Consider the following 71085-nt stretch of genomic DNA (forward strand, 5'->3'; position numbering starts at 1 on the left):
ATTGCACTCATCACGCGCACTTTCAGCCGTCCCTCGATTTTTGTGCGCCCACATGTCTCATGCTGGCTGGGCTGCTCCGCTGGCTCCTCGAATTCCACGACCCCTGAAATTCCCCTTTTGCCCTTCCCTATTTAAATACCCTTCCCTCTCCCCCTTCCTCGCTTCACTTTTCCTCTTCTTTGTTTTTCCACTGCCCTTCACCCTCTCTCCCTCGCCCTCCGGTCTGCAAGCTCACCGCTGGTTTCCTGGCGAAACTCTCCCTCTTTCGGACATCAACTACGGTGTATCTACTCTCCTTGAATCCCTTGGTACGTTTTCTAGGCCTATAATACTCTTGTTCAATTAGATATTGCGTTTTTTTTTTCATAGTTTGCACCTGCCCCTCCATTTTTTCCGATGTCGGGTTCTAACTCCGACGACTCTTCCCCTTCCCGTTCATCTCAGATGGCCTCCCCGCCTCCTCCTACCCCCGCTGCGGCCCCTTCCACCTCCGGGCGCCCAGCCTCTTTGCTTCCTCCCCCCTCACAATGCCGCCGCCCTGACCTAGGTTCGATTAGGGCTGCGTACGGCATTCCGGCCAACATAACCCTAGAACATGTGCCATCCACCACCCATTACCCTCATCTGGTTCCCCGCCGACCCGGGCACCTTGTGATCACGGTGGGGCAAATTATAGCCGGGCTGCGGCTGCCCCTCACTCTCTTGGATGTCGAGGTGTGCAATCATTTCAACATTCCCCCTTGCCAAGGAATAGGAAATTTCTGGAGAATTATGTATGCCGCGAACGCTTACAATAGAACCGGCGAGCCTAAAATAACCAGCCGCGATATATTCTCCCATTACTTTCTTAAGAAAAGCACTAAAGACGTCAGAGTGGGCTACCAATCCTTTTACGTGCGTCCTCAGAAGTTGCCCCTCTTGCTTTGTATTACCTCTTCTGACAAAGTATGGCACCACTACCCCTTATACGTATCGGAACAATTTCTGTCCGCGGACCTTCCTTCAGATTTAACTCTTAACCACCTCGCCTTCATCCCCCGTGGTGAGTATCTTTGCACTTCTCTTCTCTCTCATTGCATTATTGACGTTGTGCCCTAATGCTCTGATTTTCTCTGTTGAACAGGTTGGCGGCCAGATTCCAAATCCCAGACTTACTTCGGCGTGTCTTGTCCCATTTTTCAAAGACTCGCGATCTCGGACCTTTCAAGCCGACCACTTAGGCATCCATCCCACCACCGCTACCCCTCTGCTACAAATCCCCAGTCTGCACACTTTCCGTGGTTTCTCTTATCCCTTCTACCGCCCCCCTCCTCCCAAAGAACGGAAACCTAGAGCATCTCCCCCTATCCGAAAAAGATCTCGCGTCTCCTCCTCCCACCGCCGCCGTCCTCGCACCTCCACTCAACGCTCCCGATCTTGTGACTCTCCTGCCGACTCAGCGCCAGAAGCCATCCCATCTTACCGATCCATTTCCCATTGGGACGACCAGTACACCTCTCCCAACTCTCCTGCCGACGACATGGATGTCCACAAGCAGAAACTTTTCGACAGTGACTCCGAGGAGGATGAGGTGACCGAAGTCTCCCCGTCAGAGGTGGTGGCACCCACCGAAATGCCCCCTTCCAAGAGGCAGTGGACCTCAACTTCCAAAGGGTCCGTCCCTATCGCTCCGCGGTCATCAGTGCCCGACACACCTTCCATCCCGAACCCCCCTCTTCCATCCCCGGTCTCTTCCCCTAGCCTTCGTCGGCCTGGTAAAGAACCGATTCCACCGATCTCCCATTGTTTTGGACATGGCTCTGCCAAGACTTCGCCTGATCTTCTTCAATGTGCGGAACCGCTGAGTATCCACGGCTGACTCCGCTCGAGATAACGCTGCTGTAGCTTCTTCCTTATTCTACAACTCCCACCTGCCCAGGGACATTGCATATGCCGACGGGGGTTCGTTTGACACCCACCGCACCTCCTTTTACACCAATTGGGAACGGGTGCGGTTTTTTTTTTTTAAATCTCTATGTTTACGTCTTGGTGAGCTCCGGACATTTCTTTCATGATCAGCGGCCTTCTCGATTACCAAGAACAAACTTTCGCCTTGGAGAAAGAGGTCAGCGACCGCTTCGGTGCGAAGGCCAATGCCTACCAAAGTTTGAAGGCGCCGCCCGCTAATCTGGCCAAACTCAAGGCTCAGGATGAACTACACTCCACAGAGTCATCTTATCAGTCCTACATGGATTCGGTGAATGATCGTCTCAGCAGTCAGCGGGAACAGCTCCTTGAACACCATCAATTACACCTATCTGACCTGTCACAACAGCACCAAGTCGCCGTCACTTTACTCGCCAAGAACATGAGGCCGCTATCGCCACTCTGCTCCAGCAACACCAAGATGATATGACTATTCTCCGCGAACGCTTCCAAACCCTGGCTGAGAAAAGGATAACCAAGAAGATTCAAAAGGAACTTGCCCGACTCGCCCAGGAAGGGTGGCTTCTGCCTGACAAGCCTTCCACCCCTGCCGCCGAGTCCTCTCTAGTGCACGAAGAAAACTCTCCGGCAGCCGAGGCCACCGAAGAGACTCGCGTTGGAAGCTCGGAGCCAGCTGCTGTGGCCCTCCTCACCGAACCCTCTGAAGATGCGTCGGACATCCGCCCTGCCGCTGACTCCTCCCTCGAAAAGCCATAGGAGCACTTTGTCTTTTGTAATAAGTCCTGTTGTTCACTCTGAGCCAGTTACGGCCATACATTAGTTCGATCATTCCTTTTTGTGTTTATGTTTACTTTTATGCTTGCACGCTGCTCTATTTCTGATGCTAATAAAACTGTATCTGGAATTTTAACATTCCCTCGTGAACCTGTATCGCTTGCACACTGCTCTGTTTCCTATGAAATTTGATTTTGCTCAACCCGTTTGCCATCTTTATCTCGTCTGATTTGTCTATGTGACCAACCAATCCTGTGTCCCCTGCCCTTGGTTAATGAGGGCTCATGCTACCAGAAATGCTAGTTCCGTAGGACGCATATCCCTCTGTGAGGTACTCCGCCCCCCAGTCTTTCTCTTTATGTTTGGCCTCCTCTCCCATTGGTCGTTAGTCTCTGTAATCCGCGAAGGGCTCCTCCCACTCCGCAGATATTTTAACCACGTGGAGTCGTATGGGGCAGCTCCTCCTGCCCTTGACTCCCTCTAACTACCTATCAGCGAAGGCTCTTTCCCCCCGCTGTCTCTCTCCCCACGGGGTTCTAATGCCCCATGTGTGGTTTGCTCCCCGCGGAGGGCTCATCCCACTCTGCGGTCTCGGTATCCTCGGCATGTCTCCTGGGGGCGCTCCTCTTGCCCCCATCTCCTCCGCTCTCTCTCCCCCTTCCTGGGTTCTATGCCCCAGGTGCGTCTCGTGCCTCCTCGCCCCGCTCCGCGGAATTCACAGCTTTCGGGAGGCGCAGTGTTCATGTTTGGTTTATTTTAAGTCTCCTATTTTTTTACAAATGGCGAGTTCCTCTCAAAAGTGCTGGTGTATTATATATTTACATATAACCACAAATTCATGCATTACATTTTCCTTACGCTCAAGCGTGGAATTTTTTTAACATCCTCACATTCCACGGTTTCTCTAACAGCTTGCCTTCCTGTGTCCGCAATCTGTATGTGCCCGCCCCTCCAACATCCACCACCGTATAGGGTCCTTCCCAGTTTGGGCCCAACTTCCCATCTTTCTCCTCCCTTGTACTAGGCGTCACTCGGCGGAGCACCAGGTCGCCCAGCCGGAACTGTCTTAGCTTGACCCTACAGTTGTACTGTCTTTGCAATCTCCGGTGATACTCCTCGGTTTAATGCTGCGGTGTCTCTTCTCTCTTACGCTAAATTCAGGTCCGGCTGCCAATATTCTCGGTTTGATCCCTCTTCCATGGACTTCGGTCCGGCGTTGTAGGCCGCAACCATCTCAGGGGATCGCGGCCTCTACCCCAGTGAGCCAAGGAAAAGGGAGTCTCTCGAGTGGAGTATCGAGGGGTGGTTCGGTAGGCCCATAGCACATGATTCAAAATTTCATCGCCCACACCCCTTTCTTGTCCTCCAATTTTCTCTTAAGGTTGTTCATGATGATCTTGTTGGATGCCTCTGCTGTCCGTTGCCCGGGATTGTGGGGGGGGCGAGAACCCTGTTTCACTTTATAGGCTTGCGGGAACTTGGCCACCCGGCTCCGTGGAATGAAAGTACCATTATCCGCGATGATAACATATGGCAATCCAAACCGGCATATGATATTCTCCCATAGAAACTTTATGATTTGTGCCTCCTTCACCTGTTGCAGGGATACGACTTCGATCCATTTAGTGAAATAATCCGTTGCCGCGAGCATGAATCTCCTTTTACCGCTGGCCATGGGCAGCGGCCCTACTATATCCATTGCCCACATGGCAAACGGCCACGGACTTGTGACGTTATGAAGGGGCTCCGCGGGGGCGAATATTAGCTGGGCAAATCTCTGGCATTTGCCACATTTCTTTGCAAATTCCACAGCATCTCTCTTCATATGGGGCCAGAAATATCCCTGCGTCAGTAGGTGATGGGCCGTCGTTCTCCCCGCTGAGTGACTCCCGCAATCCCCCTCATGTAATTCTGCCAACACTTCATGAGACAGCCGCGGACCCAAACATTTTAACAGCGGTCCATTGAAGTTTTTTCCGATATAGCTCTCCTTCCAGTAGAACGTATCTCCGAGAAGTTTGCTCTAGTCTCCTTCTTTCTTTTTTATCCGTCCTCCGTCCGCGAGAAAGCCCTTAATTGGACCCATCCAACTCCCTCCTCTTCCGCCACGACAAACCTCTACCACCTCCTCAGTGCTCGGCCTCTCCAGCCTTCCCACGCGTATAGTTCTTTCCTCTAACCCCGGGATGGCAGCTGCTACATATGCCAGGGCGTCAGCGTGCCTGTTCTCTCCCGGCCCAAATGAAGGAAGCGGAGCTTTGTGAACTTCGCGGCTCTTTTACGCACCACTTCCAAATATCTGGCCATCCGGGGACATCTAGCTGCGAACCCTCCATTCGCTTGGCACACCACTAAGTTTGAATCAGAATATACTATCAGCTCCTGAACTCCCAGATCTTCAGCCATTCTTAGTCCTGCAATCACGGCTTCGTACTCTGCCTCATTACTTGATGCCGCGAAGCCCAATTTCATGGTTTGTTCTATTTTGCTATTGTCGGGCGTAACCAAAACCACCCCTATGCCGCTGCAGGTGTCCGTTGCTGATCCGTCGGCGAATACCCTCCACCCATTCCTCTTATCCCAAGGGTCTAGGATATCAGGCTCCCCTTCTTGTTCTGGTTCCATGATCTGTTCCTCTCCCCAGGTGGGATCCTATGTAGGAAACTCTGCCAGAAACTCAGCCATCGCCTGCCCTTTTTCCGCGGTCCTTACCTGATATTGTATCTCATAGGAACTCAGCATCACCGCCCACTTCAACATCCTACCCGAATTTTCTGTCTTCGATTACTGTCTCGAGGCGGGCGATTACATTACCACCACCACATGTGCTTCAAAGTAGGGTTTCGGTTTGAGGGTGGAGAAAACCAGCCAAAGGCGCACCTCTCAATCTCAAATACGGGTACCTTCGTCTCGCCTCTAGCGATGTCTTACTTACTGAAAATACACGGCTTTTCTATTTTGTCCACCACCCACACTAGAGCGGAATCGACCGCATACTCCGTGGGCCCCAAGTACAAATCTGCTTTTTCCCCAACCTCGGGCCGCGATAGCAAGGGTGCTTTGCCCAAGTATTTCTTCAAGTTACGAATGCTTCCTCACACTCCAGCGGTCCATGAGAAGTCCGGTGTGCTCCTTAATAATCGATCTGGTGATGTCCGTGATTTATCGGATGACTTGGAAATGAATCTATTGGTCGCGGCTACCCTTCCCGCTAACTCGCGTACTTCTTTTTCACACTCTGCGGAGACGGCATCTCTACCAGGGATCTTATCTGCTCGGGATTAGCCTCGATTCCCCTATGGGTAACAATATAGCCCAAAAACTTCCCTGTAGTCACCCCGAAAGTACATTTCTCCGGATTCAGTTTCAAATTGTGCTCACGTAGTATCCCGAACGTTTCCCGTAACCCCTCTATATGCTCCTCCTCCGTCATGCTCTTCTCCACCATGTCGTCTATATAAATCTCGATTTCCCTCCGAATCTTGCTTGCGAACATTTTTTCCCCCAATCGCTGGAAGGTAGCCCCCGCATTTTTCAAACCAAGCGGCGGCATTCGTGTAGCGATGGAGGTACCGCCCTCCACCACAAATGATGTCCTCTCTTGGTTTGGCTCATACATCGCAACCTGATTATACCCCATCGAGGCGTCCATGAAAGAAAATATTTCGAATCCAGCCGTCCTGTCCACTAACTCGTCTACGCGTGGCATAGGATAGCTGTCCTTTGGGCACTCCAGGTTGACGTCAGTGAAGTCCACACACATACGCACTTTCCCGCTCTTTTTTGGTACCGCGACTATGTTCGACAACCAGTCCATGAACTCCACCTCTCGGATTATCCCTGCCCCCTTCAATCGGGCAACCTCTTCTCGAACCTCCTCCAGCGTGCCGCCCGAGACTCCTCGATTTTTTGTCTCACGGTTTGATCATCTCTCTCATATGCAAGCGGTGACATGCGAACTCTGGGTCCAACCCTGTAACATCCTCTATCGTCCATGCAAAGACGTCTCCGTTATCTGACAATAATTGTATCAACTTAGTCCTCCATTCCGCCGGCAAACTTGACCCTATCGACGTGACCTTCTCCTCCTCCCCTATCCCAATATTCACTTTCTCTATCTCGTCAAGCGTCTTGTGACCCGCCGACGCCTCTTCCCCCACCTCCCCCGAGGTGCATTTAACTGCTATGCCAGCCTCTTCCTAGGGTTGGAAGTTTCCCCTTCCGACCCACCGATCAAACGTTTCACGGTCCCTCTGAGACTATTCTTCGCTGTTACCTGATCCCCGTAGACCTCATACGTGCCGGTAGGCGTAGGGAACCGTATCACCTGGTAATACGTAGATGGGACCGCCTTCATCTCATGAATCCACCGCCTTCCCAAGATCGCATTATATTGTGAAGCCGCATCCACTACCATGAAGCGGGTGAAGACGGTCACCGGTTCCGCCGTCACGGGCAATAAAAGTTCCCCCATGGGCTCTGTCATACTCCCATTAAATCCATACAAGTTAGTGCGCGAAGGGCGCAGCTGTTTGGGATCCACTCCCATTTCTTCTAAGGCTCCTCGGAACAACAGGTCTACCGCGCTTCCGCAGTCGATCAACACCCTCTTCACCATGTAGTTTCCCATTGCCACTGTAATGACTAGTGCGTCCTCGTGTGGCGAATCCATTGCCCATAGGTCCGCATTGCTAAAGACAATTTTATCTTTCTCGACCGTTGTGACTTCTCTTTGCCGTGGCCTACTCGTTCTCTCATTAATTTGTTGGATGCTCGCTGTCCGCCGTATCTTGTCTCTATGTGCATTATGGCTCATCACTTCCCCACTGTAAATCACATTGATGGTTCCCAGTAGTCTTCCTTTGCTTTGCGGCACTTTCGCTCTTCGTTCGTCCGTCTCTCACAAATTCTCCCATCCTCCCCTTCTCCACCATCCTCTGTACCATTCAACCACTTGAGAGCGTAGCGGTCATCCGTCTCATGATTTCTTATCGATGATATGCGCGAGTGGCTTCCACGGTATCTCCGCCCGGCATACTCAGCGGTCCCTTCATCCCCGGCGATCCCTTTATTAAAGGCGAGAATCTCCTTTGGCGGTTTGTTCAAGCGGGGTTTGTTCAACCAGCGGTATGGCTTCCTCTCTTATACTCCCTCCGAATCCCTTCCGGCTTCTCTCCGTTCGTGCTCCATCTCCGCGGTATTGACCTCTTTCTTTCCCGTAAGCTGACGACCTCCACGTCGTTTCTGTTCCTTCTCCAAAGACAACTGACCTTCCTTGCCCTCTTAGAATCCTTTTTGCACGAGTCTTCATACCTTATATACTTTTCCACTCGTGGATACAGCTCCTGCAACTAACGTTGCTATCTCATTTTTTGCTACAGATTGGTGAACCCCAGTTCTCGGGCGCAATCCCCTTTCAAACGCTATCACTGCTGTCCTCTCATCCAGATTCTCCACCTTCAGTGTCTCCGCCTTGAACCGACATAGGAACTCTCTGATTGACTCCGCGGATCGTTGTCGTACATTGAACAGCGCCACGATATCCACCACCCTCTTTTTCTGATGTATGAAATGATCCACGAATGCCTGCTCCAACTCTTGAAAGTTCTTAATGCTCCCGGACGGCAATCTGTAGTACCAATCCGACGCCCCTCCTTTCAGACTAGCAGGGAACATCATGCACCGCAGACCATCAAACCGAGCCTCCTGCCATAACGGCATCTGCTGTCTAAAATGATGGATGTGGTTTCTTTGGGTCTCCTTTGCCGTCGTATCTCTCAAACCTCGTTTTGGCGAATCTCTTTGGGAACCTCCGATGCCCATATGTCATCTACGCTAGCGGGTTACGGTTCAACCCGACCACCACGGCTAGTTGCTCCCCAGCTCCTTCGTGCGCGCCGGTTGGCTTCCCTATCATTGTCTATCATTTCTTGGACTTGCTCTATTGTTAATCCCGCCCCGGGTTTTCCACTAAGTTTGGTCGGTCTCCTCCTCGTCTCAGATTCCTCACTCGGGTCTTCCCAATCTCCTCCTCGTCTTTCTCTCTCTCTCTCCGCATGACTCATCGTTTTCCCTTTTTTAGCCTTTCGATCTCTTTCACGCATCGGGGCGCCTCTTCCGCCGCTTCGCCCTTCTTTCGGTTCTTCCCCTCCTCTATCATAGCTTCTGGTGTCAGCTCCTGATCCCTAACTTTCTTTGGCCTTCCCGCTGCTCTCTTTGGTGCCATCTCTGAGTTGCTCTTCTCTGTCCCCACAGACGGCGCCAAATGTATGGACCTCTAAATTACTGTTCCCCAAATGCCGAACTAACCCCTTCTCTTTGCTCCCCTCTCCTCCCTCTATTCTCTCTTCTTCCCTTTCTGCTCCCCTTTCTCTCTTTTTCTTGGCCTTCCTCTTTTCTCCACATCTTCTCCTTTTTATATTCCCCTTCCCTTCTTCAGGACCATCCATCTGCCCTCTCATCCAACGACCCGAAGTCAACCGTACACTTGCCACCGTGGACTAGGGTTCTGCGGCTTTGATCCGCTGCTCCTCGTCGTCCTTGCGTAGGTTGCTTCCTATCCGCTGCACCGCGGACTTGGTCCAAGAGTTGCATCTCATGCTATTACAGTTATGTATTCAGCCTGAGCATCCGGAAGAAATTTGGATTAGACTTTCACTGTTTTTTTTTTTTGTAAAAACAAAATTGTACAATTCTCGGATTTTTATTAAATAAATCATCATTAAGATCTAGGAAAGAACAAAACAAATTTTGGTCACAATTTTTAAGCGCACTTGGTAATTCAATATTATGTTTCTTTCCAAGGGAGCAACTTCGCATCTCCATGACTACTATTGGTAGGCTTCTATTGGTTGAGCTTTTATCACCTGGTTGATTGGCCAAGAAATCTGTATGTTTCATGGCCGGATCCCAGTACATCCTACCAAAACAGGAGAGGATGTGCGCAACTGCGCAAAATTGCTGCACTTAGATACTCTACTTTTAATGAATGAATAAATGAAGAATACAGCTATGCCCCCTTAAAGCTCCAATATAGTTTTAAATCAAGATCTTATATCTGAGGTCATTTTTGTAATGTCATGTGTCAAAACAAAATAGCCGGCCTAAAACATCTAAAGAGTACACTCACAAATAAAAACTGATTCTGTCCATGCCAACAACAGTGAACTAGTAAACCAAGACTTTATCTAATCTCTTATATAGATACACTCACAAAACAATTCAAGTAAAACTAAGCACCAATTAAACAGCAAGAAAATCTACTGAGCAATGTCACTTCCTTCGAATCTCATGCCAAATGAGGGGAGTCCAGAATGGATGAACAAAGGCGACAATGCATGGCAACTCACAGCAGCAACACTAGTAGGCCTCCAAAGTATACCTGGTCTAGTCATTCTCTATGGAAGCATAGTTAAGAAAAAATGGGCTGTGAACTCCGCGTTTATGGCCCTATACGCCTTTGCCGCTGTTTTAGTTTGTTGGGTTGGATGGGGATACCGTATGTCGTTTGGAGAAAAATTAGTCTTCTTTTGGGGAAGACCCGCAGTTGCATTGGATCAAAAGTTCTTGCTTAATCAAGCATTTTTAGGAATGTTCCCAACTGCTACAATGGTGTTTTTCCAATTTGTGTTTGCTGGGATTACATTGATTTTAATTGCTGGGGCACTTTTAGGTAGAATGAATTTTCATGCATGGATGTTATTTGTGCCTCTATGGCTTACATTCTCATACACAATTGGTGCGTTTAGTGTTTGGTGCCCTGATGGATGGTTGGCTAAGCTTGGGGTTATTGATTACTCTGGGGGGTATGTGATTCATTTGTCATCTGGTGTTGCTGGGTTCACTGCAGCCTATTGGGTAAGTAGGAATCTAGAATGACCATTTTGTGTTACTCTTTTTCTGTTTTTGTCTTCTTTTTGGATGATCAAATGTAACCACTATTGAATTGTTTTTAATCTAATATCTAATATTGCATACACTAAAAGTTTGATTGGAACATAATTTGACTTTTTGGCATGGCCTAATTGCTAACATTCACAACTTCAGATCAGGTAACCAAGGCACTGCTCAGATCAGCTGATTTTGCGTTGTCCAAAAAAAGAAAAAAGACACACTAACACGAATTCTATGTGTCCAGTCTAAGTGGTGTTTCAATTCAAGCATCTAACTTTTGTATGGATGGGACATTTTGAAGGTTGGACCCAGGACAACTAAGGACAGGGAGAGCTTCCCTCCGAACAACATAATTTTGATGCTTGCAGGCGCAGGCCTTCTTTGGATGGGATGGACTGGTTTCAACGGTGGAGATCCTTACATCATAAGCATTGATGCATCTCTAGCCGTCCTTAACACGCATGTGTGCGCAGCTACGAGTTTATTAGTGTGGCTTTTCCTTGACATCCTTTTCTTTAGAAAGCCGTCCGTTATTGGAGCTATACAGGGCATGATCACAGGTTTGGTCTGCATTACTCCTGCAGCAGGTAAACAAACTGCGTACGCATCAATCTAAGGAGAACCTGCTCATACCAACTCAATCTTACTGAAAAAACTTTACTAGTCCGAAGTGCAAAGTTATTTTTGACCTGTGAAATTTCAAAATTGTTGACGCTCTATCACATATTCACATGGTAAAATGTGCAATTGGCAGTTGGTAGCTTCCGAAAACAAATCTTCTAATCATAGTCATACTTTTCAACAGGAGTTGTCCAAAGCTGGGCTGCCATCCTAATGGGAATACTATCAGGAAGCATTCCATGGTACACAATGATGGTCCTTCACAAGAAGATATGGTTTTTGAAGCAAGTCGACGACACAATGGCGGTCTTCCATTCCCACGCAATAGCAGGCACCTTAGGCGGGATCCTAACTGGTCTTTTCGCAGAGCCTAAGCTAAATCGTATTTTCTATGACGTACCTGATTGGGAAAAATACATAGGATTGGCCTACGGATTTCAAACAGGTCGGACTACTGCTGGATTTCGGCAAATGGGGGTTCAATTAGCAGGAATATTGTTCATAATTGTATTAAATGTTATTACCACCAGCTTGATATGTATGCTTATAGGACTCATTGTGCCACTGAGACTCAGTGAAGAGGACTTGGAGGTCGGAGATGATGCTATTCATGGTGAGCAAGCTTATGCATTATGGGGAGATGGACAAAAGTTTGAGAATTCAAAGCACAATTCGATTTACGACATTGAAGAATCTTCATCCACTCTGCCAAAAGCAGCACGTGAACTTCAAATGACATGAAACATTTGGCAAATGAATGAAGACTGAAGAGATTTGTAGGACTATAGTCTACAGGGGAGGATGAGGCGCGCTATTACGTGATACTTGTTGATTTCCATCTCTTCATTAGAGACATAGAGTCAAGAAGGAATTGTCTTCCTAGGTTCCTACTCATTTTTTTTAGATTCAATAGAAGTCCTGTTATTCGTCAAAAAAAATAGAAGGAAATATCTTCACCATTTATTATTAATTAATTGATTTGATATTCTTAACTATTCTCTGACCAAGGGTCCAAGGTGACACTGGTGCAACTCTTTATTGGTTTGCTTAGAAGCGTTATGCAGTCCTAAATGCGGATTCATGTGGTTATTCGTTGTACAACCTTTTGATGCACATTCATGTCAGTCATGTTCTTCATTTTAACAAAAAGGGAAGCATGCGGATTGCGTAAAGCAAAGTACAAGATTTCAACTTTCAAGGACAGAATATGTGAAAGGAAAAAAACGAAACTGCAGCTTCGTGCAACAAAAGGAGATACCACCAAGTGTGCAACAATGGTTACTTTAAATCTAAATATCTAATAGAAACAACCTGGTCTCATCAATGAAAAAATAATCAAAATATTTATTGATATCAAGGAAAAATAAAGAGAAAAACTGGAAAGCCACTTCGTTAATGTGAATGAAAAAACAACAACATCAATTGGTGGCACCACACAAAATGTAGAATAACACCGAAACCTAACAACTCCCAAGCAATTTGTACTTCGACAGACTGTTTGGTTATGCGTTATGACTTTACCTGAACATCAACGATTCCCTTGTTTCAGGTGTAGATCGCATTTCCAAACTGCGCTTGAACTGAAAGGAAATGTATTTGTCATTTTCAGTGAATATATGGGGTGAAATTTGGTTTCCACACTGCCTTTTAACACAAAAATTAGATGAAATTAACCATAGTATTGAAGAAATAACCCTTGTTAATCTACAAATTATCTTTTGTTCATTTCCTCTTTTTAAAGTCCACCAAGACATCATATCACTCAGGATAGTAGACCATTTGACCCAAACCAAGGCCCACCCATTCAGCACATATATATTTTTTCATTTCTTTTTATTAGAAAGAAAAACAGCTTTCAGAGAAAAATAAATAAAAGAAAAAACGTCCTTTAAGAGAGACAAAAACAAAACAAAACTTCTCTCTCTCTCTACTTGAACAAAAACAACAACTTCATTTCTCTTAGCTGGTTTTGAGATCTGTCCGTCTGTCTTGGTGTTCAAAAAATGAAACAAAAGTTTCAAGCTAAAAGAAAGAATATTTTTTTTATGTCCTTGAAATGATTCTATTCTTTCTTTTTCAAGCTTCAACGACTTCTTGTTAGTTAACTTTAGAGAGAGAGAGAGAGAGTTGTGGTGGGTTGGTTGACTGATTATTCACTGCATGGCGGCGGAAGTAGATTCTACAGTAGTAGTTGTAGTAGCAGCAGCTGGAGGAGTAGCTGATACAAGAGGGAAGCATCGGATTCTGGCTGAGTTAAAACGTTTAGAACAAGAATCCAAATTCTTGGAGGTAAAACTTTTTTGTTTTTTTTCATCTTTATTAACTTGGGTGTTTTTAGATTGTGTTATGATGACCCCATTGTCTGAAATGAATGTAAAAATTTCATCTTTATTCATTCATACTTGTGTTTCCACTATATAATTATCATTTGAAATGCGTGTTGAATAGTCAACTTTGAAGTTTGAAGGATTGAGCTTTAGATGTTTTTGTGACTTCGTTTAATGAACTGTTGTAATGTGCTGATTGGGTATCTTTCATAACAGCTAAGGGTAACTGATAGAAGAAGGGGGGGGAATGGGTAAGATTTGGTTGTCTTGTGACTAGATTGGAGGTTGAATAATATATTAATATCTATATACTCATTTTAAACTGCGGAATCTGTAGATTATATTCATGTTAGTACGTTACATGTTTGTTTTGTTAAATGCTAATCCTGAGCTTGTTTGGAATACCACTCAAGTGGTCTATTGAGGGTTGGGAAATTTCAAAGGCAGCCGTGGGGTTTGTCGTTCTGCTTTGTAATAGAACAGTGTAGAGAACCTAGTGCAGATTTAAGTAATTGGGTGGTTATTCTAAATTTGTATGCGTGGTTTTTAAATTTCAATTTTAAACTCAAAGCCTCCAAGGTGGAATTTCTGCGGAATGTACATAGGTGGTTCAGTTCTTCCGTAGTTAGGTACTGACTTGTGAGCAGTTTGTAGTTTACCCGGGTGAAGATCACATTCTACGGCATGCTTTAGTGGTTTAGCATCTGTATAAGTTGGAATTTTAACCAGTAAAACACTTTGTGCGTAGGTTACAACTTTAAATGGTTGAGAACTTGAGATTAGGGGTAGATTACACAGAACAAAAATTTAGTATGTTGAGTTTTGGTGGAAGAATGTTTGCTTTCAAAACATTTTGGAAGATAAAGTTGTGATATTTACCTCGTGATAGAATTAAGCAAATCTACAGTTCTTTCTCTCTTCAAATGAAACTTATATCTGATCAAACTCTTAGGGAGATCCACTGTTCTTCCATCCAATGTCAGAGTTCGTGATCAATGTGTGACCTACGATGTTGATTTAGATTATCAAGGGCCAAGAGGCTGACCAGTGGAGCAATATCTAATTTTGTGATAATCCAACTTTGTCATAACCGTCATATTTTGGTGCTGCCCAACATTGTGGTTTACACACCTACCTATTGCTATTGAACTGTCTTAAATAATTTAGCTGGCAAGATAAGTGACTTGCAGATATCATACTAGCATAGCAGGCTCAAATGGTCAATCCGCCTCCTTGTGTAGTACTTCCTACTATTTGCATTGTGTGTAGAAATCTTCGTTGGACTCATTCAATCTGTATGAATGCTTAGTGTGTTGCCATCTGGAGCTTGTAGCTATGATTTTTCTTGCCATTAACATGACGTGAGCATATATGCCGTATCTTCTGCTATATTGCAACTAATGTTTCAGTCAACCTCAACTTTTTTAATTTTTTATGTACTTAAATATGGTGTATCGAATCATCATAATCAATTAATTGGGCATTTAGTTTAATTTGTTAACAGCGCTGTTACATCACCATGAGTTACACACTTGCACTTTTAAGAGTTCACATACATCAGTTGTGGTCTGACATCCTTTTCATGATATTTGCATTCAGGAAGAGCTGGAAGAGCTAGAGAGAACAGAGAAAGTCTCAGCTGCATGCCAGCAGTAAGTATGATAGTTTGATAGTGTGGAAACAGGAGTACAACTGTTGCATTAATTTTAGGGTGATCATTAAAATCAAGATTGTCTTAAGATTGGTTTGTGCCTGACAGGTTGCTGCTTAATGTAGAAAGCAAACCGGATCCGCTCCTGCCAGTGTAATTACTATTACCGTTTCTTATATAAGAGTTGTTAGTTTCATGCTTCCTACTTATTGCTGTTTCGTTAATCTAAAATACTGTTCATATATTCCGGTCTGGCAGAACAACTGGCCCAACAAACCCATCTTGGGATCGGTGGTTCGAAGGTCCCCAAGATTCACAAGGTTGCAGATGCTGGATATTGTGATTTTCATTGTTATAAAGATTTAAAAGCAGTTTAGATTTATTGTTAGAGGCCTAAAGGAATGTTCCAGTAGACTTGTTTCAAAACAATTGATATTTGTGATAAATGTTGGATCAAATCTCCAGGTTGCACAAATAGGGAAAATTCTTTTCAAAGGATATTTAACTTGAATTGCCTTTATCAGAAAGATACCCTGAGTCATGTGGCACAAGGTTGTTGTCCAATCCAGACAAGTGGTAGTGAGTTATCCACATGTTCTGTCTATACTTGGGACTTGATGGGTTCCATTCCAAAGTGGGTTGTAGACTCTGCCCTGCAAGTTGCACAGAACGCTTGAATTCTGAGTAGTGGCTCTTGATGCTGTCAAGTTAGGAAGGTGATCTCAGCCTGTTCTTGGTTCTACTTGTTTGCATATGTAAGTAACTGAATGGCGAAGATCCTCCTGCCCACAACACACGGGTGGTGAGAAAATGGCAGGCAATGACAGTGATGTTATTTTATATCTGGTGTAAGACAACCGCGTCAATGAAGTTAAAAGAGCAGATAACAATATTTGCAATTATATGTTATAATGAGGGCATACTTTCTTTATTGAAAATCTGTGGAAGAAGGATAGAGCTCATAAAATGTTCACAGGGAGATAAGTTAGGGACGGTCCATGATTCATGGAAGGATAAATTAATTGGTGTGGAAAAGCCCACTAGACCTCTAATGATATGGATAAGTGCGCTTAAGGTATAATAATTTCTCTCTTTTTTTCATTTTCCTTTATGTAATGTTCTGGTATAGAAAGGATCTTGATGAATGTGGTAACGCGTCTCCGTACATGTTTATGGTTCAGACTTTAACTTCCAGGATTGAGTCTACGAACTCATGCTGGATGTTATTAGAAGTGTTCATGGTTTATGTAGTTAAATGAATAAATCCATATAGTTCTGGTCGATTTGTATCTCTCATTTCAGTCGTAAAATTCATCACAATCACCAAATACTGGTAAAAGCAACGTGTCAGAATCAGAATGCTTATTTGAAACTCCTTTCCTTTTCTTGTCGATTTCAGTGAGGTCAAGCCAGAGAGTGTTGTAGTGTGTAATGGCTCTTTGGATGCCATTACAAATCTCAGTCTGATAGCAAGAAAAGAGTTGAGGTAAATCATCATCATGAAAATTCGGGGGAATCGTTCTAGTTACCTATGGTAGAACTGCTTCTTCTGGGATAGTCCTAAATCTTTAGGAAGTTCAAAGTTTTTATGAATTCTTTTTCTAACCAAGACCTTTGTGTATGTGAAAGCTGAGACATGGTTGGGTGGAAAACAAATTTGCCGGCAAAACCTTATGAGTAGGAGAGTTACCCAGTGTTTAATTCGAGAGCATTGAAATCCATCTGAAATGGGGCGGGGAATATCTAGTTTTGGTGCAGAACTATACTAAATGGAACAGGAGTGCTGGGCAAACAAATATAAGAACACATATTAGCTAATTCCGGGATTGACTATCCTCCTCTTTGACATACACCACACTAGCTGAGAATTCAACATTTTTTAGAACATAAAAATGGAAGTTTCTTGTTGATGCGGTGGAAGTGAAAAGAGTACGATCTACATTTTAAACAGAGTGGATTGGCTTCTGACAAAAAACTTGTCCCAACCTAGCAGAATTTACCTTCTCCAGCAGACCAGCAGCTGTGCTCAGCACTGCAGCTGTCTTACTTTCTTAACCTCCACCTTATTAACGAACATTAACTTGTGCCTAAACTATTAGATTTCTTTCTACTTCAGCACTTTAATCCTATATACTCTTCATCGGATGGAAAAGATCTCTCTTCTAGACACTAGGTCATGAGGTAGCACGAGCCTGCTAATATTCACCATCCTGTCAATGCCTGAATAACTGTGGTGTTTACTGGGTGACGTTTTGCACCTTCATTTGTTTATGTAATGAACCAATAATCCTATATCGACCAAATTACAATGAGGTCATTGTATTGTTGCCACTTTGTTTCTCACATTTGAAGTGATGGATTTTGCGTGTACACTGCTTCTCAGTGATTTGTGATGTCAACATAAATCTGTGTGTGGTATGGTATGTTTTCACTCCTGTTTCCTGCTTTTCATTAATCCTTGTAGCATCCCAACTGTTAATTCCAACAAGGCTTCCTTCACACCCAATTTGTACACACAGAAATTACCGAAGAGGGTGAAACCTCCATCAAAATGTTGATGAAGTGAACCAAGGAAGCACACATTTTGGAAATGCTAAATAACCAAAATGAAAGAGATAATTCCTTATAACCATTATGCATTAGTATGAATAATATTTCATCATTTAACAGACCCGCATCTTTAGTCAACTTATAATATATGTAAGAAAAGAATCAAAGAAAGAACATGTATCATGTGTATCATAGGTTAAAGTTTATTCTGATGGGAATAAGATGTCCTCAAGTAATCAAGAACAAAACAGAAAGAAAGACTTGTCAGTTGGAAAATTTAGGCAGCACACATGCTTAAATTATAAGAAAAGAGTCCTACAGAGAGGCACACTGAGCAGAACCAAATTTAAAAAATAAGACTTATTATATTAACCTGTCATACATCATAAAACAATTTAGTCAGAGGTCGTAGAGCAATAGATGGTCTCGAGAACAAAAACTTGATTTATACATACGTGAAAGATGGACAAAGAACTAGTGGAATATCTAGAAGTTCCTAGAACAAAGTCTGCTTCATGATTTGCTGTACAGAATCAGCAAACTGTTAGAGGCAGCCTAATATAATACCAAGTACTCTAGCCCTACTAGGAAAATTGTTTGTCATTAAAGATGACTAATGAACTTGAGAAGATAAGAGTTGTCTCAGCTGGAACAGATGTTCTTCATTTGAAATGTGAAGAGAAAGACGTAAGTTTGTTAAGAGAGACTCCTGCTCCCAGCTTAGAGGACCAGAAGCATACAGTGCTTGCATGGTCAATCTATATGCATGTAGTTCTAGCTTATGCACATCAGCTTCTAACTCAACTTCATCATAGGATGGTGAGCATCTCCTCCCCGACTCGGATGCACACAATGACTCAGCTTCATTAAAGGAACTACCAGAATCGTCCCTCAGATTTCTGAAGTTCTGACTAATGTAGTATACAGGGCCATTACTGCTACAGCTAGCAACAGAGCTCTCATCACTCTCTTTGGTAGGGCAAACAGGAAGGAAATATGTATGCAAATTGTTTGTTTCCTTTGTCTCAACATCCATTTTAGATCTACTCATGCATTGCTTACCAAATTTCCATTTTGGCGAAGAAACAACACCTACCTGTTTAAGCAGTGTTGGACTTCCTATGGACCACATGTCATACTGTTCCGCTTCTATCAAACTTTTCCTTCTCTTAACACTTCCACCCATGACTGCATCTCTGGCTGATGATTTGAAGTTGCATTTATGCTCTCTTTTGGAAGTACTGACAGGGTAGTATGTAGTAATTTTTTCCCGCCCACTATTTTTTCTTGTGCCAGCATCTTCATGGTGTTCATGCTCTGGGAGCAGCTGTTCACCAACCTACATGTATAAGTACCACGCAGTCAGAACTAACAAACCATTACATCGCTATCATCCTCATAAGCAGTCATATTATTTACTTCTCAAAACACCATTGAAATCCAAAATGTTCAGGGTTAAGAGTGCAATAAAAGGCACTCAGGCCAGACTATGCAGTTCTAATGGAGACAATTCATTTACATTCAGACAGCAACAATGATATTGGAGTAGCAGAAGACAAGACTACTAAGTTTCATTGATAATTAGAACACCACTAGATAGGTACTATATCAAAAAGTAAATCATTTCAGTACATAATGATTATTATAAACTGTAGTTACCACGATGATAAGGTAAATTAATCCATACCTTCTCAGTCACAACCCACTTGTTGTTTTGCCAAGCATGCCGCACCCTTAAATTAGCTTTTTGGAATCCTTTAAGCTGGATGGACCCAGACAGTCTAATCACAAAATTGTTATTGTTCAGCACCTTCACGACCTTTCCAACCCTCCAACAGTGAAGATCAAAAGCTTCTGTGGTATCACCAACCACCCATTCCTCTCTTCCGTTCACTGGCTGCGGATAAGGCCTAACATCTTCCTTGCATACGTCTTCTACAATAGGATTTCCCTCGGAATTAAGAACTAGATCATATCTGACCGTGCATGTATACCTATCCGCTGAAACGATTATACCAGGAAACCAAGATTCAAACTGCTGTTCTCTTTTCAACACTTCCACCTCATTTCCTTTTTTGAACTTCATGGTTTCACTTACGCTTAATCCTGTTTGGAGCAAATAAATCGCAATTAAAACGACAACTATACGACCTACTTTGATCCAAACGTAGAATAAACTTAGAGATGAGTCAGTTTAATTTGAGAGCCTAGAAAATCTAAAAATACATACAGACATAATGCAGAATCCTACTAAACTTTTAGCCCATTCTGACAAATACCCACCATCCAATTCATTGCAATAGTAAAAAAAATCAACGAAAAAAATAAGACCAATACATAAAGCATTTTTATTTGGACTATAGATACCATTTAACAGTATTGGATTAACATAAAAAGGCTAAAAAAAAAAACTGTTAATATACAAATTTAGTGCAGAAAAAGAATAAAATAATGATGAAAGTTAATGAAACTGACCTGGGTTTAATCAGAGGAGTAAAGTGGGGGTTCAAAACAGATTGAAGGGTTGCTTTGCTTTGGTAAAGACCACAATCTTGCCTATGAATGGCGTGCTGTTGTTTTCCTGGAATAGCGTTTGAAAGCAACATAAAACCGGTTTTTAGTTTGGTAATATCAAAATATTACATATTAATTGGCCCACTCATGTCAAATTCCTCAAGTATGTAACAGTTCTTTGGTAATTCTATTTTGCCCATTCTAAACTGTTTGCCAACAAGTAGTATCAAATTGTCAATGCATAAAATGGCCTTTGTCAATGAAACTTATTTACTTTAATTCAAAAGAATTTTTATGTATTTAAATCAATATTGAAAATATTAAAACTTGTGCTAATTGATTCTCATAGGTTATATCTTCTTTTCCTTTCTCAAAGCTTCAATAATCTAAGGATTGACCTTTTGAACTAATTGGTATACACACTTAGTTTTGTATGTAAGATATTGGACAATGATACTTAAATGCTAGTTTCTATTACTTTAGATCAAAGTACAAAATATCGCGATATCTATCGAAATTTCAACAAAAATATATAAATATTGTGATATGTTTATAGATATATAAGACTGCAAATATCAGTGATATTTTGATGATATTTGTGATATTTAGAGATATTTAACAATATTTTGTATTGGTAACAATTTTATTTAATATTTATTATTATATTTCAAATAAATATAAATGATATATCAAGAAATATCTCGATATTTTAGATATATCTACACTATTTGCCTATAAAACAATGTAAAATATCTCAAAAAAAAAAATATATCCATGATACATATCAAGAAATTGAATATCGATAAATACTCATATTCTAATATTTTATACTATGCTTTAGAGGGCGTAACTGCTAGACATATTTTCGAGAATGTTTTGATTTGATATTTGTATATTGTGGACGAAAATTTCTTAAGGTATCGTTGCACTATTTATTTTCTAAGATGTTGAATTTTTTAGATACATTTGTATGTTTTTTTGTTAAACATCTATGTACTGTTGTCTCAACTTTGTTTCTTTTTGTTTATGCAAAATTGTGAATGTATATCATTTGGCAATATTTGTGGTTTTGTCTGGTCACATGTAGGCTGTAGACCCAGGCCTGAAAGGTTAAGGCCAATATCACTTATCAGTGCCAAACTGCCAAATGCTTGACTGTGCGGTTTAAATTGAAAGAAGGCCAAAAAAAGAGTTATAAAAAAACATGGTTTCGCCTGGGGACCGACTGCATGTGAGGGCCGACATTTTGTTCGTGTGACAAGTATTTGTCACTCGTGCCTTGATCGCTGAGGGGTTATAGGTCTGATTGGAGTGCTGATCACAACATCTAATGTTTCAATAAATTGAGGTATGACTGATGTTTGTCACTTGACAGATGATTCTAATAAGTAATATTTTAAGGCCTGGGCTACCACGAGAATATCTTCAGAGGACAAGGGTTTCAAAACCGTTGGATGTGTGATCCATCTGTCCGAAAATCAAAAATAAATCTTTTTTTTGTTTTTGTTTTTGATTTTCAAACCGTTGGATCACACATCCAACAATCTCAGATCTCGTCCCTAATCCTCAGGTAAACGAACTCATATTTTAAAGCTTTGAATTTAACCATCTAATCACATGAAATTCACTCGAGTAATGAATTTTGTAAATAGTACACAAATTCTACACTTGCAATAAAGCATTCTCAATCAGTCAGTTCTACAATCAGGAAAAGACTGAGGATGAAAGGCTCTCCTGCGGCCAAAAGCAGCTTCTCTTCTCCCCTCCAAGTTTTTGAATTTGAATTCTGAATAGATTTCAAATTAAAAAACCTTCATAGCTTTCTGTGCTAGATCTCATGTCTTATCTTTCTTTCTCTCGCTCTAGTGACTTCCTGTCTTAGAATAATCACTGTTTTATAGAAAACCTTTCTCTCCTCGTACCATATTAAAAGATAGCTTGCTATATAGTCAAGCCTGTCTCTTTTTGGTCTCCTCATATCTTTAAGGTAGTCTGAAACAAAGATTTTAGCTTGGATCGTGCGGAAAATAATAATAAAAAAAGATGACAAACAATAACTTAGTTATGCTGAGAGGAGAATCATCAGGTTCCTCTACTCAAACAAAGATTGAATGACTACAAGTAGAAATGCAAAATTTGTTTAGCTCCAAGGAAAAGAAAGTAGTGGACATCAGGTGCAAGAACTCAGAGAGAGTTACAAATGGGAAAAACATGCTACTGGGCAAATTGTATGGAGAAAGGAAAATGAGTATCCAAGAAATAGCTGATGAGCTGCACCAGAGTTGGCAAACCAAAAGTCAGACGAGGCTGGAACTGATAGCAAAAAGGGCTCTATAAGATACATTTTGATAACATAGAGGAATTTGAACATGTGAGAAAAAATGGACCATGGATGGTACATGGGTTCATTTTGTCTACCAAGAAATGGAAGAGTCAGATAAGTCTGGAGGAAGATCCATCTTTTGACATGGTTAAGTTATGGATCCAAATCTTTGGGTTACCAGAAAATAGGATTAATGAGGAGAACATTAAGAGTATTGGGTTAAGCTTGGGTAAGGTCAAAGCTATAGATCTGAATTGCTCATCTGAATTCAAAAAGCCGGTAGCAAGGGTTCAAGTTAGCATGGATATAAAAGAAAGATTGCTAAAAGGGATCGACCTACGCACTGAATCTGGGGAAATCTTTTCAGTCACTTTCAAGTATGAGAAACTTGATATTTTCTGTTACTTCTGTGGGAGAATAGGGCATTATATTTACTTCTGTCAGCAAAAGGAGAAATATTGTATAAATCTTCTTAAGTGTGAAGGATCCCCTCGAGACATCAAACACAACTTCTCTTTCTTGCTCAGAGCGAATATCTTCTTCAATGAGATGGCTAATCTAAATCCTACCTCTGCCACGTTCTCGGGTACACCACAAAAACCAAGGTATGACCAGATTCCGACGAGAAACAAGGGTGCACTTGGAGAAAGACTCTGGGGAGGATCTAGTAGCCATGCCACACCTCCACGAGCAAAACAGGTGGCAAGAAGTACAACTCAGATACCGTTGGATCTGGACAGGGGGTGGGCCACCTCACTCCAGCAAAAGATGTTGAGATGACCGTTGGATCATCTGATGTCTCAGACAGGTCATACAAGAACGTTGGAGGCCAGTTTTTAGTGGACCCAGGGTTACTAGAGAGTTTTGGGGTGGATTTGTTGGGCTTGAACAAAACAAGAGAAGGTACAAGCCCAATGAGATTGGCTAGGCCAGAAATAGAAGTTCATGGGCAGGGTTTGTTAGTCATATGGGAAGACAAGATGGGCTCTACAGATATGGACCTGGAGCAGGATAACAGGGTTGGTAAAACAACACAAGAACAAGATGGAGTTGGGTCTAAAGAGAAACAGCTGGAACCGATCCACACCAACCCCAATATTCTTTCATCGAGGAAAAGATGAGGCTGAATATCTTCACTTCTCTCTCTCTCTTCTTATATCATCACGCCTGGTAATAATGATAACATATCAATCTCTAAGCCCCCCCTTTACCTCAAACAACTCAATCTCGCCACTCTATGAACCTATCCCGATCTATAGATTTCATAGTTTATCTACACGAGGTAAGGGGTTTAAATCTTTGGCTTCTCGAGGTCGTAAAAGGAGATTGGTTTAATCTGGGTTTGGTTTAAGCAAAGCTTATAGTGTTGTTGGGGATATTTTGGATAGAAAGCGGAAAGAGTGTGAGCTGAAGACTTTAGATACAGATATGGATAACAATGATGAAGATGGTTGGGTGAGAAGGAGCTTAAGAGTGGTTGAACATAGATCCAAGAGGGCATGCAAAACAGCTAGCTGACGACTTGAGAGCCAGAGGGGAAGGACATCTGTTAATTCCAGAAGAGGCAGATGTTATTCCTATTTCTAGTGACTCAGCAGAATCGGTAGCTTCCTTGGGGTCTTCTGGTCCGGCTATGTCTAGTGATGTTTCTGCAAATGACTTAGCAGAAGTGGAGAACTCTTCCACTGACTCAGGTGAATCAGTGGTTTTGGACTTGATGGATCATGTCTTGCCTCTGGAAGAAGAAGATCCTTATGAGCAGGTGGTACCACTAGCTGTGAAAAACCCATATGAGCTAGCTTTGGTCCCAGTGGTGGAGCAGAATCAAACAGATCTTGTTGGATATGAAGCTGATTTTGAAGGGATGATGGGCCAACCTGAGCCTCTTGCTCTGGACTCTTCATCAGTGGTAAGTTGTCTTCACTTCCAAGACTTGCAAGGGACTATAGGTACGTCAGCTACAGGTAAACAAGGTAACCTTGATGAAGTTGAGGAGGTTGAGAATGATGTGTTGGAAGGTGTTTCTGGAAACAGTGGGGGTATGTTGGTTTTTCCCCCAGGGTTCGCGGTGGTTGTCCCCAAACAGCTACCTCTAAGCCCATGATACACGCCTGGAATTGCCGGGGAATAAATTCATCCACGGCAATTCAAAATCTAAATGACATGTTAGGTAAATACGATCCTGATATAATGTGTCTCTCAGAACTAAGGTTGGTAGTGATCGGATTAGTAGGGTTAGTATAATGGTTAAGTACAGTGGTTGCTTCAGTGTCCCAGCTGTGGGGCTTAGTGGTGGGCTTGCTGTTCTCTGGAAAGAGGGAGTGGACCTGGAAATCTTGGCAGCAACTCGAAACCAAGTGACAGGTAAGCTTAATAATTATCATTGCACTGATTCTTGGTACTTCTCTTTTGTGTATGATGAGCCTTTAGCATATAATAGACACAAAGTTTGGAAGGAGCTTAGGAATATGATGTAGCCCTCATGATCCCTGGGCCTTGGTGCATGTTTGGAGATTTTAATGCTATAACATCCCTAGATGAAAAAATTAGGGGGAAGAAGTATTTTTGATAAAAACATGCTAGAGTTTAATGAGCTGATTAATGATCTTGGTCTTATTGATCTGGGGTTTAAAGGCCCAAAATATACTTGGAGCAATAATAGAGCCCCACATGATCATATCATTGAAAGATTAGATAGAGCAATGGCAAATGATGCATGGCTCCTAACTTTTCCTCACATGCAAGTTAATAATGTTGTTAATGCGACCTCTGACCATCTATTGATTATGATTAATCTCAATAATAAGGATGATAATAGAACTGAGCATGAGAAACCTTTTAGATTCTATAATATGTGGTTTTCTGATAATACATGCATGCATGTTATAGATACTACTTGGAATTCTATTATGCATAATATGCCTGATGTGAATGTGATTCTTAAGCAAAAGGTTACTCAACAACATCTTACTATTTGGAATAAGAAAGTTTTTGGTAATATTTTCACTAACATAAAGAAAGTGCAAAAGGAGTTGGAGGATGTTTTGATAAAACCTTTCTCTTCAACCAACTATGAAAGACCTAAGGTGCTTAAATCTGAGCTGTTTGATTGGTTGGCTAAGGAGGAGAGTTTTTGGAAACAAAAATCCACTACTCACTGGTTGAAAGATGGAGGGAGAAATACTAGATTCTTCCACCTTTCCACCATTTATAGAAGAAGAAAAAACAAGATTGAGAAACTTAAAAAGAATGATGGGAGTTGGAGCATAGGCAGAGTTGAAGTGGAGGCAAACATTAATATATACTTTAGAAATCTCTTCAGCTCTTACCAACCTCAGGATAATGAGAGTATTCTCAACTTGTTTCATCCCTGTATTACTGAAAGGGAGAATAATATTCTTACTGTTGTTCCTACAAATGAGGATATTTGGAGAGTGGTCAGGAATATAGGCAGCCTGAAGGCCCCTGGGCCAGATGGTTTCCAAGACTGTTTCTATCAAACTACTTGGGATATATTGGGAATAAGTATCTCTGCCTTTGTGAAGGACTTCTTCATTAAGGGGGTGCTTAATCCTACCTTTAATGAAACTTTTATTGCTCTTATCCCCAAAGTAAGTAATCCTGAGGTTGTGGAAAATTTTAGGCCTATTAGCCTTTGCAATTTCTGTTATAAGGTGATTTCCAAAATTTTAGCCAATAGGCTTAAGTGTCACCTGAATAAAATTGTCTCTCCCTTCCAAGGGGCTTTTAGAAAAGGACGAAACATAGGAGATAATACTGGCTTGGCTTGTGAACTATTTCACCACATGAAGAATATGAAGTCTAAGAATCATGGGTGGGTGGCCTTAAAGATGGATATGGCCAAAGCCTATGATAGGGTCATTTTTAGACAATATTTTTGATAGATTGGGCTTTAATCAAAGATGGAGAAATCTTATTCAACAATGCTTATCTTATGTATCTTTTCAAGTCTTACTGAATGGTTGTCCTCTCAACAAGATTATCCCTAAAAGAGGCCTCAGACAAGGGGATCCTCTTTCCCCATATCTTTTTATCATCATGTCTGAGGCTCTGTCCAGGATAATTACAAAAGCTGAGATGGATGAGAAGTTCCATAGGATTAAGATCAGGAGAGCTTCTCCTCCTATCACCCATCTCCTCTATGCAGATGATTTGATTTTGTTCACCAGAGGCAACTTTGCGGATGGGGGTCACCTGAAAACCATCCTACAAGATTATTGTACTGCCTCTGGTCAGTTTATCAACTTTGATAAGTCTAGTATTTTCTTCAGTAGAAATGTGAAGTTTAGGAATAAAATCAAGCTTAAAAATTTTGGAAGATGAGATTGTTTGATCCAAAGGATAAGTATCTGGGTATCCCTATTATGTTATCTCAAAAAAAGGCAGAGGATTTTGATTATTTGGTAGATAAGATACATACTAAAATCAAAAGGGTGGAAGGCTAAGGTACTATCTCAAGCTGGTAGGGCTACTCTGATCCAGTCTGTAGTACAAGCCACCCCTTTGTATGCTATGGCCACTTATATGCTTCATGTGTCTACTTGTAATAAGATAGACAAAGCATGTAGAGACTTCTTCTGGCATGGCACTGAAGATTTAAAAACTGTCCACACCATTGGGCAGGATAACATTTGTAAACCCAAGTCTGAAGGAGGCTTGGGGTTCAGAAAGATGAGGGATATGAACTTGACAATGCTTGCCAAGCTTCCTTGGAAAGCAGCAATAGATATAAACTCTATATGGACAAAAACTTTAGCAAGTATTTATGAAAAAAATTTGATTGGTGACATTTGGAAACCTCCTGGGTATGCTTCCTACTTTTGGAAAGGCATACACATAACTTATAACCTCATTAGTGGGGGTTTGATTTGGGAGAATCATAGTGGAACCTCCACTTCAGTCCTGGATGATCCTTGGGTTTTATGTAATGGAAAGCCTAAAACTCTAAGGGAGTTAGGAGTGGAGGATTCCAATCTGAATGGCCTCCATATGGCAGATTTGTTTAAAGAAGATGGGACTGGTTGGGATGAGGCCAAGCTAGCATCCCACTTCCCTCTTTTTCTGGCCCAGAGGATCCAAGAGGTTTTGATAAGACCTTTGGACATTGGCAAAGATAGAATGGTGTGCAGTGAGGACAAGTCTGGGAGGTTCATTGTGAAATCTGCCTACAAACATATAACTAAGGATAAAGTTGTAGGACAGAGCTCCAGTTTTAGTTCCCACACTATAAAGCTCCTCTGGAAAGCCAAACTGCCAGCCAATGTCCAATTCTTCTTATGGAAAGTTTATCTGAATGTCTTACCTATGGGGGACAACCTGGCAACAAGGAAAATGAGTGATAACTTCTCCTGTCCATTGTGTTTCAAGACCTTAGAGTCGCCAGATGGTCATGGTTTGTTCTTTGGGGTTTTGGTGAGGATGGTTGGGTCTAGAGCTATGTGGTTCTCATCGGACTTGGGTATGAGAATGGAGAGTCAAGGTAGGAATAAGGTCGGCCAAATCTTTGGTTACTAAATTCATGACTTGGTGTCATAGCAAGAGATATCCCAAGCTGGGATAAAAGCATGCTACTTGTTATACAATTTATAGATAACAAGGAATGAAGCTAAGTTTGATAATAGAAGACCTAACAGAGAAAGAACAATCAGGAGAAGTACTGTGGAGGCTGACAAATGCTACACAGGTCTTGCAACAGGAAACCCTGAACATCTAAACTCTAATCCTCCTGTGTCTTACTATGAACAAGCTGGTTTTGATTCTATACTTCCTATTATCTCTAATGATTGTATTAATATCAGGTTTGATGCATCATTCCAGCCCACAACAGGATGGGCAGCAGCTGGCACCATAGCTTGGGACAATGAAGGAAATATAGTAGGAGCAGGAACCAGAAGATTTAAAGCCAGGTCAGTAGAAAAAGCTGAAATGGTGGCAGCTGAGGTGGCAATTTTGCTAGCAATAGCTTATGGGTGAACTGCAATTCTTTTGGAAGGAGACTGTGCAGAGTTTATCAAAGCTTTCAATAGCCTTATTTGTTTATGACTACACTTGTAAATTTAATTGGATCAGTAGGGTGTCCAATGGAGAGGCACATTTGTTGGCGAAATGGTCTAACCATAAGCAACAAGTGTGTAAGTTGCCAAGATACCTACTGACAAACCTGTAATGTTTTAGTGTTTCTCAATATATATATATATATAAGATATTATCGAAAAAAAAAACAGTTGTACAATCAGGAAACAAAACCTGACATGACATGTTGAATAAGAGGATTTGGGCTACCACGAGGATATCCCTATAGGGATGAGTGTTTCAAGACCGTACGGTCCGAAAATCAAAAACAAAAAGGAAGATAGAGAATATGGGTTTGTTTTTATTTTGGGACCGTTAGATGGGACAATGAAGGAAATATAGTAGGAGCAGGAACGTAAGATCCAACGGTCTCGGCCATGGCGTCCCCTATAGGGATATCAGAGTTTATCAAAGCTTTCAATAGCCTTATTTGTAGAAGAACTCGAATAAGAGACTGAAACTCATGGGCCTGTTACCGATGGCCTTAAACTACAACTCGGAATGAGTCAACCCAATAGAAATCCAACCCGCCAAAATGACAAGCGTAATACCCAAAATACCCCTATATATATTCAAAGTTTTCTGCTGGTTTTCTTCCTTGTCTCTCTCATTTTTTTTTTTTCTCTCTCCTACGATTATCTCTTCCACATTTCTCTCTTTCTCTTTTCTTCCAATGAAACCCTAACCCTAAAAGGTAAACTCTTAACTCTTCTATCTTCATCACTATATATGTATTCATTCAAAATTGAACCATCATATCATTTTTTTATTATAAATTCTTTCCAATTTTTATATTCTCGTGTCCACTTTTTCAATTTTTTTTTATTATTATTCATAAAATTATGCTTATATATAAGTTATGTTTGGATCACCATTGTTGTTTTATGAATAATTGGATGCATTTGGATATGGTTTGCAGGTGGTGGATTGTTTTTTGTAAAATTGTTATTGCAATGCCCATAGGAAACAAGGCCTTTTCCAGCAGATTTGAACAGCGTGGCGCGTAAATTTTTCTTGTGAGTGTTTGTACACCTTTCCTCACGTTTTGTATTATGTATTCGATATAGTCAAATGTGCTTTCGGTTTCAGGTGATTTTTGTTGTATATCATTGTCATACATTGTTAAATTTAAGGTCGTAGAACTTGTGAGGGCGAAACATTTTTTGAAGACACTTAGTATCACTACAGTAGTTAAATGTTTGTTACTTAATGTTGTTAGGGGGATTCTTGTTGATTTGAGCTTTTGATCTATTTGGTTTCAGAGGAAGTTCGAAGTTGAAATTGATGTTACGTTACGATAAGAAACAACTTCATCTATGAAGACTGGAGTACCCAAGTCACCACACCTGATGCAGTTATTCCAACTGGGGATGCTTCTTCTACAGCTGTTTTTTAGGAATTCTTTCAGATGGAATGGCAGATCCTGCTAGTTATGTGAATGCTGAGCGCGATATCGACCAAGTAAGCATTATTTCCAGTATAGTATCTTGTTCAATTTATTGAAAAATAATAAGTTGAATTACAACATCGAGGGCGTTTCTTTCTTTATTAGCGTTAGTAGATTCTTATTTTGGCTACAATTATATAGGATACAGATGTGTCTTGTCTAATGCATGGCTTAATCGGCCCTTCCCATTGTATGATAACACTAAATGAAAATTTGTGAGGCTAATATCGTAGATTTTTTTTACTTTATTTTCTGATATTCTTGCTTTCGCTATTTTTTATCCCTTTTTGTAAGTTTTAGAACAGGTTTAAGTTAGTATGGAAACCAGCATAGTCTGTGACCATAACTTGATATGCCTTCATATGATATCTCAACCCCTCCTAGTTCAAAACGTTTCACTGAAGTTTCATGTGTCAACCTTTTACATTTATTGGAAGCAAGTGCTAGAAGCGTGAGGAAATTATGCCCCCTATCTCTCAAACTCTTTGATACTGCTAAAAACATTTCATTGTTTTAAATCACCTGGTTCTTGGCCCTGGGAAGTGTTGTTTAAATCACCTCTCACAATGAATTGAACTCATCTTGTATCTTTGGTTCCGACAAAAGTATAAAAAATTCAAGATCTTGATGATTTGAGCTTATAGTTGATATTTTCAGGTTTTCTATAGTCTGTAAGTTACACAAATTTTCATCGAGATTTCTACAATATTTAAATTTGACATGTGGAAAAATCACCATGGGTTGTTTATTTTTCTTTTTTTCCAAAAAATATGTTGTTTTGCTTATTGATTTCCTGATTTATAGACATGTTTTCAAATGTATACCTTTGAGTTGAGTTCAATTTTTTTTCGGTATTTCTTAGTTGCAGTTGTTTTAGTGACAGTCTAGAGTATCACAGTTTCTTGTATGGTGGGTGACTTGATTTTTCTCAGATACTGTTAGATAGTCAGTAAAGTATAATTATTGGTGTTCACGTGCTTTGTTGCTTCGTGCAATTATCTTGTTGTGTAACCAATTTTTTTTGTTACTACGTTTAGCATTTTCTTAACTTGGACAACATTTTTTCTCTTTTGAAGGCCCTTATCGCTTTGAAGAAAGGAACTCAGTTACTCAAGTATAGTCGGAAAGGGAAGCCTAAGTTTCGCCCTATTATAATTTCAGTTGTGAGTTTTATTCTTGCATAGTAATATGCATGTGCAGCTAACTTTTTTGTTTTTTATTTTTTCTTATTCGTTCATACATTCAATTCACCTAAGTCATTTAATGTGGCAGTTCTAGTGTTGTCAAGCATGCTTAAACGTCCATGACCGTTACCCTCTGTGGTGATGTGATCTACCCAATGCTCATCATGAAACTGAATTTTCTTCCCTACAAAACTCAATGTTTCTTCTTTTCTTAATTTTTCTTTCCCTTTTAATGAAATTAAAGAAAGTCAATTGACCGAATGGAAAGAAGACTGAGCAGTGAAAATTTCACATAGATCAAGCTATGGACATAAATTGGTGCGCTTAAATACAACCTTTGTAGTTGCAAATAAAACCTAGATAGAAGACCCCTAGTCCCTATCACCCAATTGCCAGATCCCAGCAGAGACCCTAATCTGCAAGTTTTCCACCTTTTCTAAAGGACCTGCCTATTTTTTTTAGAATATAACTTTCAGAAAATGGAGTGAGGTAGGTGTTTGGTTTTTCTGGTCTAAGGCTCTTTAAGACCTTGTGTCCTCTCTCTCTCTCTCTCTTTCTCTCTATTGTTTTCATTCTTCTTCTTTTTTTTTTTTTTTTTTTTTGATTTAACATTTTTTGGATAATGAATTGATTGTCATTGTAGTAAGTAAAAACATGCGAACGAGCCCAATCTGCAACAAACTAAGACTCTTGATAAAGCAAAGAATAAAAATAACTCTTATCATGAAGGTTACATTAAGACATTTTAAAAGCACAAGATGTTATTAGTTAGGAGTTTGTTATACGAGAAAGTTAGGATTTTAACAATTACTTCTGCTAATGTGTATCGGTGTGCGTGGCACATGTTCCTGAACTAATGCTTTTATTTTCTCTTTCATTTTCTTGTACAAGTGGTTTGTGTTAAGAGTGTGCGGTTCACACTACTAGAATAGTGCTATTATTATAGCCATCGTTCCTGTAAAGAAGGTAGGAAGTAAAGTCAGGAAATCCATTTTGCTCTCCAACATCATTGCTGGCACAGATAAGGCATTATTGAGGTTATTAAAATTTAGGAATCGATACATCAAATTTCTTTAATTTGATTGCACGAGTACATTACGTGTTTCTAAGTTTGCGATTGTAGTATAGACAATAATGTCGCCTGTCAGAATATTTGCACATGAAACACTGTAGGTGAGAAAGAACTTGCTCCAGTTTTTGTTGATAATTTTCTTTCTTCCTTCATGATTGAGTCGTCTACCAAGTCTGTGGAGCATATTCTTTTAGTGTTTTTGGCCAGATTTATCCATTTGTGATGTATCTAATTATCTATACGTTGCAGGTCTTTCATTGCTTACCATCGGTCGGTCTTCACAGGATGAAAAAACATTAATTTGGCTCTCACACGGAGAGGAAAGGAATCTAAAGTTATCTTTAGTCTCAAAGATCGTCCCTGGACAGAGAACTGTGAGTCTACTATATATAAAGTTATTAACATACTTTGTCGAACTTTAAATTTGCAAGCAGATTAGGGAACTTGTACTAATATAGTGCCTTGATTGTTGGTCTCAACAGGCTGTATTTAGGAGATTTCCACGTCCTGAAAAGGACTACTTGTCATTCTCTCTGCTATATGGTAATGGTGAAAGATCACTTGATCCGGTTAGTGTTCGAAGGCAGTTACCATCTTTTCTGTCATTTTCATACGAGGTTGTATGCTGATTTCTAACATAAGTACATAATTTCTTCACTTTTCCTATGATATAGATTTGCAAGGACAAAGTTGAAAGTTGAAACAGAAGCGTGGTTTGCAGGCCTAAGGTCCTTAATTTCTACGGGCCAGTGCAGTAGGCGCACTAGAAGTGATATTTCAGATGTGGGTTGTCATCCTTACTTTAAGTATATGCTTTCTAGTATTTTAAGAGAAAGTTCAATTTTTTTTTTTTTTTTTGATTGGCAAGCCTGTTTTAAATGAGATCAGTAACTCTTTGATGCTGGCGGGGTTCGAGCCCCAAACCTCTGGTATCATCACCCAAAGGTTTTACCGACTTTGCTAGTCGGCTCCTACGAAAGTTCAATCTATGGTTTGGATACATCTCTTAATCTTTTTCTGTGTTTAACCCAATTTAAACATTGCTTCCTTTATAATGCTTCTTTCTTTCAATGAACATGCATGTGTAGAATGAATCTCTTGGCACACTAATATGTAATAACTGTAGTTTTTTTTTTTTTTTCTTAAATATGGGGTCAGTTTAAGTTTCCACTTAGCTCCCAATTGAGACCTTTAACAAGGCTAGAAACTTGTTTTTTCAATTAATGATTTCTCTGAATTAGAATAACAGACAGAAATTGACAAAAATGGTGCATGTACCAAAAGACAATATATGTCACTGATATAGCTGCATTATTAATAGTATCTCTGACCATTTTGCATAATGTATTTGAATCCCTTATCTCTAGGGGAGTTACCTCCGTAAACTATTAGTACTGGGTGGACGTAAGTTATGTGGACTTGGCTCGGACATGGCATTTTAAGGCCTTCCATTTTCTAGGGTCTGTTCGTCATACAGGTGGAGCAACAGCCAATATGTTAATAATAGTGATATATCACAGGTATTATTTTGTGACGAATGAATATGGACTCAGCTAGTTAAAGGAACTGGATATTTTGTGCGATAGAAATATGTTACACTGATCAATACATTAGTTGTAAGCTTTGATTGGTTTCAGCATTACATTTGCTGTCTGTTATACTGTCTAACTTTACGTAAATTTTTAGAACGTAATATATTTCTAGAATATACAAAACTGGTGTACTTGGTTTAGATTGGTCATTGATAGGTTAGAATATATTTTTATATTCTATGGCAAGTAATGTTCAAAATAGTAAAATCACTGTTTTTTTCAACATATTGCAGTTAAATGGTGGAGATTTCATCCAAAACAGCTCTCGTCCTTTCAGTGCAACACTAGAGGCTACTTCGAGCTTTCTAAGAATCGCACACTCAAAGTCATCCGACTTTTCTTCTCGTGAACCTCCTTCAAATACGACAAGTTCAGATGTGGGGTCAGACCGCGCAAATATGCAACTAGGCCTCCAGCCCTCAGGGGTGGAGAATGCTTCAACCAATTCTTCCAGTAGTGTCGCACCTCCTGAAGTAGAGACATCCCCATCTGAATAACTTCAGCTGATGCAACAAGCGGTCCAGCAGAGGAAGTAGACACAGCACCAGGTAACATGGGTTAATGTAGGACCAGCTGCGAAATAGAATCAACACCATCTCCACTACTTGGAATCCTGATATAGAGGTGGAATATTGTCAAGTACGAGATCCATCACTGAATATTTGGCTGTGGAGGGATCCTATATTTGGCCTCATTTTTGGTGGATCAAGATATAGTTGAAGCAGCCAAATGGATCTTTAATTCTTTTATTCCCTTATTCCTTTATTCCTTTATTCCTTTTTGTCCAATATTCATTTTTGGATCTATTTTGCTACCACTTTACTGTACAGAAGATGGAAATTTTAATATAGCTTACATTTGTCACTGTAAATTCTAGGTATTCTTTTGACATTATAGTTACTTCATATCTAGCACGGGGACTGATTTCCTTCCCCTACTATATGTGTAAACCTAGTTTGTTGTTGGCATAAATCTATTACCTCTGATCAGTATGTCTATATAGAAATTCTTATTTAGTCAGGCTTCGGCCTTTTGTGTTGCTTCTGTCTACACTTTTACTGAAGTCGGGCATCAGACTATATACTGCATTGCAGTGGGGCGTGAGCGGAGCATAGTATTTCGTTAATTATAAATTATATTCTTTAATTTAATTAATTATAAAAACTCACTCATTAAATTAATTATTATTTAATTATAAATTTTCTTCTAAAAACAAATTTATAACCATCAAGAGTTATTAGAACCTGACCTTAGAACGGTTTTGAAACAATCACTTTGAAGTTCAGTTCAGTTCAGCTCTAACTATTTTTAAAAATTTTCACTAATCACTTTAAGCCAACTCAACTCAGTTTGGTCAATAGTTCAAGGATATACTTACTAGTTGTTATGAACAAATAAGAAGGATAATTAGGAGATAAATCACTTGTTCGATTTACAGGACCCTCCTGGAAAACACTTCAACCCAGTCTGATCTGAATTATAGGGTTACCATAATCATTCGTTCATTACAATTAATCAAAAAAAGAGAAAAAAAAATGTGGTCATCAGAGAGAATACGTTAAAACATATTGGTTACTGTACCATCTCATTTCAACGAACAAAATGTTTGCTATGGAATCCCATGTCCTGCATGGTTCTATCAAATCTTATTTTGCACAATTTTTCTTCAGAACTTGAGAGGTCGGGCAAAGAGTTTCATGCCTACTAACTTCCATGTCAGAAGATCAAGGACCTAGCTCTCTAGTAGTTCCTGTATGCCAACTCTTTGACCACATCTGCAAGAGACTTCTCCTCTTGAGCGCTTTTAATACACTTTCCATTTATGTGGACACGTTCAAGGCTCTGCTTTAAAGTCCTTGTTATCGCAGGGTGGCTGCGGCTAGCAAAGAACTCCTCAACCTCAAGTGCCTTCTCAGATGTAGAGAACTGAAACAAAGGAAATGAGGCCGGTCATCTATGCAAATGTTATTTAAGTGTTTTCAAATTAAAAACGACCAGCATTAACAAGCACAAAAATAAAAAACTTCAGGTGGGGGTGACAGACCTTTGAGACAACAGCGCTGATAAAACAAGTTATTAGAAACCCAGAACCATAGGTCATCAGAAGGCGATCCCAATTGTCCTGCATCAGAATCAAGAAGCAGCATTGGTATTAATATATTATTGTTCCCATACCTAAGGCAGGTTATTATCATAGGTGATGAGTTTATACATTCAGGATCTGTTTAACTTCTGAAATGCAATCGTACTATACTTTGATCCATAAAATGGTTCTCTTTTAAAATTATGTTTGCTGTGAAAAATTCACTCATGGGTGTCCGACACATTAAAATTTCAAATTTGGCTGATTTCTTGTGAAGAAGATCCCATAACGCACAAAAAACCAGTGCAAATTGAAAATCCTATACCCATCAATATATTGTTGACAAATTTATAAGTTGTAAAAGGTCCAATCAAACCGTACAATAACTTCTACGCATCGTTACTATAACGCATATAAGTGTGCCTGAGTGCGAACTTGAGTGCACTCATGCATAGGTTTCCACATTACATACAAATATACAATACTGAGAGAAAGGTACCTTCAGCCATCTCCAGGCAGTTTCACGGCCTTTCCCTGCTTACTCCAAGTCCATAAATGGTAACTTGACTTCGCACCTATGTAAGAATAAAAAACAAGTAATATTAAAAAAAAAATGCTTAGAGATGCACCAAAAAAGAAAATGTACCTCAGAAGACAACAAAAAGTTCAAAGCTTCAAGAACAATGTCAGAATCTGGACAAGAAATCAGTGAACCTACAAAACATGTAAAAACAAAATTTAAAGGAAAGGTTTTCTATAGTATTACAATAAAACAGATACTTCTAATGCATACAATTACCAAGCAAACAAAAATGAAACTTTCATCTATGAACTAGCAGTACCTAGAATACGGGTTTTCTCCTGGCTTAGATCAGTCTCCCTATAGATTTTTAGTAGAGATTCATAACCCCATCTGTTGGATTTGTTGACAGTCTGCATCACAGCAACATATGCAGCCTGCAAATATTTTGATTTCAGAAGAGATCAATGGACAGCTAGATTGAATTGAACAAAAGTCAACAATATAGACCTATCAGATAACTGAATGCACTGACCCTTCTTGTGTCAGGAGGTAGAAGCGGAGTATTTCTATCATTCAGGAAAGCACGAAACCGTTCTATTGCTTCTTTTTGTGTTATATCATGCCCAAAAACAGCAAGGGCAGTTAAAATCTCGCCTCTCAACATTGCATCCAAGTGGCTCTCACTTTCCTTTGGCTCCCAGCCTAATTTTCTGAAGAGTCTCCAACATAAGATAATTTAGTGAAGGAAATTGTAACACAACCATTTCCGTTTCAAGCAAGTTCTAAAACAATCAAGTTACTAGATATAAAGTTTACAACTTATTATAACAAGAATTATCAAACAAGCTAGTTGGAATGACATTTATCCTTCAATCTTCGTTCTAGTCTTTCTTTACTTTACTTTGGCCCATTATTAGAAAACAGAAAACAATTCACTTAGCCAAAACGAAGGAAATGTATAAAGTTAGTTGAGGAAGAGAAATCCCCATCTTTGGACCCCATCGTGGAGACACTTAAGTAGGATGAGCAAGCAGGCCATTGTTTCGGCATCTTGGAAAGCTTGAGGCAGAGAGGTTCACGTATAGAACATGAACAGTAAAGAATATTCAATAGATGTACATTCTTTTTGGGGAAAGGTTTGGTTTAGACTTATATCAGTTTTTCAGGAAAAAAAACATATAATATCCTTTAGCTACTAATGGGATAAGAATATTAGACTTGATCCGCAGAATTCTGAAAAAGATTGATCAAGAACAGTTTGATGTACTCTGACAAATCAGGACAGGCATCAGCAGCAACCTTTGCAACTTTGTTACTCACCTGAGGAATCAGGAGACATGATATTAGTGGCAAAGAAGCACAGACTAAGAACACATATTAACTGTGGACGTCAACATTACAGTGATCAAGTTCGACAGCACGGTATAGTCGAGTTCTGCCCTGTACGCACTCATCAAGCTAAACAATGAAGACAGTGACTACTTGTAAGCCATAGAGAGAGCATATGAATCATCCAAAATGCCTGACAAAACAAATAATATGAATGTGAGTTTCTGATCATTGCACAAACTAAGAATCATATATATGGCATGGTGAACATCATATTACCAAATCTATCTGTTGCAGAAAGATGATTGGTCTCTATTGCATATCGGAGTCTGCCTGCAAGTTCATCATCGTATTTTACTCCATAGAAACCTGTTTGGTCAACATTAATTTTGAACAACTTTTGGTGGTTATTTGTAGCACTTGAAGTGCCCAAAAGTTCACTTATATCCATGGTTTCTTATTTTGTTTGTAACAGAAAATTCTTGTGAGCACTATATGATCCACAACATAAGGTTACTGGGACAATCCACTGGCCATCTCCTTAAAAAACATACCTGATCAAACTCCAGCTTATTGCCTTTGACACTGACACTGACTACTGGATATCCCTTTTGCTTTGTCCATGAATTCAAAAGCTTATTTACAGGTTCACCAGATTCCTTTTCCCCAACAGCCCATAAATCTTCTGTATTTGCATTTGAGCAAGCATATTGTTTTATATATGAAGCCAATGACCTCTGAATGTATCATAAAACTCACATTCAGTTTCAAAGAAGTATACTAACAACATATTTTCAAAATGAATTCAATGCAATAAATGAATGGAAAACACTTGCTAAAAGCTTGGTCAAATAGACTTTAATTTGTACATTCTAGTCATTGTTTCACCAGTATGGTACATCTTTGGGAAACAACCAATTATTTCATTTTCAAATTCAATAATGTATAATACGAGTTAAAATGGCAGACCACTTATCATACAATCCCAATTCTTGATCACTTCATAACACTTTTGCACTAGCCTCCTAAGATGGACAGTACAAAACCAGATAAAATAAAAGCTAAAACAAAACATATAATCTTAAAGAGTATGAATAACAAGTCCAGGGCATCAGAGAATCTCCCACTTGGAGACTAATGACAATCATATGTTGAAGTACTGCAACTGAGACATGACTCAAAACTTTGTAAAACTCAAAAATAAATAAATATCTCAGTTCCGTCATCAAAGCTCATAGGAAGCTTTCAACAGTCACTATTCTATCTAAAACTTCAAGTTCAGCATAAACTAAATGGGCTACTATGCTTTGTCAAACATTTGACCAATGCTAGTAAAAGGGGAAATGTTGCTTGCAAATTGAGAACATATATCCTAGGAGCCTTCAAACTACATAAGTTTGTTCATGATAAGAAGTTGGCCTTAAAAGTGCCGGAAATCAGATATGAACTGCATGTAACCCTCCCACAAAACTTTTATTTTTCTTCTTTGATAGGTGAGATTTGTTAGTGTGTGTGTTGTATGTGTTATTTTTTTTTAAAGTGAATGAGATTTGTTAGTGTTGGCTGGTCTTAAAATCTAAGGGTGGAATTCGAGCTAATCAAGCCGAGCTTCACTATGCTCAACCTCAGCTCGTTTATTAAGCAAGCTTTGAAAAAAGCTCAAACTTGGCTCATATAATATATGAACGAGCCCGAGCCGAGGTTTTAGTGAGCCCGAGTAGCTCAGTTATTTTACACTACGATGATCAAAGCATGTTTAAACAGTGCATGTCCAGACATCTAAAGATCGTGTGGAATTCATGAGATACCTATTAATATTCCTTACCTCAATGGGGTGGGATTCTGTCAGTCCATCTAGCCTAAGACCCTCAGTAATTTCATCGAGAAATTGAGTCCAAATTTTCCACTTGGGAAATAATCTATCAGCTGCTAAATAGCTCACCTACAACACAAGACATCGAAAATGGTTTAGTGCTTTTTTCTCTAGCATTAAGATGTTACTAAAATTACATAAAGATAGACTGCCTGAAGAATACCCAAGTTGCAAACCCCTCATTGAGCCATAAATGTGTCCACCATTCCATTGTTACAAGATCAAAACAGGGAGTTGGCTAACCAGCTGAGAATTGTTGTGAGATTCCAGAGGCTAAACTTCATGTCCAATAAACTCAGGTCATCCAATGTATTAAACATTGTTCCTGTGGCACCTAGTAGCCCCCGATAGCGACAGTTCGTATAAAGTCTTATTGCATGTAGGGCACTCTCCCCCTACGCGGGGGTCGGGCTTCCCTTGGTGGGACAAACCTGAGCATCTTTTTTTTTTTATCTAATAATAATAAGAGACCAAAGCCTACAGGGGAGTGTATCATCTGGTTTCTTTCTCATGAGCTTCCCTAAATAGAAGTACACGATAGATAAAGAATAGGGATTGTGCTCCTACATGCACCCCACCGTCTGGGGAGCACCCTGATTAAATGTTGAATCCCAATAGCCCCCGATAGCGACAGCGACAATTCGTATAAAGTCTTACATTGTTGCATGGGGGGACACTCCCCCTACGCCGATTGCAAGTAACAAATCAAGAAATAAGCGGGGGTCGGGCTCCCCTTGGTGGGACAAACCCACCCGGCAATTCTTTCTACTGCAGCCACAAGCCCGACTTATATCGTATAGAAATTCTAGCTTCAAAAACCTTAACATCATTTAACCAATTTCTAACTACTGAATCTCCCTTCCTTTGTCTGCATCATAATTTAAAAGAACCACATAAGAATCATAATGTATCCTAACCAAGTCCCTTGTCTCTCGACAAATTTATGTTGCTTCTACTCATCCATTCATTGACCCCCATCTCTCTAAAAATAATATTTGCCGTCTTGAGCAACCCAAACTTGGCAAATGCATCAACCAATGCACCAACAACATATAAGTCCACATAACACATTATCAACTGACCACGAAATCTTCGAGTATGAAACACTATAGAGTTTACAAATACAGCAGAATGTGTCGAAAAACGAAGGAATCATCTCACCAATGGTAAGAGAAGTTAACAAATCACAAAAAAAAAAAAAAAAAAAAAAAACTATTCAAGTACTAAAAAGAGTAAAGACGCATTTCTTTTCTTGATAGAAACCAGGGTAAAGTGGGGAGCAATTTGTGCCAAATAAACAATTAGGGGGTAAAGGGGACCAAGAACGAAACAAAAAAGAAAAAGCCAGTTGAGTTGAGTACCTTTTGCGAGTGCAAGACAATAAAACAGCCAATGTGTAAAGGGGAACATGTAACAATAATCAAGTCGCAAAATGTGTTAAGATGAGAAGTGAGTGGAATTGAGATGAGAAAATCGAAAACTTGATCAAGGCAGACAGTGAAAAAAAAAAAAAAAAGGTACGTACCTGTATCTGTATCTGAGTTTGAGAGAGAGGAGTAATCGAGTGAGGAGAAAGAGAAGGGCATGAGTTCCTGGCGCGAGAGAAAGAGATAGAGAGAACGAGTGAGGAGAAATTAGGAGAAGTTTGTGCGAGAATGAGAAACAGAAACCAACCAAATCAAATGCCATTCTGGGCCATGTACCCCACTCGGCGCAGAACGTTCGTTCCATCACTTGATAAATTCTCATAGACTTTTACCAATTTTAATTCTTCAATATAAATACAAGCCATGAGACTATGAGAGCTCTTGAACTATGATACTAGAATAACTCAGATGCAGTGGGGTGTGAGCGGAGGGTGAAAAAGAAAGAGAAAGAGAGAGTTGGGTTTGGTTGAGGAGGGTTCTGGGCGAAGGAGAGTTATGGGAGAGGGAGCAAGTGAAGAGGGGTGTATGGGGGAGTAGTGGCGGGGAAGAGGTTGGCTGGGGAGAGAGAGAGAGTGAAGTTGTGAAGAAGGAATGGGGGCACAGCTCACTTGATTATACACACACATCTCGGAGCACACACACAGGTATCGAGGCACACACACATTTCAGATTCAGATCAACGGCGAGATAATACGGTTAAAGAGATGATCTCGGTACCCGGTTGTAGAGATCTCGAATCCATTGATTATTCACTACTTCATCTGCAAGCAAAAATGCATTAATAAAGCAATAAAATTTTCATGCAATCGGTATGTTCATCAAATGTAAATGCGCTCCCCCCCATGGGCCATGTCATGTTCATTTGACAATTTGACATTGGTAAATTTCACGTTGTAATCTCAAATTCCGTTGCTCTGTTGTCTCATTTCAACACGACTCCACGATGCGATCATCTCATGAACGTACACAGAGGTAAATACAAGGGTAATTGCTTGATTCGGTTATGATAAAAACACATTGTGCTCCAACCGGCCATGTCTTTTAATTTTGACCAATTCAACAGGTTTTTTACCTTTTTGTCTTTCTTTACAACACACTCTTTCCTCCTACCACACTCTCTCTCATCTGCAACACACACTCTCTCCTCTTGTATTTCTGATGTTGACAAACACATTGATAGTTGCCGTTAGATTCTCTTCACGATACGTAGTGACAATTGTTAACCGTTAGATTCAACCCAACAAAAACGAAAACCTGGTAGTCATTTAAACCAGTAGAATTACCTATTGTGGGAATGAGGGAGTAGCAATTTCTTGCTCTACTATCAGCAACTGTTTCGTAGTTTTTGTTGTACGAACATGAAACAACGTTGACCTCAATTTTTGTGCCAAACTATAAATTGTTTTACAAACCTCCAAAACTTCCAATTTTTTTATTTCATCTTCTTGATTATCCTCTCTTTCGCAATTTTGGTAAGGTTTTTCATGAAGGACAAGAACACAAATCTTGATAATGGATTTTTCTAAGGTTCATCTTCTCGATTATTCTCTCCTTCTACGATTCTCATTGTTTATTGATATGTTTTGAACTTTGGTTTGTTGTCTTCAGTGTTGGTTTGTTTCTAGGTCGTCTTGGGTTTGTTTTTACGTAGTAGTGTATAGAGTTTTTTATGGTTTCCATAGTTATGTTTACTATTTCCATATTGATTTTGTTCTTGTTGTATGGAGTGAAGAAGTATGTAACAGGTGAGGTGAAATTGAGAGTGTTTCATGTGTATATTTTCTTAGAAGGAAATGTGTCTTGTGGAAGGTTTGTCCAAGTGCATGAAATTGAGTTTTTGTGTAATGTACTTGATGAACAAGTCCCTTTCTAGATCAATGAAAAAATTGACTACTTGAATATGATTCAAAAGTAGAAGAAGACAATTGTGCAGTCATTGTGGTGAGCTTGGATTGCCTTTTCAGCTGCGGTTCCGCCAGGTTTTAGCAATGAAGACTGTGTGAATGTCACCATCAGTTATACTTATATGTACCGTCAGCAACTTGGGTTTCTTTGGAAATCCCACTTCCACTTCACAAATCACTTTGTGGAGTTTTGGAAGTACGTTTCACTGTATAAGTTTGGGCATGAATCGATGTAATGGTATTTTATGGTTTGTGAAACGGCCGATTCATTGTGCTTAAGTGTCAACACAGTAACTGTTAATGTTCACATATTTTGTTTGTGATTATATCAGGGGGCACCCTTATATCAGTGTTGTTGTTTATAAGGAGATAAATGAGAAAGAAATCTGTATGGAAACTCAATAAGAAAAGATGTATTTATCATTCACAAAACTGGGCTGGACGCCTGGACGTGCCATTTTAAACGGAGGTAACCGACAACGTATTATGTATGATACATCAGCAACTAAAGCCATAAACAAGAACACAATTAAGACTATCAGGTTGACTTTAATATACACCTATAACTTATATACAAAAATAATATTATCCAATAACAAGTTAAACAAAAGTTATCTTTGATAAGTTTATCCAATACCAAGTAAAGCAAAAGTGTAGTATTTAATAACACATACTGAAGTTGAGAAGTAGTAACTAGCATCTCAGTGCCATATTTCACCATTGTTCCCACCCAACTCAGTTACAAGCTTGTCCATTGTTCAATATTTAAAAAGTTTTCTTATACAAATAGCCAAAATGTTTTGAAGTCCCACCCTTTGTAAAATGACTAGAATTAGAAGTTGCTGATGGTTAGTACCTAAGAATATGTCTGTACGTAGATAAACTGGTGAGATGAAGAATCTAGTTTGGACAGGAAAAATCTTTGCCACGTGTTAGGAACGATACAATAGCATTAATTATTTGCCGAACAGTTGAAGAAATGATGGGTTTTTAACATTTAACGGGCATGTGTTGGTAGTAATATGTGTGTGCTAATAAGGACTGTTCAATGTTCATTTTCGGACAAAAAAAACCGCCCAAATTGAAACCCTTGAATCCCTAATTTTCTGACCATTTCCAATCTTTCAAAAATGAGAAAGCTTAATTTGACTGTTTGTATGTCACTCGATAAAATGCATAAATTGTTCAAGACATTCACTACTGCAGAGAAAGAAGATTTTGAGAAGTCTTGCTTCGGGAAGTTTTTAAGAATTAACAAGAGAATGCACACCTCTTATAATGGGTCTTAGTGTGAAGCCGGTTTCTAATTCATTCTACACAGCAGACGTGAATATCCTATCCCAATTTCGTGCAAGGTTTTTTAAAAGAACCACGGTTTCTGAAACAGAAATATTGGAAGCTAGAAACTTGGCAAAATCAAGTGTTGGTGAAGAAAGTCAGAATGATGTGTTTAGGCTGAATAGGTTGTATGTACTGTTGCAGGTTGTGCTCCCAGGATATGCTAGGACGGTTGATGGGAGGTATATTGATCTAGCCGAGAATTTAAATGCATTTGATAGCTTTTCTTGGGGCACACCTTTGTTTGAAATGTTGGAAGAGTCTTTGGAAGACATGCCTAATCTAGTGAGTGTCGGAAAGGATTCTTTTGCAGTTTATGGTTGTTTAATTTGTTTTGTTATTTGAGTATATCTTCACATCCCATCTCTTGGGGCTTGGAGACAAATTGATGGTAGGTTCCCAAGAATACTAGATTGGGTAGACTTGCCTTCAATAAACATACATCTACATACTTACAAGAAAAGATTCAGCCTCTTAAGGGGAAGGCAGTGGTGTTGGAAAGTCTAGATCAGTTTGAAGGAGAACTGAATGAAGAAGTGATAAAGGATGCTTTGGAGCAACATGCCATGCAAAGTGGCGTAGCAATTTCAGGAAAATACAATAATGAGAAACTGTTTCAAAGACAGGCAAAAGTAATTATAGGCCTTGTAAGTAACTTGTTTTCTTTACTGTGTTCAACAATGTTGCATGTTGTATCCCAGAATGATAATATATGGGTAACCAGTTTTTGACATTTGAAGTACTCATATAATCTTATAATATTATAGAAGTTGTAATATGATATGGGTACCCTATTATATAGTCTTGAATTGGAATTGCAAATGTTGTTATATGAAGCACTGATAATGTGTTGTTATGGAATTGCGTGTTTCAGCATTTTTTCATATATGAAGCAATAATATGTTATGGTACCATGATTGATATATTGTGGAACAATATATGTCAGCAACAATGTATCTGTTGTGGTTTACAAATAGTGAAGTGGGATCTTAATTATATTCTTTGTTATGTGCTCTGATTAATCTAAAACAGGTTACTAAGGAGGTTAGGGTTGTTGGGGATATACTCCAGAGTGAAATAAGGACTAGCATGGAAACAATAATTTAAGAGATTGTTCATGGTGGGTTGAAAGGTGGTATGGAAAGTTCAGAGGTTGAGGTTGTGAAAGGGCCTAGAACAAGGAGTAGAAGTTTAGAGGTTGAGGTTATGAAAGGAGCTACAACTAGAAGCCCAAAGAAGCCAAGCAATATAGGTATTGATGCTATACTGAAAACACCAATAAGGTATTCCCAGAAGAAGGTTCACTCAGAACCTAAGAAAGGGAGTTCATCTGCTTCTAATAAAGTTACCTTTGAGGTTTCTCCTAATTCCTCATATCAAAGAAAAAGAGCATTGGACAATGATCAAAGCCTTGAAGTTCTGGGAGATATTTCAATACTTGCTCAGTATGAAATAAAGAAAAGGAAAGTGGTCAATGTTTGTGGTACCCGAGTTTAGCCATAAAAGGCAAGCAAAGATAAGACTATAAAGGCTAGTGAGAGGCAAAACTTGAAGAAAAAATATCAAATCAGTGAGAGAACAAGGGAACAGGAGATGAAGCTTAAGGAAGTAGAGACACCCAAACAGAGAAGAAAGTTGATTCAGGTTGAGGCAGATGAAGATGAAGATGTTGAACAACAACAAAGAGGGCAAAATAATTCGGTGTCAGTTGATGCAAGTGCTTTGTAAGAGATTAGTGAGGTCATACCAAAAGGGATATACCAAGAACATATTATGGAGCTGGAGGAGGACCTGGTGGGGGTACAGATTGTTATAGTACCTTATGCTGAATCTGCAATGCTTGACCATGTACCCTTTTACTCTCCTTTGGCTTGTGCTTTAGTCGTTCCTCCTGGTGATCTTAATGGGGAAGCAGTCCTGAATAGAGAAATGGAAAAAATCAGTTTTGCTTCACTTTTGGCTGGAAGTGCAGAGCTCCCTGATATAACCGAATTGCCAACCTTATCACCATTAGAAGGAGCAAGCACTGAAGATGTTGTGGCATCTGTAGATGATGATCAGAATAATATGGGTCAGCATGATGCTACTGATTTGGAGGAACCTAATGTGGTACTCATTCACACTCAAATGGAGGTGGAAATGGATAAGAAAATTGAAGATAGTGGCTGTAGAAAAGGAGGAGGGAAAAAAAACTGGGAAAAGAAAGTACTAGTTTATGGGAAGAGAAAATAGGAAAGGAATGTGACTCATTAATCAAGGTTGCTCTGTCATCAACCTTTTACAAGAAAATAACTACCACAGGTGAGGTAAATGTTGTCAATTATTACTGGAGAAAGTTCAGTAGGAAGAAGGATCAACAGAGCTCTCCAGATATGAGAGTTTTTGGGTACGATCAAGTCATTTCAGTGCATAATTCGTTACATGGAAGACAGTGGGTGGATGGTGAGGTAATAAATCTACCATTAGTAATTTGCTGTACAACTATCATCAACTTGGTATTAATGTTCAAAGTAAACTACTACAGAAAGTTAATTGTTACTAATTACTATATGATTATTTTCTAGGTTCTCAGCTTATATGTCAAGCTATTGATAAGGTGGTATAAGCAGCACTGTAAGGAACATGCCATTCCAGAAGAAGAAGTGTATACTGTTGTGGAGGATTTTTACTTTGTTGTGAGTTCTCTATACTTTAATACTAAGTTTCTGTTGAAGCTTACTCACTATTCTTCCTTAAGTTTGATAAGCTTTATCATCACTTTGTGAATGTAGAAATTCATCATAAGAGAGTATGGGATATTCAAGAAAAAGCTACAACACCCAAGTTTTCGAGCTGCAAGCCCAGAGGAGAGAGTGGGTAATGGTTTGTACCATACAGATGAAATTATGAAAGAGTATTTGGACCCCTTTGAAGGAAGGATTAGAAATCAACCGCACCCAGTACAGGATAAGGGAGTAATTGTACCTCTTCAAGTTCATGGTAGTCACTGGATTGTTGACCAAATTTCTGATGAACAACTAGCTTTGGAGAGAATGATTCCTTATGTGCTCAGGTGTGTTGATCCAAGCTCCACTGTTGATTTGAACACATCATGGGCTCGTGAATTTGTTAGTGTCACACAACCACCAGATTCCAATAGTTATGGGTTATATTGCCTTGCCTTTATTGATAGTTTTCTTAGAGGTGTTCCTAAGAGGGTAAACCATATTGACATGCAACCATTTAGAATGCGGCTGAGGATTGGAATGGATATTATATCTTGTGGATTAAATCCATATGAAGTACCTAAGAATTCGAAAAGAATTCGAAAAGAGGTTGACAGAAGGAAGTCCACAAGCAGAGAGGACCAATGGCACCCTTCAGTGTAAGCAAGAGGAGAAGGGTGCTGAGAACCAAGTGGCCAAGGATGTAGCTGCTACTAAGAAAGAGGCACTAAAGCAAGTTGACATTGGCATAAAGCTACATAGTGCAGATTCAGCTGGAATTGACAAAGAGCCCAAGGATGCTGAAGCAGCTACTGAGAACAAAGTGGACATTGAACAATGCCAAAAGAGTCAAGCAGATGTAGCTTGAAGTGACCAAGTGAACAAGGATGCTGAAGTAGCTACTGAGAACCAACTCTATATTGACCAATGCCAACAGAGTCAAGCAGATGCAGCTGGAAGTAACCAAGTGAACAAGAATGCTAAAGCTACTACTGAGAACGAACTCTACATTGACCAATGCCAACAGAGTCAAGCAGATACAGCTGGAAGTGACCAAGTGAACAAGGGTGATGAAGTTGCTACTGAGAACCAACTCTACATTGACCAAGATGAAGAGAGTCAAGCAGATGCAGCTGGAAGTTAGGTACAGCTGAAGGATGCAGAAAACAACAAAGATAAGGATGGGAACACTGCTGAAAATGGTGAAGATGGGTCTGCTGACCAGCAGGTGAACATAGCTAAAGACAAGAACTAGGGGACATTTGTTATTATTATGTCAAGAACTAGGGGAACATAGCTAGAAGATGTCTGTTATTATTTTGGAACAAGGTTGTGTCTAATTTTGCAGTGCTTCATTTTGATAAACGTAATATTTTGATGTCAGTGGTTTGTTTTGATAACGTCTCTCATTTTCAAGTTACAATCCTAAGTGTTTCAATTGTGGCGTTAATTTTATATTATTTTTTTTATAGAATTTGTTTTCTTTGCTACCTTATATATATTTTTTGATTGGTAAGCCTATTTTAAATGAGATAAGTAACTCTTTGATACTAGCGGGGTTCGAGCCCCAGACGTCTGTTATCATCACCCAAAGGTTTTACCGACTTTGCTACCTTACATATTGATAACTTCAATAGACAAAACACCTGCCACTTTATAAACAACAAAATACCATTACATTGATTCCCAAATAACTTACATAGTCACTGAAAGGCCAATGAAAATCCAAATAACATTACAAATGTAGTTGCGAACAATACTTCTATATGTAGCTAATGGTTAACTCAAATGAAGTCTTCGTTGGTAAAATCAGTCGGAACCCTACTGAAAAGTCAATCCAAGTAGCATCATTTGTCACAGTAGGGCAGGTTGCTCTGTTGTGTCCAAGGGCACCACAACGGCTGCACCTTCTCCTTTGCACTGGCACACCCTCCCCTTTAGAACGTTTCCTCTTCTTTTGGGGCCTGCCAAACATTACCTCATTTGTAGGAGGACGAACCATGATGTTGTAACTTCCCTAATGCCATTGCTCTTGCCCTTCAACGGTGTCCAATTCTCTTGATAGGTATCCATCATCGTTTCCTTTGAGTAGCACAACAAGCAGAAGTCATACACACAGAACCGACCATCGTCAATGGCCTTCGTCGCATGGGTGCAAGGAATACCAACTTGTTGAAAAAAACCACATGTACAACATTTATTTAGTAGGTCCACTGTATCCATGCACCCTACGCTGGTAATCAAGTATACGTACTCACTAGTCCTCATTGTAGTGAACGATCGACTAACATAACGAGAGGAAATGATTACATCCTCAGCTTATTTCGTCAGCTTCAAAGTCATGATCCGATAGTCATAAAAGTGTCTCATAATGTTCATTCGAATACCATTTAGCAGAGATGTAATTGGCATAGCTCACTCAAGCATAATCATCTTATTCCAACTCTCGATATGATTTGTATAACAAATTCCATACCTTCTCATTTTAGCATAGGCAAATGACCACTGTTCCTTAGGAATCTTTATTATTTTTCCATAACCTTTACTATCATTACACCAAATGTTACACATGATTCTCACAAAGTTAGATTTATCATAAGTTTTTGCTGCGACCTTAACTTCCCTTGGTGTCTTCTTTGCTGACATTGTTAGAGATATGTTGTGCACAAAAGCAATGGTACGCATTTGGAAGGATTTTTTGCACAGCCTAGAGAATGCTTGTATGCCTATCTGATAATAGAACAAACTTATCTGTAGGACCAACTACAACATCTCTGAGTTTCTGAAGAAACCAATCCTAATGTTCATTGTTCTCTTTTAGGACTACACCAACTGCAATTGGAAAGCAATAACTATCTCCATTAACAGCAAGAGCAGTTAGGATGACAGACTTGTATCTACCCTTCATGAAAGTTCCATCGATCATAATCAATGGACGAAGGCACCTTCTGTAGGCACGAACAGTTACGACATAGCTCAGAAATAAACGCTCAAACCTGTGCTCGCTTGTTGTTATTATATCAGTGTGGCAATCTGGATCAATTTTTTTCAGTTATTTAAAATAAATTGGTAGCATCTAGTATGATTGACTGAAGCTTCCCCGTATCTACATCGAAACAAAATAAACCAGCTGAGGTTACATATGCCTAACAGTTACTTATTTAGTTGCTGACAGTTACACGTCATTTAGCTCTCCTAACGCCATGACAGATACAAGTCAGTTACAAGTTAATCGAAAAGTTGATACATGTTCTTTATAATATACTCTAAAAAATAATTTGGTGTACAAATAGATGTTCTTCATAGTATACCCTAAAAACGAAATTGTACTAAGACTTTACATATTCCTACTAGTTCTCTTCATAGTTGCTGACAGTTACAATAATACTTTGACATTTTCTAACGCAATTTCTCTGGCCCTCCACGCAACTTTATATATCACATCAGTTAGTTGTGCCTGTTTCACCTCCAACTACAGGTTCTTTGCAGTCAGTTCTTCATTGTCCCTAAGCTTGGACATAACAATTTCTGAAACCCACTTTGCGTCTGCTTGTGAATTTTTTGAAACAACCTTATCTTGTGCACAAGTGTGTGCATCTCTAAAAGTTATAACCACTCATATATTCAGACCCAGTTGCAGGTTTTGCATACAAATGAAATGGACAGTTAGTTGCCTTACACTTCATTACCAACTTTTGGGAGGAAGTATTGCAACGACGTAAATCAAACATGTGTGCAATTGCATAAGATTTCATGTCTTTCACGAGATCATCTCGAGTGGAGTAGTGCTGGCCTACTTTAGGGGGTTTAAACTTCATCCCCTTATTACAAGGATTTACAACCTCATTTTGGTTCGTAAGGGTTTTTGGACTATGAGAACCACACAAAGGATCATATCCTTGATGTAAGTCTTCGGAATTCATATCTTTAGCACCAAAAACCATAGTATCAACCATTCCCTCCAATTTGAAATCAATCTCACCTTCTCCATTGCCATCATTCACAACTATCATAGGTGTGTCCCCCCACAAATACTCTTGACTTCGGTTCGGAGTCGACCATATATCACCATCATCATGATCGTATTTTTCAACTTGATCATCATCTTCATCATCATCATCATCAACTACCATAACTTCACCCGCAACATCATCTTTATATTCATTTTGAAATTCAACATCCTCATTACTTCGAGAACTGCCGATTATGTTTTCTTGAGGAATGTCAGCTGTATCAACTAAATCATTTTGTATTTGAACTTCATCATCATCTTCATTTTGAAATTCAACCTCCTCATTACTTCGAGGACTGGGAATTATGTATTTTTCAGGAATGTCAACTGTATCTCCATATGGATTTTGCGAATCAAACTCTTCATAGTCGGGTTGATTAACATCTTCAACACTAGTGGGATCATCCTCTGCATTACAATAGCTTAACCATTAGTGCTCGGATTATCAACAACTCAAACTATATTATCCCCTGTAATGTTTATACTGCTCACCTTCAATGATAATTGCAAGAGGTATCCTCCCGTCTTTTGATTTATTTGGAACTACCAACTGCACTTGAGCTTCCCTTTGGGAACAAATCTAAAACGGTTATTAAATGTAAGTAATTTAGCAAGGATATATTAGTAACTAATGCATTTACAGGCGTACAACATGTTCGCCATCCCTTACCTGCCATGACCTTTATGAACGTCTCAAAGCTGTATGGGACCTTTTTAATGACGTTTTCATTTTCCACATCTTACAATTGACGAGTCGCAGTTGAAGGTTGTTCTAGCTGTCTCTGGGGAGGCTGATAAGAGCCCAAAACTGTAGTTTTAACCCCTTAACAATAATACTTTTAGACCAATTATGCGAGTAATAAATAAGAGTTAATGTTGATTACGTGCTTTTATGTATTTCAGGCATTAGAGTCAATTATATACAGAAATGTGTCACTTTTGCAAAATAAAGGAGCAAGGGTTGGTTGCTAAGAAGTTCTGTGATTAGAGGCCAAGATTCAAGGAGAAAAAGCCTTATTTAAAGCCCGATCAAAGCTGAAAAGTAAAAGTCATCAGAACTTCCAAAGACCGTATCTTTGGACTCAGACCTCAGAATTGGGCCTACTTTATGTCAAAACGACCGTCTTGGAAAGTGTTTTCCAATGGTCCAAACCTTGACCCAATCAAAGGAGCAAAAATGGACGAAAAGTCTATTGAAGTCAAATTTAGCTGAAAAAAACCTCTGTGGACTGAAGAAATTCGATTTTGGGCTCGATTTTCCAACCCAAAACATGGCTTCAGGCCCATGCACGAAATTAGGGATCTCTTTCTCTTGTTGAAAATAAGAAAGGAGGCAGACAATTAGCAAGACCTAGATTAGAAAATAAATTAGCTTAGACTCCATTAATTAGCTTTATTACATTATTTTGAATTCAGTTTTGAATCAGTATTGTTATTATTCATTAGATCAATAAAGTTAGTTAGTTATTCATAAATCTAGTTTCATTTCATTAAATCATTTTAACTTCAATTCATAGATTTAGTTAATTATCATTACTAGTTTCAATTCAATCTTGCATGATTAGATTTCCATTTTAAATCAAATAAGTAAATTTATAATCTTTTTTATCATGTCTTGTTATGAGTTATATATTAATGATAGCATAATGATTCAAGGCTAAAAACTCCATTAGAGGGGTGAAGAAGCCTTGATGAAGCTTGATTTTTGTTAGCGTAGAATAGTTCGTGATATTCCATTCCATTCTAGAAAATAATTAGTTCACCATGAGAATGGGTTTGATTGTTTCACATGCTAGTTGTTAGTTGGTAGAGATTACCATGAACAATTAGGGATTAGGAAGACCAAATTGCTATGCGAAGGCATTTCAATTCGGATTATGACAATTCTTTGTTAGTAAATTAAGTAGAGTTAAGGTGGAATCAAATCCCCCTAATTCCTCCTCATATCGTCAAATTAGTAATTACGTTAGTTCGTATTATCGAATCTTGTTTAGTACAATTTCCATCATAGTATAATTTCCATCGTTACTCTCATTGATTTTTGATAGACTGATAATCGTAGTTAACTTAGAATTCTAAAGAACTAGGAGTGGAACGAATCTTCTATTCCAACTATATTGCAATAGCATCGAGAGTAGAAAACTTTGATAACATTAAGCGTAAAATAGTTTTAGTTTTACTTGCGTTTGAGTCTCGTTGCTTATTCATAGGTAAAACTATCTTTTTACTTTTATCAGGAACACAACGTTTATAACCGTCAGCAACCAAACCATGTACTGGAACTAATAATAACTAAAATAAAATTAGTGATTTACCTATTGGTTCGTCCACAAGTTTAAATTGATTGAAAGAATATTTTTATCGAGCTAGCACTTTTTCTTTCAAAAAAGATTGTTTTCTAGGAGAATCAGTTATTGGAATTTCTTCATTGAGTTTCTTCTTCATACAATGTTCTCCACCACATGATCCAGGACATGCACTTTTTGGCAGAGAAGGTTTAAACAGCTCACTACAAACTTGTTTCTTCTTCATATTAGGAACTCCATAACTTGATCCAAGACTTACACTTCTAACCATTTCTTGTTTAAATAGCTCACTACCAACCAGTTTATTATGCACTCTAGGTTGTCCACCACCTTTTCCAGAACTATCTACTTTAAACAGCTCAGTACGAACTTTTTTGTTCTTCACAGTAGATTGTTCAGGATTTGATCTTCTAACTTGTCCTACTCCCATACCACATTGTGTGATGATGATTGCTTCATTGATAACCCAAACTTTCATTGCTTTCGTTGGAATCTTCTTCTACTTCTTAATCATGTTCAAGTAGTCGGTTTCTTCATCGATTTTACAAGGAGACTTGTTCATCATCAAATACCTAACAGAAAAACCCAATCTCATGCGCGATGACACAGCTTCAACAAGACACATGAATCCTTCAAAGGGAGATCCACATCAAACACTCTTAATTTCACCTCACCCCTTAGATACTTCATCACACCATGCTTGTTAGATTTCATCTCGCCATCATAATAAATAAGTATATCGAATGAACCTACAAAAATACAAAGTTAGCACAATAAAAACTTGGGGCTTTTAATAAAACGACAATAAAGTTCTTTCATTTATTGTTCTACATTTATGACATTGTATAAATACCATAACTATGACAACAAAATCAACATAAAAATGGTAAAGAACCATGGAAACCTTATAAAAAAAACACTCACACTTCTACATAAAACCACAAAGAAGCAAACCGAAGCATAAACCTACGTAGAAACAAACCAACACTAAAGACAACTAAACAAACATCAAAATTGACCATTATCGAGGTTTGAGTTGTTTTCATCCATCAAAATCCTTAGAAAAATCGAAAAGGAGAAGGCAAAGTAGAGGGGAAAAAAAGAACCCAGAGAAAAAAGTATAGTTTTAGAGCTTTGTAAAAAAAAATTGAGGTTGACACAAAAAATGAGGTAAATATTATCTCATCTTTGAATTACAAAAACGACGAAAAAGTTGCTGACAGTAGATCCATAAGTTGCTGCTTCCTGATTCCCACAATAGCTAAAGTCCGTTTTTATTTTTGTTGGGTTGAAATCCAACGGTCATTAATGGCTAGTACGTATCGCTAAGAGAATCTAACGGATAAATATTACTGTGCATGTCACATCAGAAGTACGTAAGGAGAGAGAGTGTGTTGCAGAGGAGAGAGAGTGTGGCAGGAGGAAAGAGAGTGTTATAAGGAAGGGCAAAAGGGTCAAAAATCCATTGAATTGATCAAAATTAAAAGGTGTGGCCGGTTGGAGAACAATGTGTATTTATCATGGCCGAATCAAGCAATTACCTAAATACAATTGTCATCAAAGAAAAGATTTAGATTACAGATTGTTTGGTAAAATGTTTAGTTTGTAGGATATATAGGGTGGTCCAACGCTATATTTCAGAGAGGATTCAGAATCCCCATCTTTTCATGATTGATTCAACATCCCAAAACCTCAATAAACCCCTTGCAATATATATACCAGTAAATAAATTTGAATCAACTATACCAAAGGGAATGTGAAACCTACCAAAGGGAATGAGAAACCTGGGAAGCTTATAGAATCAGAAGAATATATATGAAAGGAGTGGATCTAGGAGAACATGACGACTGAACTCGGGTTTGGTGCACGGTGCACCTTGTTAGGGATCTACCCCAACCAACACGACAAATTTAGAATCTAGAAAACTTAGAAGAAAAAAACAAAAAAGAGGAACACACATATATACGTGGTTAGGCAATTGTTTTAATCCACAAGTGCACCACAATTCACTATTATCAAGAAGTAGTTACAAACACTAATATATTTCTCTCAATCAATCTCACACAAAGCACTCACAAAATAGCTCACCTAATTTATAATCTATGCTCTCAAGTTTCTCTCTAATGTGTGATCATAATTCTCAAATACCATGGGGTATTTATAGAGAACGTGGGGAACCAAAGTAGTAATTGGTTTCCAAAACCAATTTACTTGTTCATCACCGTTTAGGAGAAGTAGTGCTGGCGGGTCCATGTTTCCAATTCCAATTCCAATTTGGAAACTAACCACGTGGTGATCAGGCTCCATACTTAATAATCTCCCACTTGGAGACTGATAACCAAAGTAAATCAACTCCATGCATTACCAATGCATAGTGGTACGCTTCATCCACGATCTTCAAGCTAGAAGACCAACTGAAGCTAGACATAGCTTCAACTTCTCAATAGTCATTGTCTTTGTCTATTGTGAGTCTTAGCTCACTACAGTTCCACTGTAAAGACATAATCAGTAGTGCCTTTCCTGTGATCAACTTCACTTGCAAAGTTTGTATCAATATACCCTTGCAAGTACACATCACCCCTCACACAACATATGCATTTATCAGTAGTACCTCTTAAATTAGATACCGTAGTATCCACTTCACTGCTTCCCAGTACTGCTTGCCACAATTGGTCATCAACCTGCTAACAGCTCCCATTGCACGGGAAATATTTGGGCACGTGTAAACCATGTACAAGCTCTTTCTTAGCTTGCATACCATATTCTCTCTACCCAATTCAATGAAACACTCATATTGCTGCACATACATCTCTTCCTCTTGGTCACCATGGAGGAAGATAGTTTTCACATCTAACTACTTAAGGTGTAAATCTTCTATTGCAACAATACCCGAGTCATTCTGATAGTAGTAAGCTTCACCACTGAAGAAAATATATCAGTGTAGTCAATACCATGCTTCTGCTGAAACTCTTTGACTATCAATCTGGCCTTGTACCTTTTAGAGCCATCATGCTCCTCCTTTACTCGGTATACCCATTTGTTATGCAAGACCTTCTTCCTAATGGGTAATTTAGACAACTCCCATGTCTCATTTGTGATGATGGAGTCTATCTCATCTTTCATAGCAAGCTCCCACTTGCTAGCATCCTCTACCTTCATTGCTTCATCATAGCACTGGGGTTCACCACCATCAGTAAGGAGCAAGTAAGTCACATAAGTGGATGTGGGATACTTTAGACTCGGCACATGTTGTCTAGAAGTCATCCTAAGATCACTGGCCGGAGATGGAGTCTGTGATGTAGTAACCTCATCACCACTTTCTGTGTTTGACTGTGGAATAGCAGTAACTTTTTGTTGCACTATACCATGACTAACTTCAGTGTCTTCCAAGTCAACAAAATTAGTCTCACTAACATGTGTGTCATTTATGTCCTTGTACATTATATTCTCATTGAATATCACATCTCTACTCCATATGATTTTTCAATTATGGTAATCCCAAAATCGATAACCAAACTCATCACCACCATATCCAATGAATACACACTTCAGTGATTTAGGGTCAAGTTTACCCCTAGATTGATCACGAAAAAATTATTGATTTGGGTACTGTATATAGTAGATTTTACAAAATGGGTACTGTATTATTTTTTTTTGCAAAATAGGGTACCGTATTTTTCAAATATTGCAAAAATGGGTACCGTCTATAAATATTGTAATGTATGTATACGTATTTGATGATTTGGCATACATAATGCGTACACATGGCCAACTCAGTCTCCACGTAAGCGTACACATGCACGAAGCACGTGAGTCTCATTTCCATTTTCTCTGATTGCGAAATAAAAAACGCACCCTCTCTCTCACGCGCGTTATATCAAGAACTTTGGGATTTCTCAAAGTCCATGTTTTGTTCATCTCCCTCCAAAATCCTGACCCAAAATCCCTAACTTCACAAACCCATGTCTGAAGAAATTTCAAATTCAGCTATTCTTGTGGAAATTCTTGTTGAAAGAAAACCTAGTTTAACTATCTAAACAAGTAAGTTATATTATTATTACTTTTCTTTGTGTTTCATTTTGATATTTGTATAAAATATGGCCTATAATTATATATTATAATTGGTGGTTGTTTATTTGTATAGGTTTTATATAATAATGTTTGTTCTTTATTTAATTTGAATTCATGTTTATTTCCTTTTCAATGGAAACTAATAATGAGAGTATGATGATAGAATTCCACCATTCCGGGGGATTTAAAACCTCACCAATGCTAAATTACAATGGTATAATAGAGTATGTCACAGAGTTGAACTTTGATAGGATTTCTTATTTTGAACTTTTGGGGATAGTGAAGGATGATTTGAATATACATAATTTATCTAACATGTATTGGGCACCTCAAGGTAGAGTTTTGCAGAATAATATCCACCAAATCCTTAGTGACAAAGAGACAATTGAAATGGTTGAGTATGCCAAGAGAACAGGTGTAGTTGAGGTGTATATTGAACGCAATGAAGTTGTGCCCCAATGCCCTATTATAGAAGCGGATGTGAGTAGTGATGAATCTGAAGCTGTGCCCCATTTCTATGTTTGCTCTATGTCAGAATTTGGTATGTTTGCATGTCAGAATTTCCTATGTTTTGTTTTATGTTTGTAGTTCATGGATAATACTTAAACTAGAACTAGTATGTTTCTATTATTGCAACTATCTGTCATAAAACTTTTACATTTGAAGCGTAATCCCGTTGGTATCCCATTTAAGGAAAGGATGAAAGATGGAGGAAATGTTAGTGTCAGTAGAGAGAGACATATTTGACTTGTATGGGAACTCTCTTTCATCAAAGACAACATGCCTAGAAACAAAAAGTCTGCCTGTAGTAGGATCCAGACACCTATAAAAAAATGCAATGTTTATTTTTGAAGTATTATAATCACCTGTAAAAAATGGTGGAGATGGAAACATGTATAATACTTAAACTGACACCATTTAATTATGTATGTCAGAGGACTTGGCAGCCCATTTGGCAAGATCATGTGCCTCTTTGTTTAACATTCTACTTAACTAACTAAAACATACATAATTAAACCTACTAGAGTTTTGGATAATGGATCTAGCAATATTCTGTAGGGGCCAAGCAATACTAGATTCTGTAGGGGCCAAGTTCATTACCACCTCAGCTGCCAAAATTTAACTTTCTTCTGTTGTAGTGGCTCTGAATCTTCTTACTGCAGAAGCTATTAGGTTTCCATCTTCATCCCATGCCATAGTTGCTCCTGCTCCTAATTATTTTTATCAAAAACACCCATGCCATAGTAGCAGGTATTAGGTTTCCATCCCATCCCATGCCATAGCGGCAACTATTAGGTTTCCATCTTCATCCCATGCCATAGTTGCTCCTACTCCTAATCCAACATTCTTATCAAAAGCTCCATTAATTATCTCACATTTATATAAGGACACACATGAGTTTGGAAACTTCTCATTTCCTGTACTCTGTTATTATTTCTACTACTATTATTATGTACTTCATTTGAATGTAAAATAGAAGAAGAACTAAGGTTATTAACATTTATAGCTATAGAGTTTCTATTATCCCACAAGGCTTGCAGAAGAGTACAAGCATATACCCCAAGGTTAGATATGGTGTCATCTATGCAAACCTGTCAGAATTTAGTACATTGAACTATCTGATAAGCACCCAAAAGTGTATTATGAAACCCCGTTGAGACATATAAATTTGGTTAACTATGTGTTTAATAATCATGAAATAAATATGTTTTCATACTTTTGCAGGTATTCACAGTAAACATGGAAATATGGTTTAAACCTGCAATAAAGCACGAGGAACGACATATATATGAATTCTTCCAAATCCGCATAGAAGCATCAAACTTCCGAAGCTCCTATCTCTTGAACCAGGACTCAGACGCGACAAGTGAGTTCTTTCGGACAATCGTAGGCGATGAACTCTACGCATAGGCGGGAAGTTGTAAAATTGCCCAAAGACCGGACCGCCACTGGACTACACATAAGACCCACTATGTGGGCCCACAATATTGGATGAGTCATCAATCATGGAGCATGTCAAGACAAAAATGCCAAATTATTGGCGCAAAGTTGACACCTTGCATGTAATTAATTAGATTAGGTGTTAATAGTGAAAAAAAGGCAATGTGTCACTTTGTTTTAATGTGGTGGATAAAAATGAAGTAAATGTGGTTTGATGTTTCACATAGGAGGAAATGAGATGTCTTTCAAATGGAGAAGAAAACAAAACAAGGGGGGACACTCCATTTACTCCCTTGACTTATTTTTCTTACCTTGTATTATTTTAGTTCCTTAGCTATTTTTAGTTTTTAGTTTTAGTTTTTAGTAAGAAAGCTTGTAATAGTTTTAATGGAGGAAACCTTAGTTTTCTTCTAGAAAATAAAAAGCAAGTGAGTTTAATTGATTTTTCTTCTTCTTCTTTCTCTCTCTTTTGTTCTTCTAGCTTGTAATTCATCATCCCAAGGATCATGAGCTAACTTCTCTTTTGGGGAGTTAATCCATCTCATGTGAGGGAGAATATTTGTGGTTGGCTTGGCAGGTTGTTAGGAAGAACAACTAGACCTGCATCCTATCCCAAAATGATAGTTGGTGTAGTGTCTAGTTAGGAATCAAAGTAATGAGCTTAGAGATAAGTCATTGCTTGGTTCCACTTGCTAGCATGTATGAACTCTTTAATGAGCCATACATGCTAGGGATCAAGTTTTCTTCCATTAGGGCTTGTCTATGAGTCTAGGAAGAATCAAATGAACCTTTTCAAATCAACAACTAAATGTTATTTTCACATGAGGAGGATTAGCTCTCCACCTTTTCTTTAGTAAATTGTATTTTGTATTAATTGCATGATTTCAAATCTTAATGTTTTTTTTCTTTAATGTTTGTATAGGAAATAAACCCAGCATTAGTAGTAAACTTACTCACTAGTTCCCTAAGAGTAACAACCAATTTGTAGTTGTCCTAGACTTTAGGTTGGTTCGAATTCTTATTCCAACTTTACGAAACGAAGATAGTGAGTAAGGAACTTTGAGTTCGCTTTCGCATCAACTTAGAGAGTCAAATCTCTAACGTAGTAAAAAAAGCTAATATCAAAATGGCGCCGCTGCCATTCTAAAGACCCAAGGACCTGTGCTTGCAAACTGGAATTGCTCCAAGGGGAAACCCCCCACGCTCATCCTTTCATATATTTCTTTTTCTTATGTTTTCTTCGTTTTTTTTTTAAAATTTCCGCATTTTTTGCTCTTGATAAACATTCGGTTTTGGTTGAACTGACGGGTTCCAAATGCTAGGACACGGAAACTAGGCTACAACAATCACTAAGCTTCTTGTGAAACATTTGGTCCATGTTGTGCGCGTTTCTTTTATTTGGTGGACTTTAGGGAAGCTTTGCGGGTTCCAAATTTTAAATATTTTTGCATGCTTCACATGTATGTAGTTATTATGTTGTAGTTAATGGACTATATTTTGCATTATTAGGTTAGTAATATGCATGAATTATGTGAATACGCCTTTGTGAATATATATATGCGGTTAAACTGGTCATGAATTACATATTAATGTATATATACATACAAATGGAACTGTTTTTTGGATATATATATATATATATATATATATATATATATATATATATATATAAGTCACATGTTTAGTATATATATTACCGAATGAGTGATTATTTGCATGTTAGCATCTATAACTTAGGAGTTATACATAGTAATTAGGATGTGTTTTGGTATTTTGGCCATAACTTTGGCTACGGTTCTCTGAATCACGCGTGTGAGCTTTGCTCGGTGGAGGTCATTTTCGAGGTCAAAATCAACTGTTTTCCCCTCCAAAATCATCATTTTCGAAAATTGTCTTGTTTAATAAATCGATTTTGTCAAGAAAGAGGAGAACATTCCAACGAGGGTTAAAATCTGAGTTAGGTAAGTTGTTTCTAAACCCTACGGGGTAAAGCTGTTTTCTATATGACACTCGCAATCTCAATGAGTATTGTCGAAATCGAATTATTATGTAATACAAGAGTCGTATTTTAGTTTATGTATAATACTTTGCATGTTTAGTTTTGTCGTATTATTCTGCGTATGTATACTATATTCGCATGCTAATGTATTTAGATACGTATGAGTGATTCAAATTTGCCTGTTATTCTTGTTGATATCGTTTTACGTAATATCGATTTACAAATTAGCATATACATATTATTATATTCGATGTATATTTGCCCTGCATTATAGAAGTATTTATCGATGACACAAGCTTGCCTATTTGTATAGCTATACGTATGAGTAGAGTATCTTCACATGCTACTGCACCTAGTATTGTATGAGTAGATCGTATTTGCATGTTTGTATTTTAACCCTTGCATAAATCTTTAAAAAAAAATTTTTTAAAATTTAAAAATTTAAAAAAATTAAAAAAATTAAAAAAAAAATTAAAAAAAATTAAAAAAAAAATTAAATTAAAATTAATACCGCCTTTGCATAAATTTTAATTCCATAAATCTTAATCATATTCCAATGGTGTCTAGGAAACTTGAAAGATTGAGGTTACTTAATTAGAACCGTGCTTGCACGGAAAGCCTCCCTCATATCTCTCTTGTGACCTGGCTGTTGGTTTATGCATACGTATTCCTAGCTTCACTGCTACGTTAGCAGCAGTTTAGGCATATGTTCTTCAACTCTAATGCTTAAGATAATAATAAAATTCAAGTCCTACTAAATTCCTTACGCCGGTTAGATCTAATTTTATGCTTGCATGAGATTAAGGTCCAGTTCCACTAAAGAAATTGAACATACCTATCGTCGAAAAAAAATACGATAAGCAATTGCGTAAGTTCTCACCTAAAAATTGTTCTTCTTACGCTAATTACCTTCATCACAATCCTTCGCCGCCATCAATTTTCTGTCATTATGGCCGACGATCCTCCACATCGCCAGAGAAGCCCTCTCGGACTTCTATATTGCATGGGGAAGGACCTTCTTCCCCGTGATCAAACTTGAGGACATTGTCGGTGATTTTTCAGATCCCACCAAACGCGTTTCAGTTTGTTACCTATATATCATGGTTTGGAGCACGAAAAACCTTACAATCATCTTCGTAGGCTTCAACAAGTGGCAACAACATTTCACCATCCAGCAGTCTCTAAGGAACAACTCTTGCTTCGACTGTTTCCATTCACTTTAGCGGAAAAAGCGTCAATCTGGCTAGCAGGACAACAGCCACAGTCCATAGATACATTGAATAGACTAGTTCAAGCTTTCATGCTTCAGTTTTACACTAAAAAAAAAACAATGGAAATGCTTCAGAAAATTCAATTCTTTCGTCAAAATCCTCATGAATCCTTTACAGAAGCATGGAGTCAGTTTTACTGATCTTCTGTTAGAATGTCCTCATCACCAACTGGGCAAAGCTGTCCTTGTTCGTTCATTCTTTAATGGTCTTTCTGATCATCAAAAAGAAACTCTTGATATAATGAATGGCGGTTGCTTTATGGACAAAGGAGCTACCGAAGCTTATACTTTTCTTGAAAAACAAGCGAAAAAAGGTACACACTGGGGTAACACTGAGTCGTCTCGGTCATCAAAGGACAATGTTACAAAGGCCACATCTATTTTTGAGGTAAAATCCGATCCCGAAATAAAAAATTTGATAAAATCCCTAACTAAAAAAGTAGATGCCCTTGCAGTTCAAGTAAACGATCAACTACCAAAACCAGTCATGAACGTTGACACCGCCCCATGTGTCATTTGTCTTAGTCCTGACCATCCTGATGCATATTGTCCCTTGTTATATGCTTCCCCTACTAAACAATCGGAGGAGGCATGTGCATTCAACATTCCCAATGCACCGTGGAGACAACATCCGAATTTCGCTTGGCGCCAAAATAACCAACAAATGGGGGCTCCTCCAAGTTTCGCTATTCCACCTGTTCGACCTACCAACAATTTTATTCCATACAGCCAAGGAAATAATCAACAATACCAACAAGGTCAATTTCAAAATAATTCCAATGCTAACAATCAAACCAATCGCAGCCTTGTTCCAGCTAATCCAGATCCCAACTATAATCAACAACTTCTCAGCAATAATCGTGAACTACTACCTGTTGCACAACTTGCGCAACCCGTTTCGGATAGGTCAAACGAGACTTTCTTAGCCTACATGAACCAACAGTCTCAAATTTTAACGTCTATCCAACAATCACTTCAACAATTGGCGCAAGAAAAGAGTCAGAAAGGCGTGTTTCCTGGACAAGCAGTTCCAAACCCTAAACCCAAAACAACGACCTTTGAACTTACTAATGCACACGGTACAAGCACCTCCAATCAAGGTGAGGTGCATGCAATCACTACTCTATGATCCGGAAAAAGGTAGACAATCAAATACATTATGCGGATGATCAACCAAAGGAATCCGAAGGTTCCAATGAACCTATTTCTAATAATGAACCTACGGACGATTCACCAGATCAAACAAAGTCAACATCTCGAATTTAGGAAATAAGCAAGAAGACCCCTTTTCCAAATTCGCCTTAAGGCACCGTTTCCTGCATGCTTGGCAAAGAATAAACCCCGATGAGAATTTTTCTTTGAAATTCGAGAGACTTTTAAAAATTTGACGATCAACTTGCCTTTTCTCGATGCCTTAAAACTATTACCAAAACATGCAAAATTTCTGAAAGATATGTACACCACAAAAAGGAGAACTAATGTTCCTCAACAAGCCGTTCCTCACCCGAACGGTTTCCATCCATCACGTAACATAATGGTATAGTCAAATACAAAGACCCTCGGTAAACCAGCGGTTCCATGCACCTTAAGGGTGACAAATATACGGCTACTGCGCTACTAGACCTAGGAGCTAGTGTGAACTTACTTCTATATTACTTATTTAAACAACTAGGTTTTCATGAGCTCAAACTTACCACCATGACTCTATAGTTAGCCCGATCGTTCCATAAAGTATCCAAAAGGAATTGTGGAAAACGCGCCCTCGTAAAAGTCCAAGACTTCTTCTATCCTGTAAACTTTGTTATTTTGGATACAGAAGTTGCATGTGATTCCATTCCTATCATCTTAAGAGGTCCGTTCCTAGCAACTGCTAATGCTCTTATTAACTGTAGGGATGGTTCAATGACCATGTCCTTCGAAAATCTATCGGTAGAGGTAAATGTGTTCAAATTGATGAAACAAATTCCAGAGCCCCGACATTGATGGTGAGGTGAATAGGGTTGATGACATTCAAAAGAGTATTTAACAAACTTGTTTCCGAAGATGAAGTGTACAAATTTCTTTCATTTAGCTTAATCCGAGTTTGAGGACGATGATTATACACAAGAAGTAAATGAGTTATTAGAGTCAATACCATTATTTGACCCTACGATCGTAATGTCCAAGAACTTGGATGAACATCAACTCATTTTTTCTTGCATGGATGATGACTTTCCTCAAGAATCTTTAATACCCACTCCCACCCCCGATTTTAAAACCTCTTCCTTCGAATTAAAAATACGCATGCCTTTGATCCAAATGGTCGCCACCCGCTTATCATTTCTTCACAATTAACCGACGATCAAGAAGCTCGTTTAATTAATGTCATTCAACAACATCGTTACGCTATTGGATGGTCCCTCGATGACATTAAAGGCATTGGACCTACTCGTGGTGCACCCATCGCGATACACCTTGAAGAAAATGCTAAGACGTCGCGTGAACTGCAGCGTCGACTAAACCCTACCATGAAAGATGTGGTACGAGAGGAAGTTTTAAAATTACTCGATGCGGGTATTATTTACCCTATCTCTGATAGTGTTTGGGTAAGTCCAATACACGTTGTTCCCAAGAAATCTGGCATTACAGTTGTGAGAAATGATAAAGATGAATGCATTTCCGCCAGATCCCAAGAAAATGGCTTAATATGCATTGATTATCGCAAACTTAATGTCGCCACTGTAAGGATCACTTTCCACTCCCATTCATCGATCGATGCTCGAACGTTTAGCTGGTCATGCATATTCTTGTTTTTCTTGATGGTTATTCGGTTATTTTCAGATAGTCATAGACCCGCGATCAAGACAAGACCACGTTCACTGTCCATTTGGTACATTTGCATATAAATGAATGCCTTTCGGCCTTTGTAATGCACCTGGTACTTTCCAACGCTGCATGCTTCACATTTTCAGTGATATGGTTGAACGTTTTATGGAAGTGTTCATGGACGACTTCTCCATATATGGAGATTCTTTCGATAGTTGTCTATCAAATCTTGAAAAAGTCTTTACACGTTGTGAAGAAAAAAACCTTGTTCTTAATTGGGAAAAATGTCATTTCATGGTGACAAAAGGAATAGTTTTGGGACATATCATTTCAAAGGACAGAATCGAAGTAGACAAAGCTAAGATAGAAAAAATTGCTTCACTTCCTATACCAAAATCAGTTCGAGACATTCGCGCATTTTTAGGACACGCAAGTTTCTATAGGAGATTTATTCAAGATTTCTCAAAGGTTGCTCACCCTTTAACCAATCTCTTGCTTAAAGATGCCGTTTTTTATTTCAGTTTCAATTGCAAACAAGCCTTTGAAATTTTAAAAAATGCATTAACTACCGCTCCCATAATTCAACCACCTAATTGGTCTAAACCTTTTGAATTAATGTGTGACGCGAGTTTAACTATGCTATTGAGCTGCATTTAGGGCAACGCCAAGAAGATAAGCCAGTTGTCATTTACTATGCGAGTAAAACCCTTAATGAAGCTCAACGTAACTATACCACCACTGAGAAAGAGTTTCTCGCCGTTGTATATGCTTTGGATAAGTTTCATCCTTACCTAGTGGGTTCTCCAACTATTGTCTACATCGAACATGCGCACTTCGCGTTATCTATTAGCTAAAAAAGATGCAAAACAAAGGTTGATCCGATGGATTCTCCTTTTGCAAGAGTTTACTCTAGAAATTAGAGATAAAAAAAGGTTGCGAAAATGTGGTTGCGGACCATTTATCACGACTTGTCGATTGATGTTGATACCGATCTGTAACCTATCCGCGGATTCTTTCCGGATGAACACTTGTACTCTATTTTTCGCCTCCTTGGTACGCCGACATAGTAAATTACTTAGTTATCGAAGAAGTCTCTTCATCTTGGTCTCATAATGACCGGAAAAAGTTCTTATCCATTGCGGAAATTTTATTTACGGGATGATCCCTACCTCTTCAAGTATTGTTCCGACCAACTAATCCCGTTGCATCCCCGATTGGGAACACAATGATGTGTTATCCTTCGTCATGAACAATCTTGTGGTGGTCATTTTAGTGGTAAGAAAACTGCGGCCAAAGTCCTACAATGTGGATTCTATTGGCCAACACCGTTTAAAGATGCACATGAACATTGCAAAGCATGTAATCATTTGCCGCCAGACTAGGACGATTACTCAACGCAATATGATGCTCTTAAATCCCATTTTAATTGTGGAAATCTTTAATGTATAGGGCATCGACTTCATGGGTCCATTTCCAAATTCACATGGCTTCCTATACATACTAGTAGCAGGTTGACTACGTGTCAAAATGGATTGAGGCATTGGCATGTCGCGGTTAACGATCATAAAACGGTCTTTTTGTTCAGAAAAGAAAATATTTTTTCTCGATTTGGTGTTCCAAAAGCTATAATTAGTGACGGGGAAAACATTTCGCAATAAAATTTTGAATCATTAGTAAAGAAATATGGAGTCACGCACAAAGTGGCAACTCCAGATCATCCTCAAACCAGTTGGTTAAGTAGAAGTCTCTAATAGAGAGATCAAATCCATTTTGGAAAAACTGTCAATCCATCTAGAAAAGATCGGTTCTACGATTATCGATGCCTTGTGGGCATAAACACACTTTTAAGACACCTATAGGGATGTCTCCTTATCGCCTCATTTTTGGAAAACCTTGTCATCCGCCGGTTGAACTTGAGCACCGCGGCTCTATGGGCTATCAAAAGCCTCAATTATAATACTAACGCCGCAGCGCGGAAGAGAAAATTGCGCTTAAATGAGCTTGAGGAAATTCGAGTGATGCCTATGATCTCGAAATCCTATAAAGCCAACATGAAAAGAGTGCATGACAAGCACATATTGAGAAAAAGAATTAAAAGTGGGTCAAAAGTTTTGTTGTACAAATCAAGATTACACATTTTTCCGGAAAATTAAAGACTTCGATGGTCCGGTCCTTTCACGGTCTCTGCTGTCACCCCTTATGGGGCTATTTCTTTGAAAAACGTAAATGATGACAAATAATTTTCAAGTAAATAGCCAACGCCTTAAACATTATCATGAGTTGCGCTCTCCGGATGTCGAAGAGACTCTTCTCAATGACCCAAATCTACATAGACTAATAAATTCGATGGTGTACTTCTTTCCATGTGTTTAAACAGAGAAAGTAACGCCATTTGGGTAGTAGGGCCCTCTTCTATTTCTTTTTTTTTTTAAATCCCTAGAGTGTGTGGTTGCAAGCTAGGAACCATAGTCCACAAAAACTCTACTTAACCGAAAGTATAAATGTCTTCGATAATCGAGCAAACGCGTGCCTCCCGAAAAACAATGGGTACCAAAAATTTCAACTCCTTCTTTTCTCCTCCCTTTTCTATTCTCTTCCTAGCTTAACTCGAACTCATCATTTGGTCCAAATCTCACCCATCTCGAATAGGTAATGGTCATAGTACTTTTGCTCGAAAAGCGATGGGCTTAAAAGGATGGGGTGGTGTATGAACCGGCAAACTCCTTTTCTCCGTGTCTTGATCTTCTATCCGAGATGAGCGGTATAAGGTATATTATTGTCGACACCAGCTCGGCCAGGATAAACCGTCGTCGTCCGTTGTTCCCAAAGGTTGGGATTGGATCTTGAGGATCGACGTTAAGCGACTCCTATTCGCCTTGAGGATCGGCGTTAAAAGACTCTATTCGCCTTGAGGATCGGCATTAAAAGACTCACATTCGCCTTGAGGATTTGGCGTTAAAAGACTCAACATGTATATACTCGTTTTTCCCCTTAGCATCAAGCATGGTGCCCAAAGAAAGTCGCGGATATGCAACATCGAACATTTCCTAGTTCGTATGCGGGCAATGGATTCCACCGAGGCCAACCCCGATCGGTTTTCTATGTGGATCAGATCAAGGGGTGGTTTGAGGCTATACCATATGTACTAAGGGTAATATTATTACTAGACCATTGCACATTGGTCGGGGATGGTACCGGATCCGAACCCTAGGCCCCTATAACATAAAGGTTAAGCCACAGTCTGGCAGGATTGGGTTCACCCCAGAGTCGACATGAAAGTTGCCTGAGTTAAGCTGTTGTGATGTGTTATTTTATTTGGATTTCCGGTGTTGTTGACACGTTCCTTTCATCTTGTACATTTGTATATAAAAGTGTAAATAAATAAAAAATAATAATAAAAAAAAATTGAGTTTGAATGTGATTATGTCATATTCCAGTGGATGGAATTTTTAATGCCGATCGTTTTGATATCTCATTGGTTCAATTTGGAGTTAAACCGAATCGAAATTCCAAGTTTGAAATTTCAGAACAATTCGGGACATAAGGGGAATTTCTGGAAATCATTTGGGCTTGGGCAAAAATATTGGACCTAACCCAAAATAATGGATTCCTACTATATTAGTTGTCCCTTGATGCATTGGGCCTACTCTCAAAGCCCAACGGTCAGAACCAAACGGACTGATTCCAACGGGATGCCCAAAGGAAAGTTATAAATACAACTCTCCTTTTCCACTTTCACTCATTCCCTTCTCTCCCTCTTCACAAATTCTTTTCCACAAATTCTCAATTTCTTGAACATAATGAATCAAATAGAGCGATGGGAAAAGGAGCAACGCGAATGGGCTATCATAGTATTCGTGATAACAGTGTTTATCATTATTCTCTTGTCACTCATGCATAACATGATCCAGAACATCTAGATCTATGTAACCGTATCTTTTTCTGATTTTCATTTTGTATATTAGTATGGTGTGTTAAATAATTCTCACACATTTGTATGCGGGTTACATTATTAAATGGAGAAGTTCAGTGATTAAATATTTGTGTATATTAGTTGTCTTTTTTCCTCTCTAAAAAAATAAAAAATAAATAATAATAATAAAAATAAATAATAATAAGTAAATAAATAAATAAACAAACCATAACAAAGAAAGGCCATCCAAAACTCACCAAAATAATTAATGGATACACATGGTGTTCAGAGAAAATCGCAAGACGCTACAAGGTACGATAACACTTGTCACACATGCATTTCGATTATTCTATACATATTCTATTACTGAGTTATGATCATCATTTCTGAAATTACGTGTAAGCCTAACTACCCTGTGAAACTTTCCTCCGTATTTTCTAACATTAAACCATCTCATTAATTGTATTTGGATATCTGACATGACAAAGACTTACTATGGATCCCCTATGATCCTTGTTCATAATCACATGGGTCATTAACTACACTTGGACTCAGATTGGTACAGACTCATAGATTGGCTATAAATCTCTTCTTTTTCAGCCATTCTTATTCAAACAATTTTCCCTATCCTTCCCTCAGTAATACTACCAATGGATCAACCACAAAAAAAACGGCAGAGAAAGACTACACGAAAACTTTCAAGATGGCGGTTTCTCCTTATTTTGACACCGAAATCATACGTCGCGGATGGGCCTCTTCTATATCATTCAAGATTTTTGGTTATTCCCGAGAATTGGTTTTGATGTTCTACCAATTTAGCGGATCTGAAAATGGAAAATTCTACTTCAATGCCTATGGACAACGCTCGAATTGACTAAGGAAATGATCTCCGACATACTTCAAATCCCAGTGAATACCCAGGGGTCCCTTTTTCAAGAGTCATCATTTGATTCCGCCAAAACTTTACTACGAGCTACCGTATCTCATGACGAAGTCGGAAATACGCATCACATTGTTCTTCAACGCTCTTTGAAACAGAATCAACGTGTTGTGCTCCACTGGTTAGGACACAATGTGGTAAGTACATCACACCAATCAGAAGTCACAAAGCCTCAACTTCACCTACTTTGGATTTTGCAGACTCAAAGAGATGACTTTTGTCTAATCTAACACCTCTAGAACGTAATCACCAAGAAAACAAGAAGGTCAGCACCCTTACCCACTTTAGTAACGCAGATTATGATGCGTTGGGGTTATCCAGTAATTTCTCCAGAGACACCCCTTCAAAGAGCACAAATAAAAGTACTCCAAACAGATTGCTCCGTTGGTTTTTGGACTCCTGATACTCTGATAAAGGAATAGAATGACCCGAGCTCAAATTCTGACCATTTATTTGATGAAAATGTCATGCTGAACATTATTAATCCCATGGAAGGCATTAAACTTCTTCATCAGGGTTTGAGGGAACTACACGCTCGTCAGAATATCATCATCACAACTCTTCAGGATTTTCAAGATCGTCAAGCAACGCATGATGTTGAAGCGAGGAGGAGATCTTGGAAATTCATTTCTCCTTGCAAAATCACGCCTCCTAATGGAAAATCAAACTGTACTCTCTG

The 71085-nt window shown here is 39.1% G+C and overlaps 6 protein-coding genes and 1 pseudogene across 9 annotated transcripts; 3 read left to right on the top strand and 4 right to left on the bottom strand.

Annotated features, from left to right (window-relative positions):
• Positions 1-6883: 6883 nt before the first annotated feature.
• LOC147499878 (uncharacterized) lies at positions 6884-7372 on the bottom strand. The gene has a single exon (XM_086563556.1). It carries the CDS (start codon positions 7370-7372, stop codon positions 6884-6886), a length of 489 nt encoding a protein of 162 aa, XP_086419682.1.
• Positions 7373-8007: 635 nt separating this feature from the next.
• On the bottom strand, positions 8008-8523 carry LOC147499879 (uncharacterized). The gene has a single exon (XM_086563557.1). The coding sequence runs from the start codon at positions 8521-8523 to the stop codon at positions 8008-8010; it is 516 nt and encodes a 171-aa protein (XP_086419683.1).
• A 1372-nt stretch (positions 8524-9895) lies between these two features.
• Positions 9896-12239, top strand: LOC147499880 (ammonium transporter 2 member 5-like). Its single transcript, XM_086559227.1, has 3 exons — positions 9896-10557; positions 10895-11180; positions 11399-12239. Exons 1-3 carry the CDS (start codon positions 9970-9972, stop codon positions 11953-11955), a joined length of 1431 nt encoding a protein of 476 aa, XP_086415353.1. The 5' UTR covers positions 9896-9969; the 3' UTR covers positions 11956-12239.
• An 813-nt stretch (positions 12240-13052) lies between these two features.
• LOC147499881 (guanine nucleotide-binding protein subunit gamma 1-like) lies at positions 13053-16475 on the top strand. The gene is made up of 4 exons (XM_086561635.1): positions 13053-13503; positions 15141-15193; positions 15301-15345; positions 15451-16475. The coding sequence occupies exons 1-4, from the start codon at positions 13375-13377 to the stop codon at positions 15533-15535; spliced, it is 312 nt and encodes a 103-aa protein (XP_086417761.1). The 5' UTR covers positions 13053-13374; the 3' UTR covers positions 15536-16475.
• A 1598-nt stretch (positions 16476-18073) lies between these two features.
• LOC147499882 (uncharacterized) lies at positions 18074-20357 on the bottom strand. 2 transcript variants are annotated; one of them, XM_086561633.1, is made up of 3 exons: positions 20218-20357; positions 19430-19848; positions 18074-19081 (listed from the first exon to the last, which is right to left on the bottom strand). In XM_086561633.1, the coding sequence occupies exons 2-3, from the start codon at positions 19826-19828 to the stop codon at positions 18356-18358; spliced, it is 1125 nt and encodes a 374-aa protein (XP_086417759.1). In that variant the 5' UTR covers positions 19829-19848; positions 20218-20357; the 3' UTR covers positions 18074-18355. The 2 variants fall into 2 exon arrangements, with proteins under 2 accessions (XP_086417759.1, XP_086417760.1); XM_086561634.1 differs by lacking the exon at positions 20218-20357 and adding an exon at positions 19973-20101.
• Positions 20358-29262: 8905 nt separating this feature from the next.
• LOC147499883 (PH, RCC1 and FYVE domains-containing protein 1-like) lies at positions 29263-34838 on the top strand. Of its 2 annotated transcripts, none has more exons than XM_086561636.1 (8): positions 29263-29366; positions 29592-29688; positions 29935-30133; positions 31196-31282; positions 32625-32749; positions 32858-32944; positions 33050-33158; positions 34201-34838. In XM_086561636.1, exons 6-8 carry the CDS (start codon positions 32916-32918, stop codon positions 34462-34464), a joined length of 402 nt encoding a protein of 133 aa, XP_086417762.1. In that variant the 5' UTR covers positions 29263-29366; positions 29592-29688; positions 29935-30133; positions 31196-31282; positions 32625-32749; positions 32858-32915; the 3' UTR covers positions 34465-34838. The 2 variants fall into 2 exon arrangements, with proteins under 2 accessions (XP_086417762.1, XP_086417763.1); XM_086561637.1 differs by having other exon boundaries at positions 32660-32749.
• Positions 34839-35354: 516 nt separating this feature from the next.
• On the bottom strand, positions 35355-40154 carry LOC147499884 (aminopeptidase M1-like; annotated as a pseudogene). The gene is made up of 11 exons (XR_015196111.1): positions 39939-40154; positions 39728-39844; positions 38182-38639; positions 37974-38095; positions 37841-37893; positions 37106-37283; positions 36893-37007; positions 36697-36764; positions 36550-36625; positions 36012-36089; positions 35355-35893 (listed from the first exon to the last, which is right to left on the bottom strand). The product of XR_015196111.1 is annotated as an aminopeptidase M1-like (transcript).
• Positions 40155-71085: the final 30931 nt, after the last annotated feature.

Source organism: Coptis chinensis, chromosome 5 (genome assembly GCF_015680905.1).
Source record: "Coptis chinensis isolate HL-2020 chromosome 5, ASM1568090v1, whole genome shotgun sequence".
Taxonomy (NCBI): Eukaryota; Viridiplantae; Streptophyta; class Magnoliopsida; order Ranunculales; family Ranunculaceae; genus Coptis; species Coptis chinensis.

What these genes read in the sequence shown, in the direction of transcription:
- LOC147499878 (XM_086563556.1), bottom strand. Translation starts at nt 7,372, where the DNA reads ATGGATTCGCCACACGAGGACGCACTAGTCATTACAGTGGCAATGGGA.
- LOC147499879 (XM_086563557.1), bottom strand. Translation starts at nt 8,523, where the DNA reads ATGGGCATCGGAGGTTCCCAAAGAGATTCGCCAAAACGAGGTTTGAGA.
- LOC147499880 (XM_086559227.1), top strand. Translation starts at nt 9,970, where the DNA reads ATGTCACTTCCTTCGAATCTCATGCCAAATGAGGGGAGTCCAGAATGG. An exon ending in GGTTCACTGCAGCCTATTGG is followed by an intron (nt 10,558 to 10,894) that starts GTAAGTAGGAAT and finishes GACATTTTGAAG; the next exon opens with GTTGGACCCAGGACAACTAA. An exon ending in CTGCATTACTCCTGCAGCAG is followed by an intron (nt 11,181 to 11,398) that starts GTAAACAAACTG and finishes ACTTTTCAACAG; the next exon opens with GAGTTGTCCAAAGCTGGGCT.
- LOC147499881 (XM_086561635.1), top strand. Translation starts at nt 13,375, where the DNA reads ATGGCGGCGGAAGTAGATTCTACAGTAGTAGTTGTAGTAGCAGCAGCT. An exon ending in AAGAATCCAAATTCTTGGAG is followed by an intron (nt 13,504 to 15,140) that starts GTAAAACTTTTT and finishes ATTTGCATTCAG; the next exon opens with GAAGAGCTGGAAGAGCTAGA. An exon ending in CCGGATCCGCTCCTGCCAGT is followed by an intron (nt 15,346 to 15,450) that starts GTAATTACTATT and finishes CCGGTCTGGCAG; the next exon opens with AACAACTGGCCCAACAAACC.
- LOC147499882 (XM_086561633.1), bottom strand. Translation starts at nt 19,828, where the DNA reads ATGAAGTTCAAAAAAGGAAATGAGGTGGAAGTGTTGAAAAGAGAACAG. An exon ending in AGTGGGTTGTGACTGAGAAG is followed by an intron (nt 19,082 to 19,429) that starts GTATGGATTAAT and finishes TTATACATGTAG; the next exon opens with GTTGGTGAACAGCTGCTCCC.
- LOC147499883 (XM_086561636.1), top strand. Translation starts at nt 32,916, where the DNA reads ATGGTAATGGTGAAAGATCACTTGATCCG. An exon ending in GTGAAAGATCACTTGATCCG is followed by an intron (nt 32,945 to 33,049) that starts GTTAGTGTTCGA and finishes CCTATGATATAG; the next exon opens with ATTTGCAAGGACAAAGTTGA. An exon ending in CTAGAAGTGATATTTCAGAT is followed by an intron (nt 33,159 to 34,200) that starts GTGGGTTGTCAT and finishes AACATATTGCAG; the next exon opens with TTAAATGGTGGAGATTTCAT.